Below are 72,089 nucleotides of genomic sequence, written 5' to 3' on the forward strand. Positions count from 1 at the left end.
ACGTCCTTCATGATGGGGTTCAGCCTTCGTTGTCGATCGATCACCCCTTTTTCACCATTTTCCAGGATGATCTTGTGCATGGATACAGATGGACTAATACTGCGAATATCGGCTATGGTCCATCCGATAGCCTTCTTAAATTGTTTCAGAACAAAGATAAGTTTCTTTTCTTGCTCAGTAGTTAACTCTACTGAAACAATCATAGGCAGAGTAGAAGCGTCACCTAAATAAACATATTTTAAATGAGAAGGTAATACCTTGAGTTCTAGTTTAGGTGGCTCCTAGATTGACACTTTCGACTGTGTGTAATCCAGAGATTCAAAACGGGGTTGTGGATTAAATCCCTTTTGATTAGCTTCTAGCAAAGCTAAGTTTCCATCAGCCTCTTCATCACTTGGAGGGTTTGATGTCAAAATTCTTTCTAGAGGATCCTCAACAGAGTTGAGTTCCTTCTCCACTATTAAATCTTCTAAGTTGGATACTGTAGAACAATCATCTGTTGTGTCAGGAAATCGCATTGACTTGAAAACGTTTGTGACAGCCCAAAATTGACCCTAGTCGGAATGTGGTTTCGGGACCACAAAACCGAGGCATAAAAATAATTTAAAATTTATTTTGATGCCTATAATATGTGTATGCTCATGTATGACATTTTTTGATGATTGATTTAGTGTTATAAAGGTGAATTTCACTAGAAAGGACTTAGTAGTGAACTTTGAAAGTACGATAGGAAATGTGTGATTACTAATTAAAGCATGCATGCAAAACAATGGACTTGCATGTCAAATTCCCTTTATAGGTGGTGGCGGCCATGACCAAGAATATGGGCTAAACATGTCATGAAACATGTTTTGTTGGGCATTAGGGAGAAGTAATAAACAAATAAGCATGGGTAAGAAAAGAATGAAAAAAAAATGTGTGTGTGAGTGTGGTATCTCCCCATTGCCGTGAGTTGTAAAGGAAGAAAGAAAAAATTTGTTCATCCTTTCTTTGAGCCAAAACTAAGGGGAAGAAGAGATTTTGCTTCATTTTATTTGTTTAGAAGAGATCTAGAAGGAGATTTGGCTAAACTTGCACCAAGATTAAGGTATGTATGAGGTTGTGTCATGAGATTCATGCATGTTTTAGTTGCCAACTTGATGTTCATGTTAGCCATGGTTCAAATCCTTGTTATGCCATGGAAGTGGTATTTGGTCAAAGTTGATATTGTGATAAAGCCATTGCATGCTAAGTGTGAAGCTTGATGATGATGCATGCAATGATGGATTGTCTACTCTTGAAATTTCTTTGTAGCCATCTTGAGTAAGACTTTGAGTTTTCTTTTTGTTTAACCATGATTGAAGTTGAAAGGGCATGATTGTGATGTATTCGCCATGATGCATTCATGAGCATGGTTCATGCTTCTTGCATGTTAGTTAAAATTTGTGTTTTGGATGGCTATGGACACCTTGAAATTGACCATGCACATATATGTATATATATGTTTGCACATGATGTTTTGGTTATGAAGTAAGTGATGAATATGTTTGTTTAAAGAAGAAAATGTTGAAGAATGTTTGTGAAATTGCAAGTACATTCGGCCTAGAATACCTATGATGTGGAAATCTTGGAATTTATTGTTGATTTGGTGCAAGTATGACTAAGTATAATCGGCCATATGAGTGCTTGATGATGTATTATAAGTATGGAGCCACAATATGTAAAGCATTAACTAGTAAAATGCATGCTGTTTTTGTGTGGTGTTAAGTGTATAATTGGCCTCAAATTGGACATGTATGTTCGGCCTTAAGTAGCCGATTGATGGCCTTAGCTTTTCCTTGATGCTTGAATGGATTGTATTGAATTGCTTGATGTAGTATAAAATGTGCATGACCATTGTGTACTCAAGCTAAAGGGTGGCCATATGACCATTTAAACTCCTTGTCATATTCGCCATAAGCTAGCATAATGAGGTATTAATAAATTAAATTTGTTTGAATTAGCTCAAGAGCTTAGAGGGCCACAATTGGACAAGGGAAGGAAAAAGTGATCGAATAGCCGTAAAGCCGTTCGACAACATCCGAGGTAAGTCCTCAAGAAGTGACCCTACTTGAATTATGTGAAATGAAATATGGATGTGTAATGATTATCGATTTATGTGTGTATGAGTATTTGAATGATACCGGGCTAAGTCCCAAGGCAATTATGCTAGTGATTACCTTTGTGTTTGAGCCTTAGTAACGAAAATGAAATATGAATGTCTAATGATTATTGATGTATGTGTGCATGAGCAATTGAATGATATCCGGGCTAAGTCCCAAGACGTTATTGCTGGAAATTATATCCGGTTAAGACCGAAGGCAATTGTGCTAAGCGGCTACATCCGGCTAAGACCAAGGCATTCGTGCGAGTCGTTCTATCGGGCTAAGACCAAGGCATTCGTGCGTGCTAATATCCGGTTGTATTCGAAGAAGCTTGGGCTGGAGGTGAGTGTTGGTTGCTGTAATGAATTCAATTGGTACGCTCGAAAAGCCCAAAGAATAAGGTATGTTTATCGTGCATTGGAAAGTCGACATGTTTGAGCAACATTCGCTCGATCGACTAACAATTTCAGCTATTGAATTGGTTGATACCTTGTGAAAGTATATAATGATGAAGTGTGAAGTAAGAATGATTATGTGAATGTGTATTAATGAAATGATGCATTTGGCCATGTGAATGTATTGCTTTAATTAAAGCTGATTTTATTCCTTGAGACTTACTAAGCATAAAATGCTTACCCGCTGCTTTGGCTCTCTGTTTTATAGATTGTGCTCGATAGCAATCGGATTCGGGATCATTAAAGTCGAAGTCAGCCACACTATCAAAGCCTCCATTTTGGTATAAATTTTGGTTGAACTTTGAAATGGCATGTATAGGACTACCCTTGCTGGTTTAAATATGTTGTGATGTATATGTGTACGGCCATGCGAAAATGGCTCGTAAAAGTGAAGTACGAACTTAGACTATTTGCGGTTTGTATATATATATATATATATGGTGTCATGATGTGATTATGGATTGGAAATGGGAATGTTGGTCACATGATCAGCCATTGGTATGGTTAAAATGATCATATGTGAACCTATGTATGGCAAGACTAGTTGGTTCATGGAGACTACAAACTAGGTAAGACCTACCTTAAAACAGATGCTGCCAGCTGCAGTGACGTGAATGTGAAAAATCACCAAAATTTTTAGGAATGGTATTAAATAGTGAATGAGCTATGTGAATGAACCTTGATGAGTCTATTTTCATATGGAAGAAACGAAACGGTCATAGGAGTTACTTGTTAAGAGATATTAAAGCTATTGTGAGACAGGGCCAGAATGGTTTCTGGGTCCCCTGTCGCAACTTTAAAAATTTACTATAAATTATCCAGAAAGAATTAGGAGTCGTGCCTTATATGTACAGATTTCATATTGAGTCTAGTTTCATTAGAAACAAACAGCACCAGTATTAAAGCCCTGTACAGAGAGATATTCAAGTTGTAACACGCGAAGGTCAGAGCAGTCCATCCCTGTAACATGGGTGACTTTAACTAATAAACTGTACCAATTGGCCCGACCAAAAATTCTAGAAATAAATCCATGGATGGATATATGAGTCTAAATTCAGGGAAAATTTACGGAATCAGTTTCCGAGTTGTGAAACTCGAGATACGCTTTTTAAGACGACAGCGACGCAGTTTTCCAGCTTGCCTGGAAATGTCAAATTGGTCGGTGCCATAAGTGGTTTTGGCTTGTTAACCCCTCGTGTCCGACACCGGCAACGGTCTCGGATTCGGGGTGTTACAACGTTAAATGTTACCTGATCGTCTTGAACGCGCATAGTAAGTTTGCCCTTCTGCACATCAATAAGTGTCCTTCCGGTTGCTAAGAATGGTCTCCCCAGGATAATTGGTACTTCTTTGTCTACTTCGAAATCTAAAATTACAAAATCAGCAGGAAAGATAAACTGATCTACACGTACCAATACGTCCTCGATTTTTCCTTCTGTATGTGCTAAGGATCGATCTGCTAGCTGAAGTGTAACCGTAGTAGGTCGAACTTCACCTATCCCCAACTTCTTAAATATCTACATAGGCATCAAGTTGATACTTGTGCCCAAGTCACATAGTGCCTTACCACAATAAGCTGCTCCAATGTTGCATGGAATGGTAAAACACCCAGGATCCTTCAGCTTAAGGGGTTAATTTGTCTTGAAGATATGCACTGCATTCCTTCGTCAAAGCTACCATCTCAAATTCTCCAAGTCTTCTCTTCTTGGACAGGATATCTTTCATGAATTTTACGTAATTTGGCATTTGTTCAAGTGCTTCAACCAACGGGATGTTGATATGAAGTTGCTTGAGTACGTCAAGGAACTTCTTGAATTGGACCTCCTCTTTTTGCTTCTGGAGTCTTTGAGGGTAAGGTGGTGGAGGTTTATATACTGGAGTTGGTACTAGTTGATTTGTCTTTGCGATAATTCTACTGCTAACGGAATGGTTGGCTGATCAGAATTGGCTGGTTCTGAGGTTACCTTTTCAGGTATTACAGGTTCTAGTTCTAGTGGAACAACAACTTCAACACTTGGTTGAACTTCTTCCGAATCTTGAGCTTCAACTTGCTCCTTTTCAGCTTCAATGATGTTGGGCTCTACCATTTTTCCGCTCCTCAATGTTAGTGCATTACAATGCTCCTTCCCTTGATTTCTCAGATTTTCCGTATCACTAGGTAAAGCACCTTGTGGACGGTTCCTAAGTTCAGAAGCAAGCTGGCCCACTTGATTCTCCAAATTCCTTAGAGTGGCGTCATTCTTCGCCGTGTATGCCTTCAATAAATTCTCTAAGCTATTGGAGGATTCAGCCTGAACTGGTTTCTGAACTTGCTGTGAAAAACTAGGCGGCTGGGTTGGTCTAGGTTGGGCGTAGTTGTTACTGCCTCCAGCCCCTTGGTTACTCCAGGAAAGATTGGGGTGATTTCGCCACGATGGGTTGTAAAAGTTGGATTGCAGCCCTTGCCTTCCTCGGTTCTGGTTCTGATTACCTATATAGTACATAGATTCTAGGTTTGACAGACATTCTTTAAACACATGTCCTTCCCCAAAATAGACACAGGCTATATTCTCATATTGGTTAGGTGGTTGAGCTGCAAAACTGTTAGACCCACTAGTGGTAAGATTCTTTAACATTGAAGATATCGAAGATACCTGGGATGCAAGTGAACTGAGAGCGTCCACTTCATGGATTCCAGTAACTCGTCTTCCTGGTGTTGCTCGATTGGTTGGCCATTGATAATTGTTACTGGTGATCCTCTCGATGATTTCATAAGCCTCATTGTAAGACTTACATAAGATAGCACCGTTAGCAGAAGCATCTACTACCATCCTTGTGTGTGCGTTGAGACCATTGTAAAATGTCTCAAGTTGGATGTAATGCGGAATTTCATGATGAGGGCACTTTCGTAATAACTCTTTGAATCTTTCCCATGCCTCATACAAGGACTCATCATCCATTTGTTGGAAAGCAGTAATCTCATTTCTCAGCTTAGCAATCTTGCTAGGCGGGAAATACTTCACAAGAAATCTCTTTGCTAACTCTTGCCATGTAGAAATCGAGTTCGGTGGCAGTGAGTTTAACCAGGCTCGAGCTCTGTCCCTCAGCGAGTACGGGAATAGTTTTAATTGTAATGCATCTTCGGGTACTCCGGCTATCTTGAAAGAGTCGCTCACCTCCATAAACAGTCTTAAATGAAGATGAGGATCTTCAGTAGGCATTCCATTGAACTGGCCCACTGTCTGAAGCATCTGGAACATGACTGGCTTCAGCTCGAATTGTTGTGCCTCAATCTCAAGTCTTCTAATACCTGGATTAAGGTCATTAAAAACTGGCACGGCATATTGTCGTAAAGCTCTATCCCTATCAAGGATAGGATTTTGAGCAAGGTTTGCTCTGTTTCCTTAATTGATATTCTCGAAATTCATCTCTTCGATCCTTCTCTAGTTCGCTTGTCTTCTTCATTGGTGAAAGGTTCATTCTATTTCAGGGTCCATTGGGAGTAAGTCGATAATTCGGTCAATACTTATAAAGACTGAAATAATCAGAGAAGAATTAATTAAGTAAGTAAAATTGAACAGGAAAATAAAAAAACCAAAATGTAAAAATAAATTCACAAATAATGTTTTTTTAAAACAGTCCCCGGCAACGGCGCCAAAAACTTGGAAGGGTGGAAATGTGCAAGTGTACACAATCCTAACAAGTAATAAAGTGACAAGTAAATGTCAAGTTATCGTACCCACAGGGACTGTAAAAAGCAATATTTATGAAATTAATTAAAACACTTTGGTAAGGTAAAAATAATTTTGGTTTGAAAAGAGTGATTTACAAACTAAGATTTTAAAACTAAGCAAACAATTTAAATAAAATAAAAGAGTTCTAGTACACGATTTCAATTAAGATTTAATCAAGATGATATAATTGTGTTGGATTAATTATACCTGTTTAACTTAGAAATATTAAATTCGTGCTTATGCTGTTATGAATAAATTCACGGCAACCCATTTGCTAACTTATGAACATATTTACTAAATAAAAGAATTCCATTTATCTCTTGAACATATCCCTATGCCAATTCAACCGACTAAACAGATTTAATAAAGTAAACATGCTATCGCACATACATACTTATTGAATTAAATTATCTCTCGCATATTCCTATGTCAATTCAACCGATTAATTCAACTTAATAAACATGTAAAAGATCATGTGAAGTAACAAAGTATCCATACCTTGAAACAATTTAATCACAACAATCTTGCAAGTTATGCAAGGCATATGTATCGCCAAATACAATGCTGATTTAATTTTCAGTTACCTTAGAAGAATTAAACATGCACTGATTAAGTACTGACTCTATTAATTGCAATTTCAATCCGTTTAAAAAACTTAATTCTTTAGTTATCTAAACAATTATAATGCCAGATAACCTAAGCTTGATTTTACTTAATCAAGCATTTCACTAAGGCCTATAACAGCATAAACACTATTTTAATAATTCAAGTAGGCAAAATATAATCAACCCAACACAAATTAAATTCAAGCTAAATTGATTAAAAAAACCATTTCAACAACAATATTTTTCATAGATATGTTCATCATAAAAACAATAGAAATTAAAAAAAAAAGGGAACAGAAAGCAAATCCAATGTTTCTCTGCGGCTCGAGTGTTGCTCCGTTCTTAGTCTCCGTTGTCTTCGCTGAGCAAGGCTTCTATGAATTTGATTGCTGCCCAAGATGGCTGAAGAAGACCTCTTTCTCAAGAGAGGAAATCGGCACAAGTGGAAGGGAAAATGGGAGGGAAAAATGGAGAGGAAACTTTGAGAGAAGTGAAGAGAGGATGAGAGAATGTTGTGGAATAAGGGATATTGAGGGATGCTTTGAAATGGGCAGCATATGGTGGCTTTTATAGCTGAATAGGGCTGCTAAAAATAGCAAATTCAGCAGCCAAGAGAGCCCTCCCATGGCCGGCCACACACATGGCAAGGTTGAAGCTTTAAACCTTGCTAAAAATAGGCCGGGGCAAATCTACAAAGCCTAAAATAAAGGTGGGGTTTGAATGCAATTTGGAGGTTTTTCAAGGGCCTTTTTGCAAGCATATTTTATCAGCTAATTTGCTGATTTGGGTCAGCCGATGGACGGTTCTGGTCAGCCCAATTAGTGGCTAGTTCGGCTCACTTCATTCGGTTCAACCAGTGCGGTTCACTAGGCCCTTTCTTCATAATTAATTAAAATTAATTCATTTAACCTAAATTAAATAGGAAATAAATTAAAATTAATTTAATTATGAATTAATACACATTTCTGGACCGTCTTGGGCTAGAAATTAATTGGCCTCGATACTTCAAATTGCTCTCGATTTTGTTCTTTTCGTAGTGTTCAGTGGGCCCTTTTTCTCCAATTGTGTAATTCTGTCAAAAATAACCAAATTTAATCAAAATTAACTATAAAATTAATTAAAATTCATAATTTTCATATTTTTAACATAATTTAATTATTTTTTTGACAAGAATTTAATCGAATTTGCATGAATTTAAGTAGAATTGGGTATGAAAAAGTATATAAATTTTTGTGTTTCCACACCCCCAAACTTAATTCATTGCTCGTCCCTAGTAATGCGCAAATTTTGAAAAGAATCTCTCGAAAACACCTTTGAAAAATTCCTTCAGAACAACATTTTTCCCAAAATTATGAACTTAAAATACTTATGCGCAAAGACAAGAAATCTGTTAGTTATGCTACTTAAGTATGCATATTGTTCAAATTAAATTCAACCACTTATTATTATAGCAAAATTTAGACTAAATGCTTTTGTAATGAAGACATGTTAATCCTTACCAATTTGATTTTTATTCCTCTATTAGAGACTAAGCTACAATCATTAATCTTAACTTATGTCTTCATATGTTGATCGTAGCAATTTCTTTCCACTAATGTAGGTAGCATGAGGACTTTGAATCAATAGGTCTTTATCAGGGTTGTAACGTGGCTAGGCTAGGGGTAAGTGAAAGATGGATAAATTTTGGTTTTTAAAAAAAAACCCTAGACTCAGCGTCAATTGAACCTTCGGAGTTTTTACCTTCGATACACCAACTTGACTTTCATATGCTCTTTTTCAAATATATGTGCTTTTTTTTTTCTATTAACACGAGCACTTATTTTGTGTACTGCAATTCTCGAGCAATTGATAATTCTTGTCAACTCCCCCAAACTTATTTTCGAACAACATCTAGAATATTACTGAGTCTAGTGTTTGGGACAATTTTAAGATTATTAAGTGAAAAGTAATGGCTAATTATTATAAGGGTCGGAATAAAATCAGGCCATATAGTCTCAAAGTTGGGTTTCAATGGATAAAATATACCATGGTGGGCTTGAAAGGCTCAACCGGTCCAAACAATAGTTGCCTAAATCATTTCCAACGTTTCATGCTCCCTAAGATTTCACCTGAAGAAACTTAATTCTAAAGACTTAAACTTTCATGCATACCTAACTTTCCTAAAGAACTAAAAATTTTATGGTACGAATTTGCATGCTTTTTTTAAAAATTCATTCATGTCATTATTAAGCTAACATAATAATTTATTAAAATAATAGAACTTTATTCATAGTTAAATTGAGCATACTTAACAGAATTCAAATTTCTGAACAAAATATATCCTAATCATAATTAAAAGAAAAATTTTATCTTGAGTGGAAATAATTCAATTTCTCGGTCCCCCCAACTGAAAATGAACAATGTCCTCATTGTTTAAAGTGAATATATACTATACACCAGGTAGGATTTTAGAAAAGAGGAGGTGAGTCAATTTGACTGCTTAAGTACCAAGCTCTTTCTAAATCCAATCCTAGACATGTATATATCTATTGCCACACTTTAAATTTTGTGACTTGCTCACATTTTATTAGTGATTTTCCTCTCTTATTTTATTATGCAAAAAACAGAAATAAATTCCTAATTAAACTTAATCCTAAAATGACCTAAGAACAGAGATAAAATAAAGTCAAGATCCTCCCTTTATTTATTTGCAGACCCTTCCGTATTTGACTCATCTTTTGCTCCATCACTATTGCCTTTGCATGAATCCCTTTGGTCCTTTTTCGAGAGTGGAGTCCATGGCTCGAATATGAAATTTGGAAATTCAGGCACAAAAATAAATGGGTCATTGTATATTTTCTTAAAAGCACTTCTTATCGAGTCATCCCTTATTTTTGAGTATCTCCAGTAGGCTTGTTGCTGCCATTGCATATGTTGCATTAAGTCCATCAGTTTTGATAGCTCATCTCGAAGGTCTAGGCTCGATGATTTAGCTCGAAACATTGAAGTTCCAGCATCCGATTCATCTTTTGGCTCTACTGGGTCCACCTTATCAGGGACTTCAAATGATTGCATCGTGGGATCTTCTTCTTCATCAGGTTCCTCAGGCTCTTCACTTTCTTCAACATGTTGTTGTAGAACTGAGTCTTCGGCTACTCGATAGAGGTCCCAATCTGTAATTGTACCTTGGGTGTACCCTGTCTTCTTGACATTAGCAAGAATTTCTGCTTTCAAACACATAATAGTTATTGTAAAGGGGAAGTAAGCAGGGCCAGAACGTCTAGCGGCACAGTTTCGAATTTCTTTCAAGATGATCTTTCTCACATCAATGGTCTTACCCGTTAAGATTGAGTATAGTAAGACCATTCGCTCCAATGAAATTGTAGTCCCATGTGAGCTAGGCAAAAGGCTGAAACGGATAAAATAAAACCATACCTTTGCAATAGGTGTTAAGTATTCTCTTCGACACGTGAGGGTTCCTTGTTTCGACACAGTCCAACTAGAACCTTCAACTGTAAGCTCCTTGAGAATTTCTCGCAGATTTTCAAGCTTGATATTGCTCATCAATGTGAAATATTCATCATTTTCGAGATCTGGTAATTCAAAGAATTCATTAATAGAATTTGAATTTATCGGTACCCTGATTCCGCGAACTGGAACTTCTATCATCTCGCTTGAAGTTAAATTTGCATAAAACTCACAAACTAGTTCCTCATCCACACTTGGTCTCTTTTCACAAAACAATTCCCAATTTAGGGCTTCAGCAACTTGACGAATACGAGCCATAAAGTCTCGGTAGTTGCTTTCCTTTAAAGTGAAGCCTTTTTTCTGGATGCATCTGTTGGTTTTTGAAGATACTTTCGTATCTCACTTTGGCTTCTTCATAGTGGAATTTGTTTTGTGTTTCATCAATTTGAGCGGAAGCACGAGTTCTCTTGCGAGGCATGTTTAACCTGATCATAAGATGGAAAAATTAGTTTCTTAATAAATTTTAATAAAAATTATTAGTAATTCAATGATTTGAAAAATTAATTAATTAAAATTAAAATTAAGAAAAACTAGGTCTTACCACCTTTTTTTTTTGTAAAAATATAAAAACTCTAGGAATTAATAATAATAATGAAGAAAAAGATGGGAATTTAAAAGAAGGGTTGGAGGTTTGTGGATTAGGATGGATGGGAAAGGAATGCCGCACAAGCAGCTAGGGCGTGCGGGCTGGTGTATGTGGGAGCAGTGGTGTGCAATAGGGCTGGTAGCAACACGGGCGTTCGACAGCAGGTGGGACTCGAGTGCGTGCAGGATGGTGCGGAGGGCAAATACCGCGCGCGGGGTGAAGGCCTGGTGCAAGCTGAGGCTGGGGCTGCTCGAGGCAACGCATGCATTGTATGCGGGACGTGCGTGCGATGGAGCTGGGTGTGTGCTGGCCGACTGCTTGGAGCTGCTGCTTGGGGTTTCGGCACTTGGGTATTTTGGTGCTTTGGGTTTTAAGTGTTAGATGAATGGGAAGATGGGTAATATTTATCGGGGGAGAAATAGGAATTAGAGTAGAATTCTTAAAACAAATTAATTAATAAAAATTCTAAATTCTAATCCTATATAAAGATAACAACAATTAATAATTAGATATATAATTAATTGCTATTTAATTTATTAAAACAAAGATAAAATCCTAATTTCATGCTAAATTGATAAAGATTAATATATAAATAGATATAATTATATATTAAAGATTATCATCTTATTATTAAAACTTATCAAACAAAATCCAAAAATTATATATTAATAATTATCATTTTTTTACTAAAACATTTATTCTAGAAGCCCTTTAAAAAATATTTACAAAAGAGGCATCTAGTTTTTATTATTTACGAAAAGAGCAATCAAATTTTAAAAATAATTCAATTTAAGTCCCTAGACTTAATAAAAATTAAAAATTGAGTTGAAAATTAAAAATTGGATCAAATTGACCATTTTATTTGAAAAACAAAAATTTATTTTATTGATTAGGGAAAAATTTCTTGGAAAATTATGTTAAAATAAATTCCTAGGAAAGATTGGAGGGGTCACAAATGGTCCCGCTTAAGTTCCAACCTCCTAGACAGAATTTATTTAAACATATTAAACCCGAAAAATAGACCCTAAATTATTTATTAAACAAAATAAGAAAATTATTAAATATCTGAAAAAATGAACGAGATGTTATCCCGTTCGATTTTATTCCCCCAATAGTGTTTCAAACGCTGAGCATTAACTTGAAAATTACCTCTCTTACCTTGGAGTTCAACAACTCCATATGGATAGACTCTGTGAATTGTAAATGGACCGGACCAACGTGATTTTAGCTTACCTGGAAAGAACTTCAATCTCGAGTTGAACAACAATACTTGCTGACCTGCTTCAAATTCTCGAACCCGGATGTGTTTGTCATGCCATATCTTGAGTCTCTCTTTGAGTAATTTGGTATTTTCATATGAGAACATTCAGAATTCTTCTAATTCATTGAGTTGGAACATCAGTCTTTCTTTTGCGAGCTTAGGATCTAAGTTGAGTCGTCGAAGAGCCCAGTAAGCTTTGTGCTCTAACTCCAAAGGTAGATGACATGCTTTACCGAAAACTAGCCTAAAGGGTGACATCCCTAAAGGTGTCTTGTACGCTGTCCTGTAGGCCCATAAAGTGTCATCTAGTCTTTCGGACCTAGTCTTGTCGGTTCGAGCAAACTACCTTCTCTAATATGCCCTTGAATTCTTTATTTGCCAGTTCAGCTTGTCCATTCGTCTGTTGATGGTAAGCCGTTGCAACCTTGTGTTTCACACCGTGCTTGTCTATTAACCATTTTAACCACTTGTTCACAAAGTGGGACCCTTCATCACTAATGATGGCTCTCGGGGTTCCAAACCTCGTGAACACGTGTTTCTGCAAAAACTTCATCACAACTCTAGCATCGTTTGTCGGATATGCCTCTGCCTTGTCCCACTTGGACACATAATCTACTGCGACCAGTATATACTTGTGACCAAAAGACGAAGGAAAGGGCCCAAGAAAATCAATACCCCAAACATCGAATAATTAGATCTCAATGATGTTTATTCGAGGCATCTCATTTCTGTTGGTGACATTTCCAACTCTTTGACATTAGTCACAACTCTTTACATATGCATATGCATCCTTGAATAGTGTTGGCCAAAAGAATCCGGCTTGCAATACTTTGGCTGCAGTACGAGTTCCTCCGAAATGACCCCACTTGGGAAATTTGTGATGATGGTATAGAATCTGCGGTATTTCTTCTTCTACCACGCATCTCCTAATCATCTGATCTGCACACTTTTTAAACAGGTATGGTTCCTCCTAGAAATAGTACTTCACATCGTGAAGAAACTTTCTCCTTTGTTGATATGTCTTATCATACAGCATTAAACCACAAGCTAAAAAGTTAGCAATATCAGCAAACCAAAGGGTATTATGACATGACTTACCTTTAGTATATGTTCATCTGGAAATGTTTCTTGAATCGGTACAAGTGTAGAATTCCCTTCTTGCGGCTCCAATCTGGACAAGTGATCTGGTACTTGGTTTTCTACTCCCTTTCGATCTTGAATTTCCAAATCGAACTCTTGAAGTAGAAGTACCCATCGGATCAACCTCGACTTAGCGTCTTTCTTGGCAAGTAAATATTTAATTGCCGAGTGGTCTGTATAGATAGTTACCTTGGTACCTACAACATAAGATCGAAACTTGTCAAAAGCAAATACGATAGCAAGTAACTCTTTTTCTGTTACCGTATAGTTTAACTGAGCTCCTGTCAGAGTTTGGCTCGCATAGTAGATGGGATGAAAAACTTTGTTCCTTCGCTGGCCCATGACAACTACTATTGCGAAGCCACTTGCGTCACACATCAATTCAAATGGCAAGTCCCAGTCTGGTGTGACAATTATGGGTACCGTGACTAATCGATTCTTTAAGTCATTGAAAGCTTTTAAGCATTCCTCATTATATTTGAATATCGTGTCCTTCTCTAATAATTTGCATAAAGGTTTAGCAACTGTTGAGAAGTTTTTAATAAATCTTTGATAGAACCCAGCGTGGCCCAAAAAGCTCCTAACACCCTTTACAGATGTTGGAGGTGGGAGTTTCTCAATAACATCTACTTTTGCTCTGTCTACCTCAATCCCATGTCTTGTTATCCGATGCCCCAGAATGATACCTTCTCGTACCATAAAATGACACTTTTCCCAGTTAAGGACTAGGTTTGTCTCTTTGCATCGCCTAAGTACCTTAGCCAGATTGGCTAAGCAATCATCGTACGTATCTCCAAATATTGAAAAGTCATCCATGAAAACTTCCAAAAATTTCTCAACCATGTCAGTGAAAATAGACATCATACATCTTTGAAATGTAGCAGGTGCATTACATAAACCAAATGGCATGCGTCTAAATGCAAATGTACCGTACGGGCAGGTGAATGTGGTCTTGTGTTGATCTTCCGGTGCTACCGTAATCTGGTTGTACCCTGAGTATCCATCGAGAAAACAGTAGTAATCTCGCCCCGCGAGTCTATCCAGCATCTGGTCTAAGAACGGCAAAGGGAAGTGATCCTTCCTAGTTGCCTTGCTTAGCTTCTGGTAATCGATGCAGATTCTCCATCCCGTAACTGTTCTAGTCGGTATCAACTCGTTATTCTCATTCTCTTTGACCGTGATACCTCCTTTCTTTGGTACGCACTGGACCGGACTTACCCATGAACTGTCTGAGATAGGGTAAATGATACCCGCATCTAACCACATGATAATCTCTTTTTTCACTACGTCCTTCATGATGGGGTTCAGCCTTTGTTGTCGATCGATGATCCCTTTTTCACCATCTTCCAGGATGATCTTGTGCATGCATACAGATGGACTAATACCGCGAATATCAGCTATAGTCCATCCAATAGCCTTATTAAATTGTTTCAGAACAAAGATAAGTTTCTCTTCTTGCTCAGTAGTTAACTCTGCTGAAACAATCACAGACAGAGTAGAAGCGTCACCTAAATAAACATATTTTAAATGAGAAGGTAATACCTTGAGTTCTAGTTTGGGTGGCTCCTCGATTGACGCTTTTGGCTGTGTGTAATCTCTTTTCTCTAAATTCAAATATTCGAAACGGGGTTGTGGATTAAATCCCTTTTGATTAGCTCCTAGCAAAGCTAAGTTTCCATCATCTTCTTCATCACTTGGAGGGCCTGATGTCAAAATTCCTTCTAGAGGATCCTCAACAGAGTTGAGTTCCTTCTCCACTATTAAATCTTCTAAGTTGGATACTGCAGAACAATCATCTGTTGTGTCAGGAAATCGCATTGACTTGAAAACGTTAAATGTTACCTGATCGTCCTGAACGCACATAGTAAGTTTGCCCTTCTGCAGATCAATAAGTGTCCTTCCGATTGCTAAGAATGGTCTCCCCAGGATAATTGGTACTTATTTGTCTGCTTTGAAATCTAAAATTACAAAATCAGCAGGAAAGATAAACTTATCTACACGTACCAATACGTCCTCGATTTTTCCTTCTGGATGTGCTAAGGATCGATCTGCTAGCTGAAGTGTAACCGTAGTAGGTCGAACTTCACCTATCCCCAACTTCTTAAATATCGACATAGGCATTAAGTTCATACTTGTGCCCAAGTCACATAGTGCCTTACCACAATAAGCTGCTCCAATGTTGCATGGAATGGTAAAACACCCAGGATCCTTCAGCTTAAGGGGTAATTTGTCTTGAAGATATGCACTGCATTCTTTCATCAAAGCTACCATCTCAAATTCTCCAAGTCTTCTCTTCTTGGACAGGATATCTTTCATGAATTTTACGTAATTTGGCATTTGTTTAAGTGCTTCAACCAACGGGATGTTGATATGAAGTTGCTTGAGTACGTTAAGGAACTTCTTGAATTGGACCTCCTGTTTTTGCTTCTAGAGTCTTTGAGGGTAAGGTGGTGGAGGTTTATATACTAGAGTTGGTACTGGTTGATTTGTCTTTGGCGGCAATTCTGCTACTAACGGAATGGTTGGCAGATCAGAATTGCCTGGTTCTGAGGTTATCTTTTCAGGTATTGCAGGTTCTAGTTCTTGTGGAATAGCAACTTCAACACTCGGTTGAACTTCTTTTCAATCTTGAGCTTCAGCATGTTCTTTTTCAGCTTCAATGATATTGGGCTCTACCACTTTTCCGCTCCTCAATGTTAGTGCTTTACAATGCTCCTTCCCTAGATTTTTTGGATTTTTCTTATCACTAGGTAAAGCACACCTTGTGGACGGTTCCTAAGTTCAGTAGCAAGCTGGCCCACTTAATTCTCCAAATTCCTTAGAGTGACGTCATTCTTTGCCATGTATGCCTTCAATAAATTCTCTAAGCTATTGAAGGATTCAGCCTAAACTGGTTTCTGAACTTGCTGTGAAAAACTAGGCGGCTGGGTTGGTCTAGGTTGGGCGTAGTTGTTACTGCCTCCAGCCCCTTGGTTACTCCAGGAAAGATTGAGGTGATTTCGCCACGATGGGTTGTAAAAGTTGGATTGCAGCCCTTGCCTTCCTCGATTTTGGTTCTGATTACCTATGTAGTACATGGATTCTGGGTTTGACGGACATTCTTCAAACACATGTTCATCCCCAAAATAGACACAGGCTATATTCTCATATTCGTTAGATGGCTGAGCTGCAAAAATGTTAGACCCATTAGTGGTAAGATTCTTTAACATTAAAGATATCGAAGATACCTGGGATGCAAGTGAAGTGAGAGCGTCCACTTCATGGATTCCAGCAACTCATCTTCCTGACGTTGCTTGATTGGTTGGCCATTGATAATTGTTACTGGCGATCCTCTCGATGATTTTATAAGCCTCATTGTAAGACTTACATAAGATAGCACCGTTAGCAGAAGCATCTACTACCATCCTTGTGTGAGCGTTGAGACCATTGTAAAATGTCTCAAGTTGGATGTAATACGGAATTCCGTGATGAAGGCACTTTCATAATAACTCTTTGAATCTTTCCCATGCTTCATACAAGGACTCATCATCCATTTGTTGGAAAGCAGTAATCTCATTTCTCAGCTTAGCAGTCATGCTAGGCAGGAAATGCTTCACAAGAAATCTCTCTGCTAACTCTTGCCATATAGAAATCGAGTTCGGTGGTAGTGAGTTTAACTAGGCTCGAGCTCTGTCCCTCAGCGAGTACGGGAATAGTTTTAATCATAATGCATCTTCGGGTACTCCAGCTAGCTTGAAAGAGTCGCTCACCTCCATAAACAGTCTTAAATGAAGATGAGGATCTTGATGAGGCATTCCATCGAATCGCCCACCGTTCAAGCATCTCGGAACATGACCGCTTCACTCGAATTGTTGTGCCTCGATCTCAGGTCTTCTAATACCTGGATTAAGGTCATTAAAAACTGGCACTGCATATTGTTTTAAAGCTCTATTCCTATCAAGGATAGGATTTTGAGCAAGGTTTGCTCCGTTTCCTTGATTGATATTCTCGAAATTCATCTCTTCAGTCCTTCTGTGATTCGCTTGTCTTCTTCGTTGGCGAAAGGTTCATTCTATTTCAGGGTCCACTGGGAGTAAGTTGATAATTCGGTCAATACTCATAAACACTTGAAATAATCAGAGAAGAACTAATTAAGTAAGTAAAATTGAACAGGAAAATAAAAAAACCAAAATGTAAAAATAAATTCACAAATAATGTTTTTTTTTAAACAGTCCCCGGCAACGGCACCAAAAACTTGGAACGGTGGAAATGTGCAAGTGTACACAGTCGTAACAAGTAATAAAGTGACAAGTAAATGTTGAGTTATCGTACCCACAGGGACTGTAAAAAGCAATATTTATGAAATTAATTAAAACACTTTGGTGAGGTAAAAATAATTTTTGCTTGAAAAAAGTGATTTATAAACTAAGATTTTAAAACTAAGCAAACAATTTAAATAAAATAAAAGAGTTCTAGTGCACGATTTCAATTAAGATTTAATCAAGATGATATAATTGTGTTGGATTAATTATACCTGTTTAACTTAGAAATATTAAATTCGTGCTTATGCTGTTATGAATAAATTCACGGCAACCCAGTAATTTGCTAACTTATGAACATATTTACTAAATAAAAGAATTCCATTTATCTCTTGAACATATCCCTATGCCAATTCAACCGACTAAACAGATTTAATAAAGTAAACATGCTATCGCACATACATACTTATTGAATTAAATTATCTCTCGCATATTCCTATGTCAATTCAACCGATTAATTCAACTTAATAAACATGTAAAAGATCATGTGAAGTAACAAAGTAGCCATACCTTGAAACAATTTAATCACAATAATCTTGCAAGTTATGCAAGGCATATGTATCGCCAAATACAATGCTGATTTAATTTTCAGTTACCTTAGAAGAATTAAACATTCACTGATTAAGTACTAAGTCCATTAATTACAATTTCAATCCGTTTAAAAAATTAATTCTTTAGTTATCTAAACAATTATAATGCCAGATAACCTAAGCATGATTTTACTTAATCAAGCATTTCACTGAGGCCTATAACAGAGCATAAACACTATTTTAATAATTCAAGTAGGCAAAATATAATCAACCCAACATGAATTAAATTCAAGCTAAATTGATTAAAATAACCATTTCAACAACAATATTTTTCATAGATATGTTCATCATAAAAACAACAGAAATTAAAAAAAAAAGGAACAGAAAGCAAATCCAATGTTTCTCTGCGGCTCGACTGTTGCTCCGTTCTTAGTCTCCGTTGTTTTCACCGAGCAAGGCTTCTATGAATCCTTGATTGCTGCCCAAGATGGCTGAAGAAGACCTCTTTCTCAAGAGAGGAAATCGGCATAAGTGGAAGGGAAAATGGGATGGAAAAATGGAGAGGAAACTTTGAGAGAAGTGAAGAGAGGATGAGAGAATGTTGTGGAATGAGGGATATTGAGGGATGCTTTGAAATGGGCAGCATAGGGTGGCTTTTATAGCTGAAGAGGTCTGCTAAAAATAGCAAATTCAGCAGCCAAGAGAGCCCTCCCATGGCCGTCCACACACATGGCAAGGTTGAAGCTTTCAACCTTGCTAAAAATAGGCCGGGGGAAATCTACAAAGCCTAAAATAAAGGTGGGGTTTGAACGCAATTTGGAGGTTTTTCAAGGGCCTTTTTGCAAGCATATTTTATCAGCTAATTTTCTGATTTGGGTCAGCCAATGGACGGTTCTGGTCAGCCCAATTAGTGGCTGGTTCGGCTCACTTCATTCGGTTGAACCAGTGCGGTTCACTAGGCCCTTTCTTCATAATTAATTAAAATTAATTCATTTAACCTAAATTGAAATTGGAAATAAATTAAAATTAATTTAATTATGAATTAATACACATTTCTGGACCGTCTTGGGCTAGAAATTAATTGGCCTCGATACTTCAAATTGCTCTCGATTTTGTTCTTCTCGCAGTGTTCACCGGGCCCTTTTTCTCCAATTGTGTAATTTTGTCAAAAATAACCAAATTTAATCAAAATTAACTATAAAATTAATTAAAATTCATAATGTTCCTATTTTTAACATAATTTAATTATTTTATAATATTTAATTATTTTTTGATAAGAATTTAACCGAATTTGCATGAATTTAAGTCGAATTGGGTATGAAAAAGTATATAAATGTTTGTGTTTCCAGCAAGGCATTCCTAGGAAGTAAGGTGGCGGCAAAACTAGGGTTTGGATGGAGAGCTTAGGACTACAAAAAGTTGGGTATTTTTCTCCTCATCATTATTCTAGGCCTCAAGCCCAAACTGCAATATTTTATTATATGCACTAGAATAAAACTAAGTAGAGAAACATATTAGAACTTGGTCCAATCTTGACCCTCTTATTGAACATAAAATAAAAATAAAAATTCCTTTTAGGCTACTTAGAAAATTTTCTCGGAAAATTACATTAAATTAAGTTCCTAGAAAGGTTGCAGGGGTCACAAGCGGTCTCACTTAAATTCCAATCTCCTTAGACAAAATTAATTTAATGCACTAGTTTAAGAAAAATTTCTAGCTTTGCCTTTTACTTAAATTAATTAAAAAACAAGGGTCTATTAAATTGAATGAAGTATCAATTCGCTCAACTTCATCATCCTAATAGTGTTTGAGGTACCTCTCTTTTTATCTTGTAATTCCACCACTCCATAGGGATAGACTTTATGAATGATTAATGGACCATTCTATTGAGATTTGAGCTTCCTATGAAATAACCTCAATCATGAATTGAACAATAAGACATTTTGACCTTCTTTGAAATCCCAAGGTTGTATACATTTTTCATGCCATCTCTTGGTCTTTTCTTTGTACATCTTGGCATTCTCGTATGAAAATAACTTCAATTCTACCAACTCATCGAGTTGTAACATCCTTCTTTCACCATCTTCTTTAAGTCCAAATTTAATTTTTTTTAGGGCCTAGTGAGCTTTATTATCCAGCTCAAGTGACAAATGATAGGCTTTCTCAAAGACTAACCTATAAGGAGTCATTCCTAACGGTGTTTTGAAAGTCCTCTGATAGGCTTATAGAGCATCCTAGAGCCTCTAGGATTAATGTTTTCTGTTAGGTCGAACCATCTTCTTAAGGATTCCTTTAATCTCGTGGTTTGCAAGCTCAACCTACCTACTTGTCTATGAATGATAGGCAGTTGCTACTTTGTGTTTAACATCATACTTTCTAGCAACCACTTAAGCCATTTATTTATAAAGTGATATCCTTAATTGCTAATTATAACTCTAGAAGTCCCAAACCTTATAAATACATGCTTATGTAGGAATCGCATGACTACCTTAACATCATTTATTTGGTATGCATCGATTTCCACCCACTTGGATAAATAGTCAACAACCACTACGATGGACTTGTTACCATATGAAGAAGGAAACGGGCCTTAAAAAATAATGCCCCAAATGTCAAATAATTCTACCTCTAAGATGTTCGTCAAAGGCATCTTGTTCTTCCTTGATTTGTTTCTAGTCCTCTGGCATCGATCAAAATTCTTTACATATGCATATGCATCCTTAAACACCATAGGCCAGGAAATCCACCTTGCAAATTTTTTGCTGCAGTGCGGGAACCACTAAAATGTCCCCTACTTGGAGATGAATGGCGATGATATAGGATTTTTTCGATCTCGTTTCTAGCTACACACTTCCCGATTATATTATCTGCATATTGCTTAAATAGAAATGACTCCTCTCAGAGTAATACCTACTACCATGAAGGAATTTCTTCCTTTGTTGGTATGTCATTTCAAGACGCATTATTCTACTTGCTAAATAATTTGCATAATTAGCAAACCAAGAAATTTCATGGATTCGACTTACCTAAAAAATATGCTCATCTGGGAAGTTTTCATTAATTGGAGCAAGTAAGTGAATGACCTCGTGTTGTTCCAATCTCGACAGATGGTCTGCTACTTTATTTTCTACTCCTTTTTTAGCTTGGATCTTAAGGTCAAATTCTTGGAGTAAAAGTACCCATCAAATCAACCTTGGTTTAGCTTCTTTTTTTGTGAGTAAGTACTTGATGGCTAGATGATCCCTAAAGACTATGGCTTTTGTACCTAAAAGATATGAATGGAATTTGTCAAACACAAAAACTATAGCAAAAATATCTTTTTTCTATTATCGTATAGTTAAGTTGGGCTCCTATCAAAGTTTTGCTTGCATACTAGATTGGATGAATATAACACCCCAAACCCAGCCCAGACGTTTTGGCTGAATCTGGCAATGTCACAACATAGGGTGTTTGAAAACTAAGTTTCTACGATAAATCCATTTCTGTTTACTTACTTTTCTTATCTTTTACTAATTCCAAAATCCTTACTCATTTAATTGATTGTTTAAAACATAATTCATTGCGGAAGCTTTCAAAACCATTTTGAGTAAATCGTGTGTTTAGAGAAAACTTTGCCTTTTCAAAAACCGAGTTTTCCTCCCTCTAGCAGTTATAAATCCATAAAAATAAATAAAAACCAAATTCAAGCAAAAGTCCCAAAAGTCCCCAAATTACATCCAAATAGACCACAGTAACTAAAACCATAGATCATAAATTATAAATCATAAAAGTCCAAAAACTGTGGTCATCGTCAAGTCCTCCACCGCACCGATCCAGCTAGGTCTGGTGATTACCTGTGCACATTAAACAGAGAGGGGTGAGTTTACGTAAACTCAGTGTGTAATCCCACAGAAAACAAATAGCAGTAAACACAGTGCATAGTCAAAAATAGTCTTGGGCCTAAGCCACTTTCAGTATCAGTAACGGTTGGGCCTTAGCCCAACTCAGTATCAGTGTCAGTATGCACAAGGGCCTTAGCCCATAATAGTATCAGTAATAGATATACAGTATTCGGTATCCAAGTCCTACCCAACTAGCCTCTACACACCATCTCCGTCCAACCCTACACTCCATGTGGTGATTAAATCAACCTACCCATCCCTACACTCCAGGTAGTACCGAATGCGGCACAAAACAGTAGTTTGCAGCTGAGCTGCCAGTATATTAGGCTTAAGAGCCTTTTAGTACACTTCCTCCAAATAAAATCAACCCAACCCCATGCAATGCAACATACAATACATGACATGCTATCTCATGATATTAGTACATATAATCAGTAAATGCATACATGCGTACTATCATCATACTCAATATATATATCCATCCATCAATCAGTCGGTTCACACAATTAGGGGTCTAAGTAATGCTTACCGACCCTACAGTAGGTTCACAGTCACCTTGGGCAACCCATGCAAACTTAGCAATCAATTCAGTGAAAATAGGCACACACGCCCATATGGCCTGCCCGTGTGTGGGCCATATGACCCAAATTTACCTTGGCCGTGAGGATCACACGGCCTGGCCCAAAATCCCACATGGCCGTGCGGTTTACCCATGTGGACTTATACGTCTGTGTGTCCCACACGGCCCAAATCAATCTAGCCCGTGTGTCGCAAATGGCCTGCTTGGCCATCACACGATGGTGCCTTGCACGCACGGCCTGGCCTCATCGATCACACGCCCGTGTTAGGGCACACGGCCTACCACACGGGAGACCACACGTCTATTGGCATCAGCAGTGGGGTTTTTTTGGCTTTTTGCCGAACCCTATTTTCTGCATTACGGGTACAAACCTGTTATTGTTTGATGCTAAAATGTCCCCCGAGCACTCCGAAACCTAAAATTGATCGGTAACTCATCAATTACTCATTCAACCCATTCCTAAATGAGAAAACACAAGATGAAAACCAGCTCCTAAACCAACAAAAAGCGTTACCTTATATGAACAATAGAAATTCCACGCACCTACAGCGACGATTCCAGACCCTTAGTCCCTCAAATATCTCCTAAACACCAAAAGAGACCTGTAGCAAAACGATTCGTCAAACAAATACAAGTTGAACCTACTAAAACTTACCTATCAGACGCGAATAGAGAGTGGAAGAAAGGTAGAGTTTCGGCAATCGAAAGGAGGAAAATGAAAAAAGAAGAAAAAGGAAAAATGGGTGAAAGGGGAGATAATCAATTTTTCTGCAGAGAGAATTTTGGGAAACTGATAACTCAAATCCCACTACCTACTCTATCTCAACCACCCACTACTCAGATTTTCAGTACAACTCAAACTTCTAGCCATCAAACTGAGCAAAAGTATTCTCCCTTACCCACGCAGGGATTCGAACACCAGCCCTCCATGTAACACCCCAAACCCTTATCTGTCACTGAATTAGGGTTACAGGGTATCACCAGTCAAAAACACATTTTCAGATAATCACATACACACATACTTATAATAACTAAAAGGAAGAAAATATAAACAATCGTTAAGTAATTTCATAGTCTATTTAATTACTAGTACTACAGAGTTGAATATACTTTTAATTCAAACTCATAATACATACAGATATGCAGACCTCATTACACTTTAATCGCACACTGTAACCATATACAATTACATTACACATGTACCACTATTTTTTTTATAAAAATCATATCAAATTCGGCATTCATTTAATATTAAGTTAAACACTTATTCACCACACCAAAACACATATAATTATTATAATTTATTATTGCATATACCATTATTCATCTAGTTATTCTTTCATGCATTTAGCTAAGCCAAGTTTGATCTTAACTATTACTCATTCACCGTTAAAATCAATTGACTTATAATATACTTTAATTGTCTAAATCATTATGCTTATTCTATAATATAATATTACAACATTTAATATGCTACAGTTGGATACAAATTTACTATAACTACCTATATTAATCACATTTACCGAAATATGATACACTATAAATTAATGATTTCATATAATAATCCCAACTTGTCATCATTAGCTCAAGGCATTGATTAGCTTCCACAACCGAATTTAAACAACTTATACCCATCCAAAAACATTCATGCATAGTTCAACTAGTTTATCGAAAATACTTAATAACTAAAAGAGTTTATTCTTGAAATTTCAGAATATTAATCACATATATAGATATATACAGAACGTAATTATTACATACTTTATATCAAATATATCAAGTCAAACTATCCTATACAAAAATATTCATATAAGTAATGCCAAGCCACAAATAAATCAAATTTTCTTATTCAATTGCATCTTATAACCGAGTATACCAATATATTATTGAATTAGTTTCAAACTAATTCATGTATGTCTTACCTGTTCAAAACCTTGACCAAATCAATTTAACATGCTATGAAAATGCATAACACAATGATCAATACATCCTCCATTTTAAGTTTACTAACCATTGTCAAACCATTACTAACACATATAGTGTCTATCATGTGAATTATTCTTGCATAGCATATAGCATTTAAGCAAAAGTGAGCTCAAACCACAATCCAAAATACAGCCAAAATTATCAAAACCAAGATCACAAGACATTATAACAAAGCCCACATAAAGTCAAACGTAAACATAAATAGCAAGCCATTTTCACATGGCTTGTAGCACCCCAAACCCGGCCCAGAAGTTATGGCCGGATCCGGCATGCCACATCAAAAACGTAAAAAAAAATTCATTCTAAGTCCAGAAAATTGTACTTGATGTTCAAAAGATTAATTCATTAAGGGTTAAGGTGAATGAAAGCTGTGCACCAGGTAGGAAACCGGAAAGAGGTGGTGAGTCCATCTGATTTGCTTAATACCAAGCTCCTTCGGATCCAATCCTAGACATGCATACCGCCATTGCCACACCTTAACGTCATGGATATTTCTAGGAAACCGATTTGATTAAGTCATTTTTAGGAAAAGTGATTAGTTTTGGAAAATACTTTCATTGCGGAAGCTTTGCTTGTTGTCGTGTTATTTTGAAATCAACTGTTGTTTTTGAAAACGCGCCCTAAAGCTATCCAATTTCAACAATTAAAATAAGTATTACCTATCTTAGTAACACATATTAAAACCATCAAAAATAATTAAGTGGCCTTATTACATTTAAAAGCCCAAAAACTTCAAACGTAAACAAAAGGATGTCCAGTTCACCAGAAGAAAATCAAACTTTCAGAACGGGTGGCCACTCCGAATTCCCTCACAGCTCCAAGCCCACTATGGTTGGGGATTTCCTGCGTGGATGAAAATAAAAGGGTGAGTTTGGGGAACTCAGTGTAAGGAAAACCCATTCAAAGCCCAAGTCAGCTCAAGCCCATTGGGCCTAAGCCCATTCAGTAATAATGGTCTGGGCGAGCCCTTTCAGATTACAATAAACCGGGCTTTAGCCCTTATTCAGATAACACAAGATGGCCCATAGGCCCATTTCAAAATACATGCAACATCAATAACATATGCAAGCCCATTTGGGAGACTACTAAACCCACCAACCACTACACTCCACCCGTACCAGCCATACACTCCATGTGGGAATAGCTCAACCCACCCATTAACACTCCACAGATTGCAAATTTTGTCGCTCATTATCAAAGAATTGAGGCAAAGCCTCCAAGACGTGGACAAGCCACTTTCAGTACTTTCTCCGTCAATATCCCAGTCTCATGCATCAGATAATAACATGGTATGCAGTAAATAACAACAGTCAAACATGCATTTAGGTCAATTTAACCCTAGGGGTATTTCGGTAATTTATCTACTAGGGGTAAAACTGTAAATTTTCCACTTTTAAAGGTATTTCAGTAATTTATCTATTTTAGGGTTTTTCATGCATATTCCTACTTTTCACGTACTAACAGAATCACGTACCGAGGGTTCTTACCGAATTGGGCCCGTTGGCCCATCATTCCAATTTTGGCCCATTAAGCCCAAAAATATCGAGGGCACAGAAATCATGCACTTTGCAGTCCAAACATTGCAGCTTACCAAAAACATTAATCGATTTACCTCACGAGCATTCGCACACTCGCAAATCTAGAAAATACCGGTTTTCGGCATTTCGGCTTTTGCCGATCTAGACTAAGAAAGAGGGTGTTAGTTACACACTTTGCGATTTATATCTTTTGAGATCCACACACACTAACGCTTACAATTGGATTACTAACACGTTAATCTAACTATTCAAACACGAACTACATATTAACCCCATACCATATTCGGCCAACCACACCTACAGATCATAGTAAGCTTATAAGAAATCAATAAGCAACTCATTAACAAATTTTTGTCAATGTTTACCACATAATCATAATTTCACTGCAAGCTGTCTTCCTGAGCAACAGTCACTAAATCATTTATAACTGGAGCTAAGAAACTCCAAATCAAGTGCCGTTAATTTTCCATGAAAATAGACTCATATATCTTCTAACTATAAAATTTTCAGAATTTTTGGTTTAGCCAATCAATACCAGATTTTTCTTAAAATTTCCCATGTTTCACTGTTTGACTAATTTGACCACTCTTCATTACGAATCAAATTTCTCATTGTATAGAATTCAAAATATGTTCTTGTTTATTTCATTTGAAACTAGACTCAATAAGATTTAATTACATAATTTATTCAGCTTCTAATTCTTCTCCCACAATTTATGGTGATTTTCCAAAGTCACGTTACTGCTGCTGTCCCAAGCAGATTTATTACCAAATCACTCTTTCACACATACCTTGCATGGATGTTATTTAAACATGTATATCACCAATCAATCATCACATATCTATGATTTTACTTAAGTATAATCTCCATTTCATCATTTTAAAGCACAACATGTTAGCTGATTTTTCCCTTTAACATCTAAGGCACATGCATGCTCATTTGTTTGGCTCAACTTCACGTATCTTCCATTTTTCATCAAAAGAACATGAAACAACAACCATTTCCTTCATTTTAATTCATGACTAAATGCTCACAACACAACTAAAAATCAAAATATACTTCAAGAGTTAAGGTAGAATCAAGAAGAACTCATGAACCTCAAAATAAAAGCAAGGTACCAAGAACTTACCTTCAATTTTCCTCCTCCTAATGACCGAATACTCAAGAGCTTTCTCCTCTCCTTTCTCTTCTCTAACTTTCAGCTATGATGAACAAAGATGGACAAAACTTTGTTCTTTTCACCCCTTTTCTTTTAATAAAACTTCATATTTCATCCATTTAATTCTTTAATACAAAAGACATGAAATTCTTATCATGAAACATTTACCTAACCCATTATCATGAAACATTTACCTAACCCATTATCATGGAACATTTACCTAACCTATTATCAATTTGTATCAATTTGTACCATAAATTATGGATATCAAGTGCACATTTTGTCTACAACAACATGATGGCTGGCCACTTCATGTAAAATGGGAGGTTTGTCATGCAAATCCTCCTATTTTGCACTCCTATTTATTTGGCCACTTCAATTTAGCCTATAGCATTTTCAAACATTTTCACATAGGTTCTATTTCATAATTTCACCCCCTTTTTGTTATGGAACAAAAATTAACTAAAATTGTCGGGTTCTATTTTAAGTTTGGGCTTTCTAGAGGCCTACTAACATAATTAAACCTATGCCAACATTCACAGGATTCCCGAAAATTGAGGCGTTACATGGCTAATATACAAACACCTTCAAAATAATTAATCCAAAAACCAGTCTATACATGCCATAATTTAAGTTTAGCTTATAAGGTACCAAAATAATAGATAGTGTGATGAGCTTGGCTGACTGTAACACCCTGAATTTGGGCCTAGAAGTTTTGGGCCTTGAGCATGGGAGCGGTTGAAGGCAGCTTATAATATTCTGTTATGCGTGAAAAATTCGCAGTTGAAGGCTTGTTTTAGTGGTTAAGTGTGCTGAGAAGTGTTGGAGAAGTCCTGGGATCAAACCTGGACTCTAGCAAAAATTTTGGTTTAAGGTGAATCAAACCCTGGGTGTAGTAGGTAGGCCTTAAGAATATTGTTGGAGAAATTGTGACACAAAAAGCCTTGTGGCTTAGTGGCAAGTAGCGTGTGGAGCATTTAAGGGGAGGCATGGGTTCGAATCCCATGGCAAGCAAAGAGCATTTATTTTGCTAACAGGGGGCGGCAAGAGTTGGTGTTGAATTTAAATTATGATGATGGAGGGATCCCACATCGGGAAGCTAACATAAGAGTGGATGCGAAGCTGGCTTTAAATAGAGAGAACCATGAGGAGAGTAAAGATACCTTTCTTGGCTGATCCCTTTCGCTTTATGGCGTGCTTTCGTTTGGGTTAGGCGTCGGCTAAGAGTGCTCGGAGCGTGGATTAACTCAGGTCTCCAATCGGTGTGCATTTCTCACTACTCTAGTCAGAGGATGGCTACTTGGACGCGATGGTGAAAGGGGCCATGTGGGCCCAATGGGCCTACGGGCTCAATTTGATAAGTTGTTTGATTGTGTAGTAAATATTGGACTAGGCTAGGTGAATATCATATTTGTGGCTAGATTTGGGTTAAAAGGCCCACACGAGCGTGTGGGCCCATTTGGGCCGAGAAAGGCTTTAGGCCCATTCGTATTGTTATCCCTGTTTAGAATACTTTAGTTTACCAAATCACTAAAATACCCCTGGTTTGTAAAATTACCAAAATACCCTTGGTTTACAAAATTACCAAAATACCCCTGGTTTGTAAAATTACCAAAATAACCCTGGTTTATAAAATTACCAAAATACCCTTGTTTTGTAAAATTACCAAAATACCCTTGGTTTACAAAATTACCACAATACCCTTGGTTTATAAAATTAGTAAAATACCCCTGATTTGTGAAATTACCGAAATACCCTCAGTTTGCAAAATTACTGAAATACCCTTGATTTGTAAAATTACTAAAATACCCTCGACTTGTAAAATTATCAAAGTACCCCCGATTTACAGAATTACCATTTTACCCTCGATTTACAAAATTAACGAAATACCCTTGTAAGGTAGAATTACTAAAATACCCCTGTAGGGTAGAATTACTGAAATACCCCTGTAGGGTAGAATTACTGAAACACCCCTATAAGGTACAATTACTGAAATACCCCTATAAGGTAGAATTATCAAAATACCCTTGTAAGGTAGAATTACCAAAATACCCTTGTAAGGTAGAATTACTGAAATACCCCTGTAAGGTAGAATTACCAAAATACCCCTGTAGGATAGAATTACTGAAATACCCCTGTAGGGTAGAATTATCGAAATACCCTTGTGGGGTAGAAATACTAAAATACCCCTGTAGAGTAGAATTATCGAGATACCCTCGTGGGGTAAAATTAGCATTTTGCCCTGGGCTATTAAATGACTGTTTTGCCCTTGTGGGCAAGTGACTGACTTGGATTGTGTGGTTGACAGATTTGATTGTGAATATATGTTGGTGATATGAATGACTTGACTGTGATTGTTTGATTCAAATATGGGCATGACATTCTGCGTACATGACATGTTGCATGGGTTGGGATTTCGTACCGAGGAAGATCTGATCTGTTAAGGTCGCACGGGTCACCCGAGATGACTGTGGACCAATCGATGGCTGAGTGCCGGTCATGTTACCGAAGGCTGTGTGCCATTATTGTGGGCTTCTTATCGATATTGTGGGCTTCGTGCCGATTATAGACCCGTTATCGATGGCTCTGTGCCAACCTAAATATGGATTTGTGCCATCTTGACTATGGCTTCGTGCCAAACGTATTTACCTGCGGCTATGTGCCTAACATATTTGTTGACGACTCTGTGTCGATTATATTTATCGAAGGCTGTGTGCCAGTTATATTACCGTCACTGATGGCTATGTGCCGAAGTTATTACAGTTATTGATGGCTTTGTGCCATGTATTCTATTAAGTGGCTTTGCCACATTATTTGATTCTGGTGGTATGCCACAAATATCTGTATCTGGTGACTCTGTCACAATATCTATTCTGGCAGCAATGCTGCAACTGTGGAGTGTAGGGCTGGGTGGATTGAGCTATTCCCCACATGGAGTGTAGGGTTGGTAGGGGGTGTATACGGCTGGATTGGGTTGGGATTGCATTCACATTCTGATTTTGATTTTGTTACCGATCGATTCGATTACGTCACCGATTCGATTCGATTTCGATTCTAGTTTTGATAATGTTTCTTATCTCGTAATGGGTTAAAGCCCATCTGCATCTTGTCTGTTATAGTGGGCTAAGGCCCAATTGATACTGAAACTGTAAGTAAGGCTGGGGCCAGATTTTTAATTCTTTTATATGACTGAACGTTCCCTTTTATATTAGGGGATTTCACACTGAGTTTTCGTAAACTCACCAAATTTCCAGCCTTAGACGGATCAGAGCTACGAGGGGCTCGGAGGAAGCCACACACACTGTTTATTTTATAGTTTCGATTATTACTTTTAAATGTTTTGTATGGGTTGTAGTAAAGCCGTTGTAATTTTCTGGATTTCAAATTTGGAATTTTATTTATTCTACTTATAATTGCTAGTATTAGAACACGGTTTTCCAAAGCAACTACTGTTGTCCAAAACATCACGTATCCGTAATTTTTTTTAAATTAAGCTTTCGCAACTGGCAAGATTTTTACAAAGTTGTTAAGAATGTTATTCAGCTGAGGTTTCTAACAAGGTTTAAAAAGGGTATAAGTTTTTAACTATTAAGAAGGGTTTTTAATGGAAACATGGTTTTCGAAAAACACTTCAATGTGACATGCCAGATTCGAGCCAAACTTCCAGGCTGGGTTTGGGGTGTTACACTGATAGTCCCCGAGCTTATAGCTTGACTTCAAAATCTATAAAATAGAATAAACATAGCACACAAAATAAAGTATCAAAGCTTAGTAAGTCATAAGCAAATAAACAAATCATTATTATAAATATCTTATGATAATCAAACAAATACATTAACATTTTCACGCTTGACCTCAAACTTATAAATTATATATGTGAAACATTTTCCATAAGCTATAATACACCTAAGCCAAATGCATATATGACCATTTAACACTTGTAAATTTACTTCCAGCCAAATAGTCATAATAAATCACACATCCGTTTATTCACTTATATAACATAAGAATCATTAAATAACATCACTTGTATAGCTTAAACCTAAGTAGCCGAATACGCAAGTATACATATACACATACTAAATGACATTTCAATACCACATAAATTGTTCATCACAAGCCGAATGCACATATTCAAATATACATGGATTTCTCATTTGCAAAGTATATGATTTATAGCATACAGCTACAATACTTTCTTACCTTGTCTTGAGTAAATACCAAATTAACTCGTACCTGACCACTTAGCTCGTATTATACAATCCGAACACGGTTTAATTTTTCCCAATGAACCATTCAGAATTGGATAGGAAACTCGGATAATCACATAAATCGTACAATGCCAACGTCCAAGACGTGGTCTTACATGTAGCCACATATCGATGCCACTGTCCCAAATAGGGTCTTACTCGTAAACACATATCAAAATCATAAATCAGTGCCATGGACTTACTCACACACATATATCGGAATCCTATGTCATGACATACGTATCCTAGCTATTCCTAAGGTTCATACGGGGCTTTCGGACGACGTATCTCGGTCAAATTGAACTCGAAAGTGAAGTAGCCATATTTAATCATATTTGGCCATAGTATATTTAAATTCTAACATTTCATAACAGCAAATAAATATAATATTAAATTACCAATAAACACATTTATTTGCTTATAACCTTACCTTGAACGATACAAAACGGAATCGGGCAGCTAGTTGACGACTTTCATTTTTCCCCGATCCTAGTCTGATTTCTTTAGTTATTGATCTAAACATATTCAAATTAAGCTCATTCAAACATATTTTCATTCAATTTAGTCCAAAAACACATAAATGGGAAAATTACCATTTTACCCTGACATTTACAATTTTTACAATTTAGTCCCTATTGCATAAAACACAAAATACACCAAATTTCCATATACTTATAGTGGGCTGAATTTTACCCACTCACAAACAAGTTCATATATTTAATTTGTTTCACATTTTAGTCCCTCAAATTATTATTTTTTGCAATTGAGTCTTAATTACTCAAAATCATCAAAAACTCCAATACAAAATATGTTAATCTAAAACATATATCATTTTACATCATCAAACAACAAAAATCACAAGCTATCAACAATGGAACAACTCAAAATATTCATCAAAATCAAAAATTCAAGCATGGGTTTTGTAGTACTCGAAGCAACGATTAAAAAACGTAGAAATTATCAAAAACCGAACAAAAACAAACTTTGATTGAACTTGGATATTGACCAAACCCTAGCTTGCTTTCCTTTCTTTTTATTTTGTTTAGTTTAAGCTACTAAGAATATGAGCACTCAAAATGGATTTGTTTATTTTATGTTTTATGTTATAATATAACATATAATAACTTAATATTTAATTTACTTATATACCCTTACTAATATAATATAAAAGCCATTTAACATATGTCTCATACCGTCCCACCTATTTATTAATTGGATGTTTGCAACATAAATGTCCCAACTTAGAAAGCCACTAACAATTTAGCCCTTATGCTTTAAACTATCAAGTTTTCAATTTACGCGATTAAGTCCCTTTATTTAATCGGACACCTAAACGACAAAATTAAATCACGAAAATTTCACAGATATAAATTCACACAAAATAAACACAGAAAATAATTTTAAAATATTTTTTGACTCAGATTCGTGGTCCCAAAATCACCGTTCCGATTAGAGTCTAAATCGGGCTGTTACACTCCAGCATACTAATACTCCACTTAACCACCAGACCAGCAGGCCCATTCTGACATGTACTTACAAATACTTAAAATTAAGCCTACTGAGCGGGGTTTAGGCTTTATTCAGAAAAATACCAGAATTTTGCCAAAAACATGGCTTGAACTTAGGACCTCTCACACACACCCAGACACTTAACCACTGAAATAGATGCATATTTGTGTCACATTTTCACAATGACAAAAATAAAAATTTAGGGCATTACAATGAAATACTTTGTTTCTTCTTTGCCCCATCACAACTTCCACAACAAATTTGCTAGCATCACACATCAACTCAAAAGAAGACTTCCAATATGATGTAACGACTATTGGTGCTGAGATTAATCGATTTTTCAATTCTTCAAAGGCTTTCATGCATGCTTTGTTAAACTAAAAATTTGTGTCTTTCCCTAATAGCATACACAGAGGCTTGAAAATCTTTGGGAAATCCTTGATAAACCTTCGGTAAAAACCAGCACGCCCCCAAGAAACTTCTAACTTCTTTAACAATGACTAGGGGTGGCAACTTTTCAATTACATCCACATTTTCTTTATTGACTTTGATCCATCTTCTGGAAATTTTATGTCCTAAAAAAATCCCTTCCTTAACCATAATGTGACATTTCTCCCAGTTAAGGCCAAGGTTTGTCTCCTCATATCTCTTCAGTACTTTTGTCTCTTCACATTTCCTCAGTACCTTAGCCAAGTTACTCAAACAAATATCACACGAATCAATAAAAATAGAAAAATCATCCATGAATACATCAACAAAATTTTGTGTCATGCATTGTTGAAATATTGTAGGTGCATTACATAAACTAAAAGGCATTCTCTTAAAAGCAAACATACTGTACGACAAATAAAAGTTGTTTTATGTTGGTCTTTGAGGTTGTACCCTGAATACCCATCTAAAAATACAATAATATTCTTTACCTGCTAGTTGATCTAACATTTGGTCCATGAAAGATAGTGGGAAGTGATCTTTTCGGGTTTCTTTATTAAATTTTCTATAGTCTATACGAATTCTCCAGGCTATGATCATCCTCGTCGGGATTAATTCACTAAGTTCATACTCTACAATCGTGATTTCACCCTTCTTTGGTACACATTGTACTGGACTTACCCATGAACTATCCAAGGTGGGGTAAATAATTCCTGCATCTAACCATTTGATAACTTCCTTACGGACTACCTCTTTTGTAATAAGATTGAGTCTCTTTTGCCCATCGATTCTCGCTTTCTCGCCCTCTTCTAAGATAATCTTTTGTATACAAAAAGAAGGAATTATTTCCCAAATATAAACTAAAGTCCAGCCGGTCGGCTTTTTGAATTTCTTCAAAACTTCAATCAGCTGCTCCTCTTGGCGTTCTGTTAGTTCTGCTAAAATAATCACAGGTAAAGTTGAACAATTGTCTAGATAAACGTTTGTCAAATGAGAGGGAAGTACATTTAATTCAAGTTTGGGTGGTTCTTCGATTGACAACTTTGGTTGTGTGTATTCCCTAGTTTCCAACTCCAATGATTCAAAACGTGCTAGTTGAACATAGCCCTTCTGGTTGGCTTCCATCAAAGCCATATTTTCCTTAACTTGTTCATCTTCTAGTGACTCAAACCCTAAGGTGTTTTCTAATGGGTCTTCTACAGAATTGTATCCCCATTCTGTAGAGACTAAGGATTCTAGCTCCTCTACTGAGCATTCTTCCATCAGATCAGGGAATTTCATGGCTTTAAGAACATTAAAAGTTTCCTGGTGCATATTGCGTTCACCTTTCTGCACTTCTTTTAATGCTTTCATTGGTTCTAGAAAAGGTCTTCTTAGGATGATCGACACTTCCTTATCTGCTTCAAAATCTAAGACAATAAAATCAACAGGAAAAATAAACTTATCTACACGTATCAAAACATCCTCGATCTTTTCTTTCTGGTGTGCTAGAGATTGATCTACTAGTCGGAGTGTCACAGTTGTTGGTCTAATATCACCTATACCCAACATCTTAAAAACAGACATTGGCATCAAGTTGATATTCGCTCCTAAATCACTTAGAGCTTTACCATTATAAGATTCTCCAATGTTACAAGGTATAGTAAAGCTCCCATGGTCCTTCATTTTTGGAGGTAACTTGTTTTGTAGGAATACACTACACTCATTTGTTAATGCTACAGTGTCGAACTCACCAAGCCTATTCTTTTTAAACAGAATGTCCTTTATGAACTTGACATAATTAGACTTTTTTAAGGCTTCTACTAATGGGATATTGATGTGAAGCTACTTAAGAACATTCAAGAATTTAAATTGCAGTTCCTATTTTTGTTGCTTGAGTCTTTGTGGATATAGAGCTGATGGAACCTTGGCTTAGATCAAATAAATTTTTTAAGGTGTTGTATCGCATTTAACAAAGGCGTTAGCTTATCAGAATTGACTAGTTTAGATTTTACCTCTTTAGAATTTTTAAAATCTGGCATTTGTGGTGTAAGAATTTCAACTATCGGTTGATTTTCCTTTCTTTTGACAGATTTATCTTCAACCTTAACTTTCTTGGGTTCCAACGTCCTTCCGCTTCGTAAAGCAACTACCTTACAATGTTCCTTTCATGAACTCATTGGATTTTTTGTGTCACTCGGCAAGGCTCATTGTGGTCTATTGTGAAGTTCCATAGCTAACAGACCCATTTGGTTCTCCAAATTTTTCAATGTTATTGCTTGGCTTTGGATTAAGGTGTCATTCTTAGGCATGTATGCCTTCAAAAAAATTCTCCAAATTGTTGGATAGTTCAACTTTTGGTGGTTTTAAACTTGTTGATTGAACCTTAAAGGTTGATTTGATCTATGTTGCATGTAGTTGTAATGACCCGAATTTTACCGATACTAGAAAAGTGTAATTTCGAGTCTTCGTTTATGAAAAATGGATTCGTAAATATTTATTAAAAATATTTACGAAGTTGAGTAAGTGATTAATTAAAGTCTAATAAAGTGAATTTAGCTTAATTAGGAATAATTAAGTAGATGGATTAAATTGAATAAAGAATAAAAGTTTAATTATAGAATAAAGAAAAGTGAAGGGATTAAATAGACAAATAAGCCAAAAAGGGTGACAAATGTATGGTTAAAAATAAGTTAAATGTGTACAAATATAAATGGTACACATGTATTATACATGTGTATTTACTTAATATATAAGTAAAATAATAATAATTAAAGTATATTATATTAATATAATAATATAAAATATAATAAATAAAAGACAAGTGTATGGTGATATATGGATACATATGTACTAATAATATACACATGTATAAATAATAAATAAGTATTATTTAGTAATAATATAATATTATAATAGTTAAATAAAGAAACAAAAGATATAAAGAAATGAAATAAAGAAAAGGAAAGAAAGAAGGCCAAGTTAGTAGGGAAAGAAGGAAGAAAAGAGAAAAGAAAAAGAAAAAGGAGAAATCAAGGTTTTAAAGCTTTAAACTTTAATAGGTAAGTCAATTTAGCCCTTTTTACTTAATTTTGATGTTTTAAAAGCTTTAGAACAAAGTTTTGATGAAATTAAGTTGATATCTTGAAAGTTATTAGATTTCTAAATCTGTTCATGTTGAATAAAAAGATGAATTAAAGGCTAAATTGATAGAAATTCAAGTTAGAAATGATATAAGGATTAAATTGTAAAGAGAGAATTAAGTTTTGACATAGTAAGGATTAAATTAAAGGGAATTCAAAATTGAAGTTTTATGTTGAATATGAAAGCTGGAAATTACTTTAAAGTAAGTATAAATATGAAAACTAGGTTAATTTTGAAGAAAAAGAAAGGTTATGGTGATAGGACTAAAATGGATTTTATGAAAAAGTTACATGGAAAATTAGAGAATATGATATTAATGATCTTAAATGTTGTGTTAATTTTTCCGTAGCTAATATAGCGCCGAAAGTGTCATCGAGAAAAGGGAAAAAGAAAATGGAAGAGGATATTGAGTGGACTCAAGAATTACGGTTTGTATTTCTACAAACTGAACTTAATAGTTAATTGTTATGTTAATATTTTAATTGCTTGAGAATGGAAATGCTAAGGTAAGAATTATAATGTTCTATAATTTATTGAATTTGATTATTAATTGTTGTATAATGATTGACATGTGACAAGTAATTAAAGTATGAAATATTTGAATGTGTGATTATTGGAAAAAGAATTAATAGGTATATTGTATTGAAATTGAATTACATGTGATTTGATATGGAAAAGTATTGAAATTAAGTAAAATTAAATTAAGAAGGGAAATTGAAAATCGGAAGTTGACTGAAATCCCTATTAACAATGTCGGGCTAGTCGGATATAGTTGGCATGCCATAGGATCAGTGAGTTAGGGATATTCCGACTCTATGTCGATGAGACACTTTATGTGTCGCCAGATCGTGGATCGTAGGATTCGTTCGATGAGGTACTTTGTGTACCATTCTTGTGGATATTATTATTTATTCGTTACCATTGCGGTGTATTCTAGCTTCGACCGATGAAACACTGTATTATATCCCTGGTGTGTAGGTTAGATTTGGATCCGTGTATCCGTCCAGGTCCGAGTCATGTTAATAGGGGTAACTAAAAGTATTAAAGACTGTTTGCTACGGAATAATTGGTATTCTTGAATAAATGATATTATTGTATAACCGATCGTTATAGAAATGGCAATACTCTTGAAGAAATGATTATAACAGTATAATTAATTGTTGATGAATGACTCAATGTTCTGTATGAAACCGATAAATTGGTTGATAATATTGACTGTTGACTATTATGTATCATTAGATAACGAATGTAGACCGAATTAAATGGTAAAATTTATAAGTTATAGAGTGAAGTTAAGTGATTGAATTTTAAAGACTGTGAAGCTAAAAGCTAAAGCTCGAATATATATATGAATGACAAATATTATTGTTTTATTGATTTATGAAATTACTGTAAAAGTTGCATGATTTTAAGCAAATGTTATATTTTTTATGTACTATTAAGTATTTAGTTTATAGAAATACCACTGAGTTTATACTTAGCATACGGTTGTTTTCGTGCATAGGTTAAGCTAAAGAAAGATCGTCGAATCAGCATCTTAGCCGATCCCGAACTCAACAAGGTAAAATATGTTACTTGTTGATAATGGCATGTACCTAGGCTATTAAGGTAATAGAGTAAAAATGTTCAAGAATGGTTTAACGATGTTAGGTCATAAAATGAAATATGCATGCTTGAAAGTTAATATAAGTAAGTTGATTAAGATTGTACATAAAAATTTTAAGTCAATCTAGACTGTGGTTCCACTGAGAGTACATTGGTTGAATGTATTATTGTCAAGTTGGGTTAGCATTAAATATGTTTAATCGAGTTCTAATCATGTTGAAAGTCGGTAAAAATGTTATCTTAAAGCTTAAGTTTTTACAGGGTTAGTAACCTGCAAAACGAAACTCATCATAGGTCTACACGGCCAGGTCACACGGGCGTTTGATCAGATCATGTGAGACACACGGCTCACACACGGGCGTGTCGTTAGGCCGTATGTCCCCTGCACCCAAAATGTTCTCCATTTAGTATATTGGAAATGCTACATGGGCTAAGCACAAGGGCGTGTGCTTTGGCCATGCAAAATTAACAGATTCTAAAGAAAAACAACACAGTGTTCCCACACGTACGTGTAAGTAGGGTACACGGGCGTGTCCCCTAGGTCACACAGGAGTGTGACACTGTTCACAAAAGGGGATTTTTAAGTTTTCACGAAAATTTTTATAAACTTCCGATCGAATCCCGGTTGGATTCAAATGTTTATAGTAATCAATATAGGCCCATTTACAATACAAAATGACATAATTTTAATTTATGTATCATAATTATCCTCGTTTAATGCATAAAAGTATTGTAAAGACTGGTAATGCTCCGTAATCCTGTTTCGGTGACGGGACAGGGTTAAGGGGGTGTTACATATGTAATTTTTGTTCAGTTCAGCTCTTTGGTTATTCTAAGAAAAATTTGGATAGTTTCACCACGAAGGGTTATAGAAGTTGGACTATGGTCCTTGTCCACTTCTATTCCTGTTTTCATTTCCTATATAATAAACAGACTCGGGATTTGATGGCTAATTCTCAAATGAATGTCTATCCCCACAATATACGCATGAAATAACGTCAAATTGACTTGGTGGCTGAGTTGCAACATTTTTTAGACCGTTAGTAGAAAAAAATTAAGCATTGAAGAAATTGAAGATACTTGAGCTGCAAGTGAAGTGAGAACATCCACTTAATGCACTCCTGCTACTCAATTGATTGGCCAGTTTCTGGCTATTGTCTCAATAATTTGATAAGCCTTATTATAAGACTTAGAAAGGAGAGCACCATTCGTAGAAGCATCTATCACCATCCTAGTGTGTGCGTTGAGACCATAACAAAATGTCTCCATCTGGATGCAATGCGAAATCCCGTGGTGAGGGAATTTGCGTAGTAACTCTTTAAATCTTTCCCATGCCTCATATATGGATTCATCATCCATTTTTTGAAAATTAGTGACCTCATTCCACAACTTTTCATTTTTTCTAGGTGGGAAATACTTAACAAGGAATCGTTCTGCTAATTCTTTCCAAGTAGAAAATGAGCTTGGTGGCAATAAATTAATCCATGCTCGTCCTCTATCTTGCAACAAGTATGGAAACAACTTCAACCTTAATGCATATTCTGTTATACCAACAATTTTGAAGGAATCACTCACCTCCATAAATAGTTGAAGGTAAAGATGTGGATCTTCTGTAGGCATTCCACTAAACTGACTCACTATCTAAAGCATCTAGAACATCACAGGCTTCAATTCGAATTGTGGCGCCTCGATCTCCGGTCTCCTAATTCCCAAATTAAGCTTATTAAAAACTAGCAGAGCATACTGCCTTATGGCTCGATCCCTGCCATCAACAACAATGATTGGAATACAAGTATTAGCAACTCCATTCCCTTTAACTTCGTTTTGGTTTTCAGGGTCAATTTCTGTGGCTTGTCCCTGGGATAGTATTTCTCATCTCCTTTGTCTAGATGTCCACTTGATTTTAGGGTCTACAAGGAGTAAATCGATGATTCAATCAATGCTCATAAACACTTGAAAATGAAATCACAAAAAAACCAAAAATTAGTTATATAAAAATAAAAAATAGAAAACCAAATTGCAAGAAATAATTTCACCAATAATGATTAAATTAATAGTCCCGGTAACAATACAAAAAACTTGGTTTGCGACGAAATGTGCAAGTATACAGAATCGTTATCAAGTAATAAGTAAATAAAGGGACTATCGTCTCCACAGGGACTATCTCTATTAATCAACAATTGTAAAATTAATAATTCACAAATTGGTTAACAAAATAAAATAATTAAGGGTGATGGATGTTAAAATTAATTTAACTACTAATATGTAAATGAAATAAACTAAATGTAATGAAATGGTTTAGCAACAATTAACAAGTTTTAACAACAATAACATGAATAAGCTAGAATAATTAAATCTCTTAATTTTGTTCATTCAATATCATGATTAATAATGTTCCGAAAAAATTCCAAGGTAACTTGATTATTTATAAACTTGGAATCTAAAACATAGCTCTTTTGATATCATATGTAACACCCCTAATTCGTATCCGATACTGGCTTAGGGTTATGAGGCATTACTATATAAAACACAGTTCAACACACTCATTCCTCACCTTTCATGCACTAAGAATTAATAAACATTTAAAACTTATAAATTTCAAATATCCACAATTCACTTATTATAAATTCAAATACAGGGGTCATAATTCCAATTCAGAAATAATCATACCTTACAGAACAAATATCGCAAATAAGCACATTTCAAAAATTCCAACTAATTCAGTACGAACATATATCAAAACCCAACTGATTATGTTCCAAAATTACTAAATTCGAACCAAACTTGTATATATCAAAGACATGTTCACATATTTAATACTTCCAATATTCAGTTCCTTATATCCATCATATTAATGCCATTTTCATAATTAAAATCATATTCCATTATATATCATTACACATCATACTTCGAATATATGCCAATTTCTATCTCATTAATCGTATATCAAACATATCATTTGATAACTTTTGCACAAGTTCATAATAAAACCAATTGAATCATATTACATGAATTATTATGCAATCACATATGAAACTTAAATACATTATAACATGGCCGAACATACTAATGATGCATATATATACAAGTGTGCAATTCATCCTAAAAATAAAACCCATACTTAACACTTGAACACAAATAACACTCCAGCGTGCATCTAATTCATATCTATATTAATATACCTAAACTTCATATTTTTATTCTATTAACTAACTCAAAACATACTTAATCATTACCATCATTAACCATTTGAACCCATGCCAATACAATCAACCAAAACAATCATAAAACAAATTCATTACTTACCACTTAGTAACCAAACCTGTTAAGTTAATATACCATCATCCATCACTCTAATTATACCACATTTCATATTTCCAAAATGAGCTAACTATTAAAATGACTACCAAAACCAAACTCATTAAACATTTTAATTAAGAACATGTAAAACCAAACTTAAGCATAATATGCAAGTCATTTTCGCATGGCTTTAAATACATACTCATTCAAAACAATTAACTCCAAGGCTAGCCTATACATGCCACATAACCGAGTCTAAAAATGTTATTTACTGAAATGATAATAGGATAGTGTGATGTCATCTCCATCGACTTCCAACCCGAGCAAATCTCCAAAACTCTATAAACATAAGAAAAAGAAAACACAGAATAAGCTTTTAAGCTTAGTAAGCTCGTATATTAATAAACTTAACATAACAAATACTTTCATTACAATGCCGTAAACATAATATGATATCTCACACAACCTTACTAAATTTCATAACATGTTCTCATATCAAATCATCATCATTCAATATTATATTTACTCACTTAACCAACTTTAACTTTCACAAACTTATTCAATTAAATTTTTATACATCAACCCTTTCACACTTTCATATAGCCAAATGAGCACATTATGGGAAATAACACATTTAATTATATATCTTTCTCATATGAATCTCGTATGATCATTTATAATCAAATTCACTTTTCATTCATATAGCATCTGACAAATTTCACATATGCAACTTTACAAATCTTATTCATTCATTTATGTTTCATTGGCACATAACCATATTTCATTTCCACATACATCACATTACATTCTTTGCACATATACTTACCTTATTTTCAAATAGGTAATCAATTATAATGTACCAAATCGTTTTAGCTCATTTAACGTATTCAACTACCATATTAGCAATAAATCTTTTAGGAATAAACTTACAATAATTCACCAGCATAAAGCCTGCTAAGCCTAAGCCTGTATCTCACACCGGCACAAGGCCTGCTAGACTCAAAGTTTGATTTTATACACCGAAAATAAGCCTGCTAGGCATAAGCCCGATTTAATTCACCAGCACATGGCTTGCTAGGCTCAAAGCCCGAATATCACCATTATAAAGTCATCTTATAAACAATTCATATAATATAGCATGTATACCTGTTCACTTTGCTCGATTTAATCATTCAATCACAATTTATAGTTGCCCTTTGAATCATTCAATATTTCACACACTAAGTGTCATTCTCAATATCACGCACACTAAGTGTCATTCTCAATATTTCGTACACTGAATGCCATATTTGATTGCCCCGCACACTAAGTGCCACATTTAGTCGATATGTCGTCAGACATTAAAATATTCACGTATATACAATTTATACGATATTAAAGCATTAGAAACATAAATTTAATAATGGTTATTGCATACGAACTTACCTCGTTCGCGGTAACGACAAATTAGATCGACGAATCCGATACTTCATTTTTCCCTCGATATAGACTCATACGAGGCTTAGCTTGATATAATCAATCAAATTCAACTATTACAATTCATATTCTATTCATTTTAACTCAATTTCATATTTTGGTAAAATTACTATTTTACCTCTAAAGTTTCACTTTTATTCAATTTAGTCCCTAAGCTCAAAAAAATGCAAATTAACCATTTTTAACCATAATTAAGCTTAGCTGAATGTTCATAGTATTAAAACAGCCCATAAATTACTTTATGGAAAAATTACATTTTTGCCCCTGATATTTCAACTTCTTTACAATTTAGTCCTGAAGCTCGAAAAATGAAATTCATTCAATTTTGGCCAAGCCCATGCCTAGCTGTATTTACTACAACTTCATAACAGCCCATATTTTCATTTATTCACACTTTCAACCACATAATTTCAATAATTCACAATTTAATCCAAAATTGACATTTTTACCAAAATTCACTTTACAAAACATGTATATCCAACAACAATAATTTATTTTCCATCATCAACTATCAAGATACTCATGCATTCAACAATGGCAACATTCAAGTACTTTAACAGTTTTGAAATCAGAGATACGAGTTAGCTAGAATACGAAGCAACGATCTCAAAAATATAAAAATTATCAAAAATCGAACACAAAACATACCTAAATCACTTCATGCAAGTGCCGAAACTAAGCTACAATGGCTTTCTTTTTCTCCTCCATATTCGGCCAAGAAAAAAAATTTGCATGGCCATTTTATGTTTTATTTTTATTTAATACATTTTAATATTCCATTTACCTTTTTGTCCTTTATAATAATACATAATTTCATATATGCCAAACCACCAATCTCCACAATCATAAAATAATGGTTTAATTGATAAATAGGGACTTCTACTTTAGTAAAACATGGCAAATAAACACTTAGACAATTAGAATGCAACTTTGCATTTTACGCAATTTAGTCCGTTTTGCTTAATTAATTATCGAAACGATAAAATTTTTCAACGAAACTTTAATACTATCTTTTTGCCACTCCATAAATATTTATAAAAATATTTACGATTCGATTTATAGAAATGAGGTCCTGATACCTTATTTTCTAAACCCACTTGACCTTAGGGTCATACCACTTGAACTTAATAAATCACTTATAAAACAAATATCACAATATCAAAAACATTTTTAAAATCACAATTAACTCGTAAATATTAAATATAATATTTACAAACCTACTCGTCAGATTTGGTGGCTTCGAAACCACTATTCCGGTTAATCCTAAAAACGGGTTGTTGCAACTCTCCCCCCTTAGGGATTTTCATCCCCTAAAATCTTAGCAGAGAATAAATTAGTGACTTACTTTCTCAAGCCTTAACAATGTCTCACATAGCCTTAGATTTCTCAACTTTTCAATCTCATGAGCTAAGATTATGATCTGCTCTTTGTTATACATCATAACAAGCTGAGTTTCTACTTCTGTAAGAGATACTATAGATAAAGGATCTTATCAGTATCATCACATCATATATATAATAAACACATTACAGTTCTTCTTAAGTTCTGATAATAATCTCATTCAGTCCGATGAATTGCGAACTCAACTTCTCTTTATAGCCAAATCAAGAAATTCTATTCCCACTATAATACTTTCACAAATACTCAATTTTCTAATTGAAAATTCAATGTTTTTACGCATCAAGCCCACATATATTTTCTGCCAATCTGAAATTGTTTTTAGACGGTCACGAATTACTTTCATTTTTCCTTTCCAATCACATCGACCCCAAAATTCTTTTTATCAAAATTCGATTAGATATAACGAAGTTCAATAATTGCAACCATACCGCACTCATACAATGCTATCTTAGTATTCATCTTATAACTAATTGTTATATGCAAGCTTAACCGACAATAAATGTCTTTCTCAGTTGCTTTCAAGTTCCAGAACACAATGTTACAAAGGAATTCCATACCCAAAGCTTACAGTGTTTATTTTGATAACACAATATAATCCTTGTGTCTCCATTTGAACAATGAAAACTGGCATTCTTTTAGTACTCCCTGTACGAGCTGATAATTACCACTGTGCTAGATGTCACAATTGTTGTAAAATCTCTGGATTTCTTGATACACGAACTCTAGCTCAACACAACAAACAATTGTCGGTTCTAATATGAAATTCTAAATCAGAAATCAATTTACGTTGTACCTTTTTAACTTGTAATTTACTGACACACCTCTTAGCCTCACAAATTTGCTGATTAAATATCAATTTAGTTTCTAGCTCAGCCAATAATTACTCACCATTTGATAAGATTAATCACATGATTATCGGTAGTAAATCACACAAAGATTTCTCGCTCAGAGCCCCCAATACTATAATCGTTTGCCCAGATTAATAATCAATCACTGACTCATAATCTTTCAACAGTTCAAACCATCTTTAGTTCTTGTGTCGAATAACTATTTACCTAATGCAAGCTAAACGAGAACTAACGCTTCAATTAACAATGTCTTTAACTGTTTACCACTTTATTAATAAATATCACATCATTTCGACTTCCCAATCGCGATCTACAAGAACATTTCTTAATAAAACCATTCTGATGGATATAATTCTGTATCACATCTTCTAGAATATGAGTTCGTCATTCAGACTATCCATCTACTTACCCGTGAACATTCAAAGTTCATTTCCACCCTGTGGATAGATTCAGATACGAGTAACTCGATTAATCCTTCAAGCAACTAATCCAATCAAACTTGACAACTGAATCGATCTCGACTATCAAAAAATAACTTTTCAATTATTAATCAACGAAGCTTTGAACTGTACTGAAGCCACAACCATCAGATAGATTAAAATCATAGTGCCATAATAAGGCCGTCTTTTCAACCGTATAGATATATAATGTCCCAGTTATCAATAATACATTTTGAACACAAGAGAATTTTCGAATATGATTCCAATAGCAACCAGTACAGAAACACAACCTCTATAAACCTGATAAATATACCACTGTACTCCTAAGATCAAACTAGAAATTTTAGATCATATTAGATATGGTCATCTCTATTATAAGAATATCCCTTGCAGACAATCACATAGAATCATAAGAAAATCGAGATAGTGTAATCTCAAATATAATACTATACTGAACTTTTTAAGAAAACACCCATATCAGATGGTAAATATCTCTATAATGTCTCAGAGGAAATCCAAAAGTAAAGCATTACTTATATGCACTGGAATCCACGATAACAGAAGCAATATAATCTTCATGTACATTCAACATAACAATAACCAATAGGAACAGAATACCAGCATCACATAGATTCTATTATCGATCTTTTCTTTCAATAAAATGAAATAGAATACCAGAGAAAGATATAATAATGCCGATTGTAACCCGAAAAGCCCAACAATGCTTTCATATATCCATATATATAGATAACATTCTCATATGATAAGAATTTCATCCAAAAATATACAGTTGCACATACCTCTGAGGATAAATGTACAAATAGACTACTTAGAAAAAACCATAGTAACTGCCCAACTATAACCGCTACACTGAGCTATCATTTCAGTTCAAACATTATTCCACTGTCTAATTCTGTCATCACTGATTTCACATTATCCCATTACTAACAGAAATCAATTTAGAAGAACTTTCAGTTAATACGTTCTTTAGACATCATACCTGAATACTTTCATCTCATCAAATTCGACTTCTTCTTTAACAGTGACTAAGCATATTATGAATGGCCTTCAACACAATCCAATATCTTTTCTATTACTGTCTTCACTTGCAGACTCATTCTCTTATCTGATCACAATACTAATCTTTCAATCACGAAACTCTATAATTCCACACTTGTAAGCTTTTTTAATCCATATAATACGGATTTCATTACAATACTTGACCGATGAGGGGGGTGAGGGTCATAAAGCCTCAAATTTATCTCTCGCATATACATGCACATCACACATACTATTATGAATAGCCAATTCATTACTAATTCTACATTCTCAAAACACCTAACCATCTTTTACTTATGATCACTTTTGTACTTAACACATAATTCATACGCTAAATCAAATTATTAATTGACAATCAAAATGTTCACGTAACAATCACATACCAAACATCACGACTCATATACTCATATAATTAAAACATTTATCAATAGCAGGATATAATGCATTCTGATTTATACCTTTATGAGTTTCAACTCATCACCAACACATTTCACTCAAGCGTTTGAGTATAACATTCTGTACTATCGAAATTAGCTCGGTTGGAAAGCATATCTATCTTACAAAACAGTTTTGTTAGAGGCAGAGATGTCACACTATCACGAGTAGTAATATGGCATGTATAGCTAGACTCACATATGCTAAGTTAGTCCAAGAATCGACTAAACCATAGCTCTGATACCACGAAATGTAACACCCTAACATGTATCCGATATTGGATTAGGGTTATGAGGAATTACTGTATAAAACACAGTTTAGCACACTCATTCCTCACCTTTCATACACTAAGATTTAATAAACATTTAAAACATATAAATTTCAAATATCCACAATTCACTTATTATAAATTCAAATACATGGGTCATAATTCAGAAATAATCATATCTTACTGAACATATATCGCAAATAAGCACATTTCAAAAATTCCAACTAATTTAGTACGAACATATATCAAAACCCAATTGATTATGTTCCATAATTACTAAATTTGAACCAACCTTGTATATATCAAAGACATGTTCACATATTTAATACTTCCAATATTCAGTTCCTTATATCCATCATATTAATGCTATTTCATAATTAAAATCATATTCCATTATATATCATTACACTTCATACTTGAATATATCCCAATTTCTATCTCATTAATCGTATATCAAACATATCATTTGATAACTTCTGCACAAGTTCATAATAAAACCAATTGAATCATATTACATGAATTATTATGCAATCACATATGAAACTTAAATACATTATAACATGGCGAACATACTAATGATGCATATATATACAAGTGTGCAATTCATCCTAAAAATAAAACCCATACTTAACACTTGAACACAAATAACACTCCAGCGTGCATCTAATTCATATCTATATTAATATACCTAAACTTCATATTTTTATTCTATTAACTAACCCAAAACATACTTAATCATTACCATCATTAACCATTTGAACCCATACCAATACAATCAACCAAAATAACCATAAAACATATTCATTACTTACCACTAAATAACCAAACTTGTTAAGTTAATATACCATCATCCATCACTCTAATTATAACATCTTTCATAATTCCAAAATGAGCTAATTATTAAAACGACTACCAAAACCAAACTCATTAAACATTTTAATTAAGAACATGTAAAACCAAACTTAAGCATAATAAGCAAGTCATTTTCACATGGCTTTAAATACATACTCATTCAAAACAATTAACTCCAAGACTAGCCTATACATGCCACATAACCGAGTCTAAAAATGTAATTTACTAAAATGATAACGGGATAGTGTGGCGTCGTCTCCATCAACTTCCAACCCGAGCAAATCTCTGAAAATCTATAAACATAAGAAAAAGAAAACACAGAGTAAGCTTTTAAGCTTAGTAAGCTCGTATCTTAATAAACTTAACATAACAAATACTTTCATTACAATGCCGTAAACATAATATGCTATCTCACACAACCTTACTAAATTTCATAGCATGTTCTCATATCAAATTATCATCATTCAATATTATATTTAGTCACTTAACCAACTTTAACTTTCACAAACTTATTCAATTAAATTTTTATACATCAACCCTTTCACACTTTCATATAGCCAAATGAACACATTATGGGAAAAAACACATTTAATTATATATCTTTCTCATATGAATCTCGTATGATCATTTATAATCAAATTCACTTTTCATTCATATAGCATCTGACAAATTTCACATATGCAACTTTACAAATCACATCTTATTCATTCATTTATGTTTCATTGGCACATAACCATATTTCATTTCCACATACATCACATTACATTCTTTGCACATATACTTACCTTAATTTCAAATAGGTAATCAATTATCACGTACTTGATCATTTTAGCTCATTTAACGTATTCAACTACCATATTAGCAATAAATCTTTTAGGAATAAACTTATAATAATTCATCGGCATAAATCCTGCTAGGCCTAAGCCTATATCTCACACCGGCACAAGGCCTGCTAGACTCAAAGTTTGATTTTATACACCGAAAATAAGCCTACTAGGCATAAGCCCGATTTAATTCACCAGCACATGGCTTGCTAGGCTCAAAGCCCGAATATCACCATTATAAAGTTGTCTCATAAACAATTCATATAATATAACATGTATACCTGTTCACTTTGCTCGATTTAATCATTCAATCACAATTTATAATTGCCCTTTGAATCATTCGATATTTCGCACACTAAGTGTCATTCTCAATATCTCGCACACTAAGTGTGTTCTCAATATTTCGTACACTGAGTGCCATATTTGATTGCCTCGCACACTAAGTGCCACATTTAGTCCATATGTCGTCAGAAATTAAAACATTCATGTATATACAATTTATACGATATTAAAGTATTAGAAACATAAATTTAATAATGCTTATTGTATACGAACTTACCTCGTTCGCGGTAACGACAAGTTAGATCGACGAATCCGATACTAAGTTTTTCCCTTGATATAGACTCGTACGAGGCTTAACTTGATCTAATCAATCAAATTCAACTACTACAATTCATATTCTATTCATTTTAACTCAATTTCATATTTTGGTAAAATTACTATTTTACCCCTAAAGTTTCACTTTTATTCAATTTAGTCCCTGAGCTCAAAAAAATGCAAATTAACCATTTTTAACCATAATTAAGCTTAGCCGAATGTTCATAGTATTAAAATAGCCAATAAATTACTTTATAGAAAAATTACATTTTTGCCCCTGATATTTCAACTTCTTTACAATTTAGTCCTGAAGCTCGAAAAATGAAATTCATTCAATTTTGGCCAAACCCATGCCTAGCCGAATTTACTACAACTTCATAACAGCCCATATTTTTATTTTATTCACACTTTCAACCACATAATTTCAATAATTCACAATTTAATCCAAAATTGAAATTTTTACCAAAATTCACTTTACAAAACATGTATATCCAACAACAATAATTTATTTTCCATCATCAACTATCAAAATACTCATGCATTCAACAATGGCAACATTCAAATACTTTAACAGTTTTGAAATTAGAGATACGGGCTAGCTAGAATACGAAGCAACGATCTCAAAAACATAAAAATTATTAAAAACCGAACACAAAGCATACCTAAATCACTTCATGCAAGTGCCGAAACTAAGGAAGCTTCAATGGCTTTCTTTTTCTCATCCATATTCAGCCAAGAAATAAAATTTGCATGGCCATTTTATGTTTTATTTGTATTTAATACATTTTAATATTCCATTTACCTTTTTGCCCTTTATAATAATACATAATTTCATATATGCCAAACCACCAATCTCCACAATCATAAAATAATGGTTTAATTGATAAATAGGGACTTCTACTTTAGTAAAACATGGCAAATAAACACTTAGACAATTGGAATGCAACTTTTGCATTTTACGCGATTTAGTCCTTTTTGCTTAATTAACTATCAAAACGATAAAATTTTTCAACGAAAATTTAATACCATCTTTTTACCACTCCGTAAATATTTATAAAAATATTTAAGACTCGGTTTATAGAAATGAGGTCCCGATACCTCATTTTCTAAACCCACTTGACCTTAAGGTCATACCACTTGAACTTAATAAATCACTTATAAAACAAATATCACAATATCAAAAACATTTTTAAAATCACAATTAACTCATAAATACTAAATATGATATTTACAAACATACTCGTCGAATTTCGTGGCCTCGAAACCACTGTTCCGGTTAATCCTAAAAATGGGTTGTTACATCATAGATTTGTCACTTAGAAAACGTGCATATTTCTATGTCACCGTTTAAATAAGGATTCTTTAGAATTAATGCAAAGTAATAGGAATGGGTTAGGTTTGAAATAATTTAATTACATAGACCTAAAGTTATGCAAGGTAATAGTGTTCTTTTGGAATTATTACAAACCTTTAATTTATTCTTGTTCGAATATAAATTAAGCACGCATCTTCCAATTATTACGTCCATTAACCACCATCTAGTTTGGATTAAGTAATTAATTTTGATGCGGTCAAACATATCTTAATTCATGAACAACATGAATGATTTTAACTGGAAGCATAAACAATTGAGGCATAGAACAATTAAACATGATTTGAACGAATCGAATCAAGGCATTGTAATCATTCTAGCTAAACAAATTTAAGTCATTATTATTAATGAAAAATAAATAAAATAATTTGCAATCATGTTTTTAAACTAAGAACAATTAAAAGAGAAAGGAAGAAGAAACTTTGAGATAAATTCGATGATTTCTCGTGAACTATCTGTGTTGGCTTTCTCTGATTTCATTCGTTGCTCTAATGCAAATTACTCCTCAAGGTGTACCAAAAGAGTTTTTCTCTCAAGAACTACTTGCTAAAAGAACTCTCAAAGAGAGAATGGGAAAATGAAGGAAAATGGAAGGCTAGGCATGGGAGAGAAGAGAATGAATTATGGGATGAGGGATAATTTTAGAGGTGAATGAGGGTGGTATTTATACATGAGGGGAGGCTTGGGAGTTTGCTAAAAATATCATGAACATCCCTTAGAAATCTTCCATGCAAGGCTGGCCATATTTCATGGAGAGGGGTTGATTTTTTCATGATTCAAGTTTGATTATTGCTTGATTTGTGGCATGGGTTGGACGACAACTATAGGGTTTGACTGGGGCTGATTTGTAATTTTTTTACACATGTAAGGGCCCTTAAATAATTATTCCAAAGTTGATTGGGTTGCTCTACCAAGTCGTTGTTGAATTTGTGCTTCTTTCTCCTTTAATGGATAGTTTGGGCTCCAATGTAGAAGGTAAACTTGTTGTTTTTAGCAACCCACTTCCAAGCTGGGTTAAAATAATTTTGTTGAGTTCAAATGCCTTATCTTTCCATCCCATGCTAATTGTTGTTAAGCTCATGTGCATGTGCCATTCATACTGGCTCCGAACATCGAACAAATCAGTGTACCAAGTAGTAACAATTAGAGCACAAATTATGAAATTTCAAAATGCAGCAACATAGAGTAGAATTATGTGAATTTAGGACTAAATTAATCAAAAATTATTATCTTTCTTTAATGATTCCAACAAAACATATAATTAGTTATCAAAATACTCAGGATTTGCATAAATTCTAACTAAAAAGGTGCTTTAAAAATCTATATATTTTAGAGTTATCAACGATTCGTTGGCGGATTCATACCACCAAACAATTAGGGTTCGTTGCCGAATATTATCCACCAGTAAAATGCAATCACTAGTAACTTAAATTTCATGTGAGTATTAGTTATATCTAATCACAAACACAAACACAAACAATTTCACACCATAATCAAAGTTAGTTCGCATGCAAATACTTTTCACTGTTAAGCACAAATTACGTGGATAACCATTCATCTAAGAATTATTCATGTGCATTAACTCTGTGTAACCCTTGCATACTTTGCATGGAATATTCAGGGACCCCTTCATTGCGTTAGCTTCTGACCCACATATTACTCTGAAGTGTCACAATTTCATATTCACGATAATGCTCTATTGAGCTAGTATTTCAAATATCCAATAGAACCTCCACAAATCCACCTTCTTAATTCGAACACTTACGTGTTCCCTTGCAAGGTCGAGGAATTCACCAATTGCAGCTTGCATTTGCATGCCCTATCGGAGGTAAATCTCATATTTATCAAAATCTCCATTCATTTCTCCCATCACATCTCATCAGTTTCCATGATCTCCCCCTTCTACAATTCTAGATACGGAGCTTGTGTGCAAAGGAAAAGTGTCAATTTATAACCATTCATGGATATCTTTAATTATTATTTTTGTTGGTTAAAACAAACATGCACAAATGATTTTAAACAAACGTATTTTCCTGGAAGACAACATTATCAGGAAATTACTTAAGATTTAACAGGACACTGTTGAAAGGAACTCATCAAAGATTACCAGAAAATATTTGCCTATTCTATGGGTTCTTTTCCCTTTGCACTCAGGCCTTCTCCCGTTTCTTTAGCTAAATAAAATTAAACACTCTATTAAGTATAGAAACAACTAATATTTTAATGTAAAAACAAGAATTGAAAACATGCAAAGGTTAACTAGAAATGAGTTTTCTTCCCTCTGACACCCAGCAGAAACCTTATAAATGGTTCTTACAACCTTATCATTCCTTAGATATTAAACTAAAGAAGGATTCAAGGATTTACCATCAGTTGACTTCAAAAAAGTCAGTCACTAATCAAGCTGAAAGTTGGTATCTGATTCGCGAAGGAATGAGTAAGTATCACAATCGTTATTAAGTAATAAGTAAGTAAAAACAGTATCGTCTTCATAAGGACTATGTTTAAATCAATGATTGTAATCAACTATATGAAAATTAAATTAATTTACAAATTGGTTAAGGAAACACAATATTTTTAAGGTGATGGACGTTAAAATTAAATTAATCAACTATATGCAAATGAATTAAACTAAATGAAATAAAATGCAATGAGATGGTTTAGCAGCAATTCTTAAGTTTTAACAATAATGAGATGAATAAGCTAGAACAATTACAACTCTTAATTCAATTAATTATTTATCATGTTTAACAATGTCCCAAAAATTCCATGACAACTTGTTTATTTATGAACTCGGACTCTAAATCATAAGGTCTTCTAAGATCTTAGATTTGTCACTTAAAAAAGCGTGCATATTTCTATGTCACTGTTTAACTAAAGATTCTTTAGAATTTGTGCAATGTAATAGGGACGGTTTAGGTTTGAAACAGTTTATTAGATAAATCTAAATTTATGAAAGGTAATAGTGTTCTTTTGGAATTATTACGAACCTTTAATTCATTCTGGTTCGGATATGAATTGATAAGCATGCATCTTCCAATTATTATGTCCATTAACCACTATTTGGTTTAGATTAAGTGATCCATTCTAATGCAATCAAACATATCTTAATGCATGAATACATGAATGATTTTAATTGGAAGCATAAACAATTGAGGCACAAAACAATATAAACATGAAATGAATGAATCGAATCAAGGCATTACAATCATTCTAGCTAAAAAAATTAAGTCATTATTATTAATGAAAAAGAAATCAAAGAATTTGCAATCATGATTCTAAACTAAGAACAATTAAAAGAGAAAGGAAGATGAAAATCTGAGATGAATTTGGTGATTTTCTGAAAACTATTCGTGGCGACTTCTTCCGATTTCCGTCGTTGCTCCGATGCAAATTACTCCTCAAGATGGTCAGCCAAGAGAGCTTTTCATACAATAATTGCTTGCTAAGGAACTCTCAAAGAAGAGGATGGGAAAAATGAAGGGAAATGGAAGGCTAGGCATAAGAGAGAAGAATAGATGATTGATTGTTGAGTGATGAGTGATGAGGGATGAGGGATTAATTGAAAGGTGAATGGAAGGAGCTATTTATACTTGAAGGAGAGCTTGGGAGTTTGTAAAAAGTAGCATGCACGTTTTTTGATAATCTCCCATGCATGGCCAGTCTTGCATTATGGGATGAAAGATTTGTTGGTTTCTCGATTTGTGATCAAATTATTCATTGATTCAAGGAATGGAGTTGGACAATAATCGAAGGACTTAGTTAGGGCAGATGTTTTTTTTTCTCACATGTAAGAACCTTCCTCCAATTTTTCCAAAGCTAATTTAGGTTGTTTTTTTCATGTCTTTGCCAAATTTGGGCACATCTTCCCTTTATTGGATAGTTTGGCAACCCAATTAGAAAGTAGACTAATTCTTTTCAGCAACCATCTTCCAAGCTGGGCTAGAGCAATTTTTATGAGCCCAATTCATCAGCTTGTCATCCACATTTGTTAGATAAGTAACTCACTTGCATTTTTTTTTGTTACTAGCTCCCAACAATGAGTAATTTAGTGGACCATAGAGTAGTATTTTAACAAGAAATTATCATATAGCATAATTCACTGAAATTATATAAAATTAACACCTAATTATGTTAAATTACAACTTTACTAAAATTATGCTCAATGTCTCAATATGAACTAAAGTTACACAATTAGTAATCTAAATGCTCGAGATATTCATAAATTTTAAGTAAAAAGGTTCTAAATAAACCTATATAATCCATTGCTCATCCCAAGTAATGTTTCATGTGAATCAAAAAATTTAGGGCAATCTTGCACAATATTTCAGTTGAATAAACTTTTTACATAACCATGCATCAAAACATTTATGCTCATAAACTCTTCTTGCTGACAAGTCTCTCACATGCAAATATTATTTCCAAATTGAAGTAAAAGAAAAAGTTATCATAAATCATAATTTGCATGCATTTCAAAGTCATATATAAAATCCACCATTCAACAAATTTTCCTTATCTAATTAGGCAAAACGATCTTAAAGTTCAATTAATGGTCTTCATATGTTGAACTTAGTAATTTCTCTCCACTAATGTAGTCAACATAATTATCAAAATCAATATGTCTTTAATAAGGTTGTAATGGGGCTAGGCTTAAGATAGGGATAAAGAACCCTAAACTCCCCTTAGATCTTCATAGCACAATCCACCTTACTAATTGGGTTAACACCTTTAAACTTAATTTTAAACTCATGCTTCTGAACACTTTGATCATAATACTTGATCATACATCAACATTTGCTCATGGTTTTTTTTTTTTTTGAAACATATACCTCTTTCTGATTTCTTTCTCAAGATTTCTCTTCACCAAAGCAAATAAAGTTAAAATTGGTGCAAATAAGGTAAGATGACTTATGATGTAGGTAAACCAAATAACAAAGGCCATATACCTCAAAGTAAGGTTTCAAGGGTTAATTATAAATATGGTAGGTTGAAAAGCTCAAATGATTCAAACAAAATGTGCTTATATCATTTTCAGATTCTTATGGCTACAAGGATTTTGCCTCAAGAAAGTTACTAAGACAACTCTAAATACTTAAACCTACATGCATGTCTATTTCTAAGAAAAGCAAATTTTCATGGCAAAGACTATATAATACTAATGAAAAATACAAACATCTCATAACTGAGCTAACATATAAAAAGAGCTTAAATAAAATAAAAAAAAGATACCCGAATATGAGTTAACTTATTAACAAAAATATTTTCTGAGCATTACTTAATTTCAACATACTTATGTGTGAAAATTGAAATCTTTTTAAAAATCATGCAAGATTGGCCCTTACCCTTTTAAAAAGAAACAATGTGTTCATTGCAAAATAAGAAAGTAGTGAATAAGAACTGTACACCAGGTAGGATTTCAAGAAAGAGAGGTGAGTCAGGAGGACTACTTAAGTTCCAAGTCTGTCTTGAAAACTCCAATCCTTAGATATATACATTCGCATTACCGAACTACTATGCATTTTACTAAAGAACAAAATTAATGGAAAGGCATAAACTTAGTTTATAAATCGCAAATTATTCAATTTATTGTGCATAAAATAAAATATTCCTAAAGTAAATAAAAATGTCTTAAAAACAATACTAAGAAAAAGAAATTCCCCCTGTTTACTAATTTATCATCCCATTTGTCTTTTTCCTTCCCCTTCTTGCTTGAATTCACGAACTTTTTTTGCCTTGAATCATGCTCCCATGACTCAAAAACATGATCTAGGAACTCCAGAATGAAACTTTTAAAGAAGTTCTTAAAAGTATTCCTTATGGAATCATCTCTAATTTTTGCATATTTCCAATAAGCCTATTCTTGGTTATGCATAAATTTCCACATAGCCATCATTGTTGAAAATTCTGACTTATTAATGGTGTTCGAAGAAGTGGTATCGAAATGGTCAATTTAGTATTAGCATTTGGCTCAACTAGTTCAGCAATATTGATTCCATTCCTGGTTCAGTTCCTTTTCAGACAGCGGCTGTGCATCACAAAATTGATTCCACTTTAAAGCATCTATTGTTTTCTGAATTGGTACTAGCACAACCATCTTATCATTACTTTCCAAATTGAATCCATTTTTTGGGAATATGGGTTGATTTTTGAAGATAAGATCAAATCTCTCCCTTTCTTCCTCATTTTGAATCAAAATCAGGTTTCTAACAGAATTTTTTGAAGATCTAGTTCTCTTTCGAGTCATGGATAATGACAAGGAGTAAGGGATAACAATAAGAATGGTGCAGCGACAATGGAGTTGTGGCGAGGGCTTTGTGGCGAAAAATGGAAAGGTTGGATGTGGAGATTGTGATAAAACTCGGCTAAGAGTAGGGATGGTTGTTATGGCATTGAGAGTTGCGATGACATGAGGGAGATTTGCTGAGGCAAAGGGTAATGCGGTGGCAAAAGAAATAAACAAAAAGAAATTCAAGAGAAAGTTTTTGAGCTTTAAGGCCAGCAGTTAAAGGAAGAAAAATAACGGGGACTATTAGGGCTAATGGCTTAAGTGTTGTGAAAAGTAAGATTATTTTAAAGGGTTTTTATAGTGGTAAAGTAGGGCAAATTTTTAGCAAAAATTTAGCTAAGTGCAATACTTGGGCGGCAAGTTTTTAAGGAAAATAGATATGAATAGGTGGCACTAGGGTTTTGGGAAAGCTTGGAGGAGGAAAATTTAAATATTTTCCTCCTCTTCACTATTCTGGACCTCGAGCCGAAGCTGTAAAATTTTTATTACCTATACTGAAATAAAACTAAATAAGGAAACAAATTAGAACTTTGGGTCAATCTTGACCCTCTTATTAAAAAACAAGAAATAAATTTAAATTTCCATTTAGGCTATTTAGAAATTTTTTCTCAAAGAATTACATCAAATTAATTTCCTAGGAAAGGTTGGAGGGGTCACTAATGGTCCCACTTAAGTTTCAATCTCTTTAGATATAATTAATTTAATGTACTAATTCAAGATAAAAAATTCAAAGTCCTTAATTTTATTCAAATAAAAATGAAATGAAAATAAAATAACGACGAAAAAAGTGAAGAGAACTCCCTCAATGTCATTGGGATCGTCACTGACTGAGGCTGTAACACCCTTAACCCATCTCCATTGTTGGATTAGGGTTCTAGAGTATTACCGAGCAAAAAAGAACATTAACTTCACAACAAAAAACAATTATACAAATTAAATGCCAACAAATAATCATTGAATCTAATCATGGAAAAATACACCTTATGGGCCTTAAATCAAGTTTACGAGACCCTAAAAATAGTTTGGAAACATTCTGGGATCAAGTTGAAACAAAATAGAAAACTTTGGAAAAACTTGAAAACAAGGGTTACACGGCCGTATAGTCAGGCCATGTGACATAGCCCAAACCGTGTGAACATGCGAACTCTGGACACACGGCCATTTCCTAGCCTGTGTGCACCCGTGTGGGTATTCAAAATAGGGTCACAAGGCCATGTCGCAATCCGTATGCCAAACCGTGTTACATACTAACTCATGACACACGGCCGTGTCATGGGCTGTGTCTTTGACTGTGTGAAACCTGCACCTAAAACAATAATAACACACGACCATTTAGGGTGATCTGTCCTAACTCAGTGTAGCATATTAAACTAGTTTTCACGTTGGAGGAGCTTGAACAAGCACTTTTATTATGTTTTAGTTGAGTTTTCATAATTTCATTTACATTTAATAAAAAATGTAATTTGAGTCTTTTCTTGACCATAGGGGGTCGAATGAGGCCTAAAGGTGACTTAATATACTTTGTGAGTATGCATGAGACTATTAAAAGGCGTGCTAACTCAATACTAGTCACTATGTTGCAACACGGAGAGTTCGATGTCGCAACATAAGGACTAGAATAGAAGAATTCCAAGATTACCTTTGGTGTTGCAACACGGCCTGATGATGTTGCAACACATCCTTGAAGAATACCCTAAATATGAGCATACTACCCTCAATGTCGCGACAGACGGTCCTATACGAGAAGCACTTATGAGCAAGTGGCATTTTGGTCTGCACAGTCAAATCTTTAACATGAGAACTTCAACTGGCCTAGGTTTGAGGACGATAACTGCCCTAAATCTATAAATAGGCTCATTTAATACTTTTTATGGACAACTTTTTATATTATTAGTTTCCTTTTGTAGACACAATCAAAACTTTGAGGGTTTTAGCACTTCATATATCAAATAAAAACAAGATTCTCTAAACTCTACTCTTGTTTTATTCTTTATGCATATATTTAATATCAAGTTTATGATGTTTATTGATACCATGAGGAACTAATCCTCTTATGGTGGATTAGAGAGTAAAGGTATTATCTATTAACTATTTTATATGGTTACACAATGGATGAATTGTTTGGGAGAGGAAGAACCTAAACCCTTGGCCTGACAACCATAGAAAGTCATCAAGGTGGAAATTAACCCAAAATTGTTATAATCTATCCGTAAACAACTTCAACCCAAGTTGGTCTAGACTGTGAGGTTAGAAGATAAGTAGTCTTTGCCGACTCGTTATTTTAGTGGAAGATTAGAAGATCCTACTGGGATAACGACTATTTTATTGACGAGAAACTCGAAGCGATAGTTGATGAGGATTACCAAAGCGAGTTAATCACCCATTCTTACATTTGATTTAGTTTATAATCTAGTTTTCCGATGACTCCTTTTATTTATGTTATTTTTAGTGCTTTAATTATTAAAAAAAAAAAACACTTTATTTATGTTTATTCATAATATAGTTTATTTAAAATACTAATTAGATCTATTGACGTTTAGCTTAGAATTAATTTAGTACTAACCTCCCTTGTGTAAGATTCTCGGAATACTTGCGAAGTGTTTTGTTGTAAACAAGTAGTAATACAACTTGACCCGTATACTTGCGAACAACGCCTCAAATTCCATATATTTTGTAACAGTATTCACACTCTGGCTGTTAGTACATTCAGAGGCGATTATGGGGTGACCGTGTGTGGCACACGACCATTTGACAACTCGTGTCCCAAGCCATGTGCTTTTCAAAATGACCCTAAAATAAGCCAAAGCATTGACATTTTCTTGCATAACAAACCATACCATTCCAATCACTTTTACATGATCAAAACACTTTAAAACATACCAAAACCAACTAACTTAGGTGCCTAACCAATATGCCATCAATTGATTCCACAATACAACACATCAACTTGACTCAATTCATTATTTCAAGTTCATTCATTAAGCATAATTCATATATATATATATATATATATATATATATATCAAATAACCATTTCAAAGCATACCATTCAACCATATTTTACCTACTTTCATATGAGCATACATAAATGTCACCTACCATATTTTTACACTTTTATTTGCAATTTATCAACTAAGGACATTAAGGCACATATGAGCTTGGCATAAACTCAAAACAAATTAAGTTATCAAATCAACATTTAAGCCTTATTACATGATAAAACACATTCATATCACTTAATCTAAATGTCATCTAATACACCCTCATTGGTACCACAATTTAACATCCAAATCAATTCAAATCTAATGCCACAAATTCATACCTTAAACTTAGGTCACATATCTACCACTTAACCACTTTATTCCCACTTCAATGAAACAAAAGCTGTCTAAATCTCAAAGCATTCACAAGTGACCAAAACATATACTTACATATTTACATTTATAAGCTAACATCAAGGCATATAGGCAAATAAACTTAAACTTCATCACATTGATAAATAACATAAAAACTCCTAGTACATGCCATTTATAACCGTTATCCAAAACTACCAATATGACGAATGGATAGTGTGATTTTGCTGCTACGCTATTCCAACTGATCAAGCTTTCGATGATCTACAAAATAGAGAAAAAAAATTATATAAGCAACTAATACTTAGAAGCTCATATAAAGGAAACTTAACCTACCAAACATTTTAAGTTAAACAACCAAGCATAAATTCATTATGTCATAAGCCAACTTTCCGTTCCTAAACTCACTGCCTCACAAGGTTAGTTGGTATAACATTGTATATATAATTCCAATCAAACCATGGTATAAAACATATCTAACATTTCACTTTCAAAATTCACCACTCATACATATATACTAAACCATCTTTTCCTTCAATTACACATTTCATCATAACCCATATCATTACTCAAAAATCATAGTTCATTTCATGTAATCATATACCCTTTAAAGCTTTATTACCTTTTGGACCAAATGAAACAACCTCGAATACTCAGAAAATACTCATATAACCACTTAATTCTCTAAACACACCACAAACATAACTAGATAACATATTTATAGACATATGAAACATATAATTACATCAATGCATTAATATTCATTATCAAACTATACTAATCGAAACATCCATCTCATATAATTCAATACACACAATGGCTCAAACCAAAGCAATCCATGCTTGTGTACATATACATATATACACAAACGTATCGTTCTACATAAATCCAACTCAAAGAGAAATTTATCATTTAAACGTAAAATTTCATGGCCCGTTGAACTATGGCAAATTGACTCGGATACTCGGGTTTCCCCCAAAACACATCAGAGAGCATCAAAATGCTAACAGAGACATCGTAGTGGAAATAGAGGCACCAAGTGCAAACAGAGGCATCAAAGTGCAAACAAAGGCACCGAAGTGCGATCTCATACAAGCGCGCATGCTAACCCTCTTGGTAAACCAATCGTATCCTAACTGTTTACTATGTTCAATCAGGCATTGTATCTAAATTCATAATATCAGTACATCAACTATTCAGAGGCACTTCTTCTTTCTATACACATACTATAAATCTGTTACATTCATTTCAATATTGTGTAACCATAAGATTTACCAGTACTAAATATTCACTTTCTATTTGTACTTAATTGCAACATTTAATAATTTACAAGTAAACAATGAGATTTCACATTTATTTCAATTCATTAAAATTAATACACATAATCATAGAGAAACACACACATATATATATTGTTACACTATGAATTTACCTCGACAATTAAACTTGTAAAAATGAAGCTAACGACTAATCTGACACATTAGCTTTTCATCAGTTTAAATCTGTTTGACTCATTTTTTATCTAAATAATAGTTTTCCACTCAATTAAACCATTCAAATAACTTAAAATAATTAATTTAACTTATAACCCTTATTAATGGGAAGTTTACAAAATTACCTCAATGTATTACCTTTTATGCAAATTTAATCACTAAACCCGAAACTTGAAATTTAACCACTTTTGATTAAAATTCATGCTAGCTAGTTTTTCCTTAGTCTTACAATAGCCCATATTTTTCCTCATTTCACACAATATGCATTGAATTTTACTATTTCAACAATTTAATCCCTAAACATTAAAATAATAAAAAATCACTTAACAAAATACTTATGTTTAACAACCATGCTTAATAATCTATCAATTAAATTAACAAACACACTTAAACCATTCATGGTAAGCCCCTAAACTTTTAACAATTTTAAGAATTAACCATCGAGCTAGCTAGATTAAGCTAATACAATAACACAAACATAAAAATTACTAAAACTAACCTAAAAATTATAACCATGCACTAGGGAGAGCTTGGTCGAATCCCTCACCTTCAACAATGGTGATATTTGAGTAGAGAAGAAGAACATAAGGGAGAAATTTTATTTTTCTTTTGTGTAATATACTTAACATATTTTTACTTTTTTATTTTATTAAATTATAACATATTAATTAATTAAAATAGGTCCAACTATGCATACTCTTTCATATTATGGTAGTATCGCCACATAAACCCCTATGACTATCCTTACTTAACTATTTAACACCTTTAACTAATAAACATCAACTTTTACATCTTTTACAATTTAGTCTTTTCAATTAATTAACTATTTAAACATTAAAATTTCTTAATCAAATTCTAATATAACCTAATAACACTTCATAAACATTTAATACAATGTTTATGGGCTTGGTTTATAGAAATAAGATCCTGATACCTTATTTTTTAAAACTACTTGACTTTAGGGACATACCACTTGAACCTAATTATTCTTTCAATTAACAAAAATTATTAAATCAATTTTTTAACGTAATTCTGTGTTTGACTCGTAAATATTAAATAATAACATTTACAGACTCACTCGTCGGATTTGTGGCCTCGAGCCACTATTTCTAACACATTGAAAAACGGGTTGTTATAGAGGTGATGTCAACGATCATTTATCATACCAATCATACTCATCTAAAAGAAAATAATACTCTTGCCCAGTAATTATGTTCAGCATTTGATCAAGGAATAGCAGTGGGAAATGGTCTTTCTGTGTTACTTTGTTCAACTTTCTGTCATTCACACAAAGTTGCCTACCTATAATTGTCCTTAACGGAATCAGCTCATTATTTGTGATACCTTCTTTCCTTAATACAGGTCTCACCAACGAAATGTCATAGATGGGAAAAATGATCCTTGGTTTTACCTATTGAGATTTGAGTTTCCCAAGATCAAATACTCGAGATTGGATGAAACTCTTTTGTCCTCGATAGATCCCTTTTCAGTATCTAATAACCTATGAGTACAAAAAGAAAGATTATTACTAGAATATTTGCAGTTTTCCACCCGATACCTTTCTTGTGCCTTTTTAAAACTGTTAAGCCTAACTCGGGTGACTTTTCTCTTGATGGTTTAGGTTGCTTGTACTCGTATGATAATAGCTCTAATGATTCGAACTGAACTTTTGAACTGAATCCTTTCGAGTTAGCTTTCAACAAGGCTAAACATGTATCATCCTCATCTTGATAAGGAGAGTCAGATGAAATACCTTCTAACGGATCATTGAATTCTAATTTTGTAGGAACCAGTGGATCTGCCTTGGAGACAACAAAACAATCTTTAACCTCATCGGGAGATCTTATGGCCTTAAGTATATTAAAGGTCACCTATTCATCTTGAACTCGCATGGTAAGTTCACCTTTCTATACATTGATTATCGTCCTACCGATTTCCAAGAAAGGCCTTCCTAGGATGATTGGTACTTGTTTATCTGCTACAAAATCTAATATAATAAAGTCAAAAGGAAATATGAATTTATGAACACGTACCCATACATCCTCGATTTTCCTTCTGGATATGCTAAGGATCTATCTGCTAATTGGAGTGTAACAGTAGTAGGTCCGACCTTACCAACACCTAATCGTCTAAACACAGACATAGGCATCAAGTTTATACTCGATCCCAAATCGCACAAAGCCTTACCACAATAGGATTTTTCCAATATTGTAAGGTATGGTGAAACTTCCTAGATCCTTCAACTTAAGACGCAATTTTTTCTAAATAAATAATTACATTCTGTAGTTCGGCCTATAGTTTCAAATTCCCCAAACCTTCTCTTTTTAGACAAAAATTCCTTCATAAATTTTGCATAGTTCGGCATTTTCTCCATAGCTTCCACTAATGGAATGTTGATACGTAGCTATTTCAATGCATCCAAAATTCTCCTAGATTGAGTATCCTATTGTTGCTAATGTTGCTAGAGTCTTTTAGGATAAAGAGGTTGTGGAACTTTGCTTGGACTGGATAGCTCTTCCAATGAAATGTCCCTGCATCTGACATAGATGTTAGATTATCATAATTTATAAGTTTAGATTTTACCTCTTCAGAATTTGTAGAATCTAGTGTAGGAATTTCAACTATCGGTTGATTTTCCTTTTCCTCGGTAGGTTCATCTTCAACCTCAACTACCTTAGGTTCCAAAGCCTTTCCACTTTGTAAAGCAACTTCTTTGCAATGTTCCTTACCCATACTCTTTGGATTTTCTGTGTCACTTGACAAGACCCCTTACGGCCGATTACGAAGCTCTGCAGCTAACTGACCCATTCGGTTCTCTAAATTTTTCAATGTTGCTGCTTGACTCTAGATTAATGCATTATTATTAGCCATGTACGCCTTCAACAAATTCTCCAAATTGTTAAACGATTCAGCTTTTGGTGGTTTCTAAACTTGTTGATTGAACCCAAGAGGTTGATTTGATCTATGATGCATGTAGTTATTGTTCAGTTCAGCTCCTTGGTTACTCTAAGAAAAGTTTGGATGGTTTTGCCACGAAGGGTTATAGAATTTGGACAATGGTCCTTGTCCACTTTTATTCTTGTTTTGATTCCCTACATAATATATAAACTCAAGATGTGATGGAAAATTCTCAAATGAATCTCTTTCTTGCACTAAACTAGCCCACTATCTGAAGCATAGGCTACAATTCTAACTATGGTGCCTCGATCTCTGGTCTCCTAATTCTTGGATTAAGCTCATTAAAAAGGGGCACAACATACTGTCTTATAGCTCTATCCCTATCATCAGCAATAAGGATTGGATTATGAGCATAAGCGACTTCATTCCCTTGAACTTCATTTTGATTTTTAGGGTCCATTTCTGCGGCTTGTCTCTGAGCTAGTCTTCCTCGTCTTATTTGTCTAAATGTCTACTTGATTTTAAGGTTTACGAGTAAATTGTTAGTTCGATCAATGCTTATAAACACTTAAAAAGGAAACCATAAAAAAATAAAATGAATGATTAATTAAATAAAAATAAATAAACCAATTTGCAAGAAATAATTTCACAAATAATGATTAAATTAATAGTCCCCAGCAACGGCACAGAAAACTTGGTTCTTAACGGAGTATGCAAGTATACATAGTCATTAACAAGTAATAAGTAAGTAAAAAGAGTTTATCTCCATAAGGATTGTGTTTAAATCAGTGATTGTAAAATTAAGAATTTACAAATTGGTTAAGGAAACACAATATTTTTAATGTGATGGATGTTAAAATTAAATTAATCAACTATATGCATATGAATTGACCTAAATGAAATGAAATGCAATGAGATGGTTGAGCAACAATTCTCAAGTTTTAACAACAATAACATGAATAAGTGTAATGAATTGTAACGTGTTTACGCAAGTGTACGTAGTCGTTCAAGGATTAAGTAAGTAAAAATGAGTTATTGTTTCCGCAGGGACTGTATAAGCTTAAACAATTAATTGCAAAATTATAATTAACAATTTGATGTAAAAAAACTCAATAAATTTGGATAGTGATGACTAGATTAATTAAATGCAGAGTGATCCCTAATGCAATTTCTAATCTAAATGTAATTTACCTCAATATATGAATGAAGGCTTTAGCAACAAAAACAATCAACATTAAATGGGCTAGGATAACTATATTAATCAAATCAACTTACTTTCATCATGTTAACATGTTCATAATTACTTCCATGGAAACTCGATCTCTTATGGGTTTGGAAACCAGATTAAGTTTTCTTGAATCTTTTACTTAGTTAAATATGCATGTTACTGATCATATTAGACTAAGGGTTTCTTAGCATCTATGCAAGGTCACAGGGACATTTACGTTTGCAATAGTTTAATTACATAAATCTAAAAACCATGCAAGATAATAGAGCTAACTAAAGATATTATGAACCTTAATTTAGTCGATTTTAATGACCTAAATTAAGCGTTGCACTTTTCAATATGCATTTACTAGCCATCGTTTGGCTAGGATTGCTCAGCTAATCTGAGTGCACCCAATCACGTATGAATGAAATGCATCATGATATTAATTGAAAACATAATTGACTAAAGCACAAAACATGTTAACATTAATTAAATAAATCTTATTAAATTAATATAATAATCCTCGCAGATAGGAATTAAAACTTTATAGTTGATGTCAAAAACATAAAACACAAAGAAAACATGCTTAAAATAAATGACAAGAGGAAAGAGTTTGCTCAGTTTAGCAACCTTTCAGATCTATTCTGACTAAAGCGCTCCTCCATTCTGATTAAAGCTTCTTTTGCTAAGGGCTTAAAAGGTAGCCGGATGAAGAGTGCTTTTGACAAAGCTTTGGAGGCTAAAGATGGGAGAGGGGACGGATGGCTATGCAAGGGAAAAGGGGAAAAGAAATTGAGAGAAAACTAATGTGAGTGAGAGAGAAATGTTGAGTGATGAGGGTTGATTTAGAAGTGAGGAATGACAAGGTATTTATAGGTGAAGATAAGGGCTTAAGTTTACTAAAATATGTTTAAATTTCATTCATTCCCTCTCTCATGTGGCCGGCCATGCTTCAAGGAAAAGGGATGACCAAGTCTTCTCAATTTGAATTCAAATTTCAAGCTAAAAATAGCTATAGAGTGAATGGTTTCAACAAGAAAGTTGTTGGGCTGAATTTTAATTATTTTCCAACTATAGGGACCTTCAATTAAATATCTCAAAACATATTTTGGGTAGCCAACATCAAGTGCCGTAACTGGGCTTTTAATTCCCCTTGTTGGATAGTTTTTTGATTCCAATAACTTAGCAGACATGTCCATCTTTTATTACATTCTTTATCGGTCAAGTAGTCAACCCTATGCCTGAAATTGCATGGTCTTGCTGTCCACATGAATAATTTGTGCATGGTGTAACACCCCTAACCCGTATCCATAGCCGAAATAGAGTTACGAGGCATTACCAATCAATACACTTCATTCTCATATATTTAAGCAATCATAATCAAAATTCATTCAAATCATTCACAATGTCCCTTACATAAGTCTACAAGACCTTAAAACATTCTTAGAAGTGGTTCGGGACTAAACCGATAACATTTACAAACTTTAGGAAACTTAGAAAATTATCTTTAATTATAGGGTCACAAGCCCATGTGAACATGGACACACCCGTGTCATAGACCGTGTGAAAACAGGGCATACATATTGACTTGTACCACACGGCCGGAGACATGCCTGTGTGCCTTAGCTGTGGTCGAAACTGATTTGGGTCACACAAGTAACCATAAGCCCATGTGCGTAGCTCATGCTCGAGACTGACTTAAATTCGTAGGCCTAACCCAAGGGACACATGGCGGTGTAACGTAGCCATGTGTCACACACGCCCGTGTGGACAAAAATAGGCTATTTGAAAAGCCAATTTGCCACCCTACAATCATGCATACAAATCAACCTATTTGGTACCATTTCAAGTCATTTATAAGCAACCTAAACCCATCAAAACATACACATAACATACCATATATAATCAACCATTTTAACTAATCAATTCCATATTCAAATTACACCAAATCATTATGCCAAAATCATCACAACTTGCATATATTCCCTATTCACTAATTCATCATAATATCATCTATTTCATATCACAAAACTCATCATATCATCATCTCAAACCAAATCATTTCATAAGGCATTATATACATCACATATAACACTTACCAAACACATAAGTCAAGCCAACTTAGATAGTTATACATACCACATTTACAAGCCAAATCTCATGGCTAATATCAAGACTCAAAACATACTAAAATATCACTAGCCTATACATGCCATATACCATATATACAAGCTTCAAAAGTACCACCAAGATGATCGATAGTGTGATGACGTTTCCTGATAATCCCCGAATCTAAGCTAGCTTCGATGATCTATAAAACATAGACAAATAACAAATAGTAAGCTTCATAGCTTAGTAAGTTCGTAACAAAATTACTCAACAGTTCATATTATCTAAATCATCAACTAATAAACACTTAACAGTTCTCATCTCTTCATTCAATTCTAATACATAACCATTTATCATGTATATACCATTTCATCAAGTTTCATAGAGATAGTATCAACTACCACATAGGTATTGTACGTACCTGTACTTTCCCGTATTTATTTATTTCATCCTCACCTCTTTGTTCAATACGTTAAATCGTACGAATATCTTTCAATGCTTTAAGAACTCACACACTTAGTGCATAATTATTTAGCCGAAGCTATAATGATATCGCACACTTAGTGTCAACACATTAAACCAAAACTATCTCAGTATCGCACACTTAGTGCCACATAAAACAAAAGCTATTTCAATTCGCACACTAAGTTTTGTATATAGCCAAAGCTATCTCAAAACACACACTAAGTGCCAAACATCGTGGACTTGTTGTCGTACACAGTCGTAGTCGCAAATATACAATTTATGCATTATTAAAGCATTAAAAACATAATTGTAACTTCCTTTATCACGTACGAACTTACCTCGTACTCGGAATGGAGGAATTGGATCGATTACTCTATAACCTTCGATTTTCCTCGATCTAAATTCGAATTCTTCCTTTCTTGATCTATATGTATTCAGAATTAATCCATTTAATCACCAATTCATTCAATTTCATCATATTTGGGCATTTTTGCACTTTAGCCCCTAAAGTTACACATTTTGACATTTTAGTCTTTAATACACAAAACACCAAATATACAAAATTTCATCAAAACCATGCCTTAGCCGAATCTTCTAAAGTCCTTAGCAGCCTAAAACTTTCATTTATTCACACATTTAACCCCACATTTTCACAAATTAATCCGTAATACGCATTTTTTTTACTCAAAATCACTTTACAAAACATGTATATCAAGTACCAAGCTTTCTTATTTCACCATTTAACATCACAAAACTCATGAATTCATTAATGGCATCCCATCAAATCCTCAATAATTTCATAAATTTAAGCATGGGCTAGCTAGAGCACATAACAACGATCACAAAAACATAGAAATCGTCAAAAATCGAACAAAAATGAACTTACAATTGAGCTTGGTAATAGTCGAACCCTAAAACACCATGGATGAACACTTTCCTTTTCAACTTTCGGCAAAACAAAGATGAATATGCCTAATATTTGGTTTTTGTTTTATTTTATTATCATTAATACATAAATTACCAAATTAACCTTTAATAAAACATTATAAAATCACTTAATGGATGGTCATTAATGTCCATTAACCACATCAATGGAAAAATAATTGTAACACCCCTTACCCGAGTCTGAGGTCAGGACTGAGCACGAGGCATTACCATACTTAACCACATGCATTCATTTGTTTCCGAGTCACCAAGACTTAATTAAATTTAAAACACTTTTGAACTCCATTTAAACTTCTTAAAGTGGGCTTACGAAGTCTCAAACATTCCTCGGAAACTAACTCGGGTCCTCAAACCGACTAAATAAAAATGACTCTTGAAACAGGGCACACGCCTGTGTGGAAGGGCAACACGCCCCTGTGGTCATTATAACATGGCCGTGCTGATGGCCCGTGTGACACGCACGGCCTAAGCACCTAGGGACACGCCTGTGTCCTAAACTTGTGTGAATTAAATTCTAAATTCTAACCTATAGGGGTTTTCACACGACCTATCACACGCTCGTGTCCTTCATACTGCCATGACACACTCGTGTCTAAAAACCTTAATATTCTGTTTCTGATGTCAACATCCATTTTGGGGCACACGGCCAAGGCACACGCCCCTGTGCTAGGCCGTGCCCTTCACACGGCTGAGACACATGGCCGTATCTCTACCCTTGTGTTTACTACCATGCATACTGACTTGCAAAATTTACGTGCAGGTGACACACGGCCGGACACCATGCTCATGGGGCTGGCCGTGTGTCACACACGCCTGTGTGACTACCCGTGTGGACAATACAAGGCTATTTACCAAGCCTTATGCCACCCTGAAACAAAATTGAATACCAACCAACATGTCAAAGTCAAATTTAATATGAGTTCTCAACCAATAACCATAGTTAAGGCCTATAAACATTTCACATTCGTAAAAGACTATCTTGCATCCATATAATGACTTACAATATTAGCCATTTTCCTGGCCTTACACAAAATGAGTCAAATGTTAAAACAAGCCAACACTTTTTGCCCCAAAACAATGTGACACAAAAATAAAATCAAAGTTTTCTATACATGTCATAATAAAAAAGATAAAACTAGCTATACCTAGTGCTTCAAGGATAGTGTGACTGGCTTCAACTACGTGACGATCCTCGATCTACTTCGGCGGCACTATAAGAAAAGGGAAAGGAAAATGGGTAAGCATGAGCTTAGTAAGTACATATATGCAAATAAGTGTAATTAGAAACATATTCATCAAAGAATGGCTTATCATACTTAAGTGATATATCATTTTAACCTCGCTATCTTGCCCTTCCATCTTTTGCGCATACCTACTACATCTCATCACATGCTAAAGTCTTCATTCGAGAGTTTAGTATACATACTTGTAATTACCCATAAAATAACCCGAGTACATTCTCTCTATTGACATACCACATTGGAAGTATCAATAATCTATTCATTGAGTTACCCCTTTTTGAACACTCGGAGATATCGATGAATACACAGTTATTTTACTCTTAAGTACTATACAAATAGCCAAAGCTACCTCGTACTTTGTAATACTTGCATACTTGAGCTACTCATGGGCCTTTTCACCAAGTCAGTGCCCGAACCCTATAGCTCTATCATGTAATCCCCGTCCATTGAGCTACTCACGAGTCTACACACAAAGTCAGCACCCGGACCCACATTACATAATTCACTTATCTCATGAACTCAGACGTAACTCATGAGTTCAGACCATATAGTTCCTCATGACATATCCCATGTATCCTATACTATTCCTGAGGTTCAAACAGGGGTTCTTGTCTAACTCAATGTCGTCGCACTTGCTCATAATGTCATTTATTCTTCCACTATACATTTCATATTTTCATGATATTGAGTAAGATTATGATACATGGAAAATTTACAAAACATTTAAAAGTAAGCTACAATAACACATTATTTACATATGTACTTACCTCGGCACAAAATGATGGAAATGAGCCTAATCCTTGTAAATTTTGTTCTTCCCTCGATCCAGACCCGAATCACGTTTCTCTTGATCTAAAATGTTGCAAATTAGCTTATTTAATACACAATTCATTCAATTCAACTTAAGACACATACTTTGGTAAAATGACTGTTTTGCCC

The 72,089-nt window shown here is 34.3% G+C and overlaps 1 long non-coding RNA gene and 3 other non-coding genes across 5 annotated transcripts; 3 read left to right on the forward strand and 1 right to left on the reverse strand.

The window, feature by feature from the left end:
- The first annotated feature begins 5,443 nt into the window (after positions 1-5,443).
- Positions 5,444-5,550, forward strand: LOC128282084 (small nucleolar RNA R71). Its single transcript, XR_008272364.1, has one exon. It is a non-coding gene; the product is annotated as a small nucleolar RNA R71 (small nucleolar RNA).
- Positions 5,551-16,849: 11,299 nt separating this feature from the next.
- On the forward strand, positions 16,850-16,956 carry LOC128282505 (small nucleolar RNA R71). The gene has a single exon (XR_008272786.1). It is a non-coding gene; the product is annotated as a small nucleolar RNA R71 (small nucleolar RNA).
- Positions 16,957-25,266: 8,310 nt separating this feature from the next.
- On the reverse strand, positions 25,267-26,358 carry LOC128296553 (uncharacterized). Of its 2 annotated transcripts, none has more exons than XR_008287199.1 (2): positions 26,153-26,358; positions 25,267-25,508 (listed from the first exon to the last, which is right to left on the reverse strand). It is a non-coding gene; the product is annotated as an uncharacterized LOC128296553 (long non-coding RNA). The 2 variants fall into 2 exon arrangements; XR_008287189.1 differs by having other exon boundaries at positions 26,140-26,358.
- A 13,205-nt stretch (positions 26,359-39,563) lies between these two features.
- LOC128281904 (small nucleolar RNA R71) lies at positions 39,564-39,670 on the forward strand. The gene has a single exon (XR_008272187.1). It is a non-coding gene; the product is annotated as a small nucleolar RNA R71 (small nucleolar RNA).
- Positions 39,671-72,089: the final 32,419 nt, after the last annotated feature.

Source organism: Gossypium arboreum, chromosome 1 (assembly GCF_025698485.1).
Source record: "Gossypium arboreum isolate Shixiya-1 chromosome 1, ASM2569848v2, whole genome shotgun sequence".
Classification (NCBI taxonomy): Eukaryota; Viridiplantae; Streptophyta; class Magnoliopsida; order Malvales; family Malvaceae; genus Gossypium; species Gossypium arboreum.